At 42.3% G+C, this 67628-nt stretch overlaps 2 protein-coding genes across 2 annotated transcripts; one reads left to right on the forward strand and one right to left on the reverse strand.

Moving 5' to 3' along the window:
- Positions 1-10668: 10668 nt before the first annotated feature.
- cbarpb (CACN subunit beta associated regulatory protein b) lies at positions 10669-23301 on the reverse strand (the record flags this gene model as incomplete). The annotated part of the gene is made up of 9 exons (XM_083888772.1): positions 10669-12208; positions 14138-14324; positions 15370-15643; positions 15966-16118; positions 16448-16619; positions 16886-17048; positions 18015-18076; positions 20914-21062; positions 23254-23301. The coding sequence occupies 9 exons, from the start codon at positions 23299-23301 to the stop codon at positions 10669-10671; spliced, it is 2748 nt and encodes a 915-aa protein (XP_083744898.1).
- Positions 23302-27302: 4001 nt separating this feature from the next.
- On the forward strand, positions 27303-33821 carry atp5f1d (ATP synthase F1 subunit delta). Its single transcript, XM_083888419.1, has 5 exons — positions 27303-27513; positions 28347-28500; positions 29486-29574; positions 33458-33587; positions 33695-33821. Exons 1-4 carry the CDS (start codon positions 27397-27399, stop codon positions 33578-33580), a joined length of 483 nt encoding a protein of 160 aa, XP_083744545.1. The 5' UTR covers positions 27303-27396; the 3' UTR covers positions 33581-33587; positions 33695-33821.
- Positions 33822-67628: the final 33807 nt, after the last annotated feature.

Consider the following 67628-nt stretch of genomic DNA (forward strand, 5'->3'; position numbering starts at 1 on the left):
TATATTTGTGTGTGTGTGGGGGGGAAATTAGATAATTTCCTTTTCAATCTGAGCTGAGAATACATTGGTTAAATACAACTTAGGAGGTCAGGTAGGAGGGTTATATATTATATATTGTGTATATAGCATATACATATTTATAGTCTTTATAGTCATAATTGTTCATTACAGCAATTAAAGGTGCATTATGTAATAAATCTAAAGCAACTGGCCATAAAATCCTCCTAATATGTCACAGAGACTCAGGAATAATGTTCATATAACAAACTGAACTCACCAACAACAACAGTACAGACAAAATGTTTGCATTAAAAAAAGCAGCATTGTCACTACTAAGGTGTTTAGCAGACTGCAAATCATGTTTATGTTTTGAAATCATGTTTTGGCATGTGGCGCCACCTACCGCCGTCTACCAATCATTGCAGTCAGTAGAGTCTCAGCTGCCGAGCAACCACGGGTTGCCAGTTACGTCAGAAAAAAGGAAGCCTAAAAGACGTTGGTATTTTGAATTTCAATGTAGTAACTGTTTTTGGCCACATTCTTACATATGGCACCTTTAAGTTAATACTTTGTATTATTTTAGAATTCAACATTTAAGGCCCAAAATATCACACACATCTTGCTTTGTAGCTTTGTAATTACAATTATTATAATGTTTCTTCCAACACTTATAATACACAATAATTACCATGTTGTTTCTATACCCTAATGTAAAGTTGTTTTTTTATATATATATTTACATTTAACGTTACGGTCAACACTTGCTCTTGCCGATGTGTCATCGGTTGACGCACATGACGCCGAGAGCGTGTGAATAACAGGAACAAGCGCAACTTTGGCTTTTAACGAATCCTCCGAGGGTTTTCAGCTTTGTGGTGGGAGGCCAGACTTTATCCTATATGGCTTTTACTTACCATTGGCATTCAAGCTGAACACCCACACACATCACATCAGTCCACTACAGTGTGGAAGGAGGAGAAGCCACTGGGTTTCATTCTGCAGGGCTGACACACACACACACACACACACAAAGAGAGGGAGGTGTTGTTGCAGCTGAGCATTCTCTCTCTTTGTTTTGTTAATGTCTTTTTTTTTTTCATATCAAGGTTTTATGCTCACTCTTGTGCAGCCATACGCTGCCCTCTGCAACCCCTACACTCCCTCAGCGATTTCTGGATTTTCTACCCGTTAGCCGCCGCCTCAGCAGCAGTTGAAACAATACATTAAGCAAGAGAGAGAGAGAGAGAGTGTGTGTGTGTGTGTGTGTGTGTGTGTGTGTGTGTGTGTGTGTGTGTGTGTGTGTGTGTGTGTGTGTGTGTGTGTGTGTGTGTGTGTGTGTGTGTGCGTGCGTGCGTGTGTGTGTGTGTGTGTGTCTTTATGTTGCCATAGCAACAGGGTGAGTCATTCTGCTGCAGTCAGTTTAGTCACACTCGTACTGACTGTATGTTTTTCCCTCTTCTTTCCCTGTTTTTTATCCCCTCGGCTCACTGTCGCTCTGCACACACACACGCACACACACACACTATTATTCTACAGGCAGGGTGAAAGCCCGAGTGTGCATTCGTGATGTGTGCAAGAGCAGGCTGATAATAAGGGCAAGTGGAATGTCGCTGCTCTCGCTTTGATTACTTATTTATGGCTCACGTTAATCAGTAAACCCACAGCTGAGAGGCACAGTGTGAAGGAGGCAGGTGGAGTGAGAGGAGACGAGGGAGACAAAGGAGGACGGGGCCACCTAACACTCATTTTCTTCGGAAAACACTTGTTATCTTTGATTAAATGAGCCTCATTTAGCAAAAGCTGATCATTTATTTATTTCATTTCCTTTGATTGCCTTAATGGGAAGCCGTTTCCTGTTTGTTCGGTTGTTTTGGTTGTTTTTTTGTGTTTTTTAACAGGATTTTATCTGCATCTTCCAACATTAGTCATTGGATCCTCATCACAAGCAGACTCAAGCAAATGAAGAGAATACGTCACATTAACCAAAGACTCTATTGATGTCAATGTGGTTGTACAATCGTCAGTCACGTTCAAAAGTCATTGATGATGTAAGTGTCCACTGTGGTGACCCCAGAAAGAAAGTTTTTACTGATGTTGTAAAACTCTTTATCACATAGACTATCACATAGTCAGCACTATCGCCTCCTGGTGGTTAACTGCTTCAGTCCTATACTTCCAGGCTTCAGTTTTCAAACTGGTAAGAATTCCATCCATCTTCTATCGCTTTATTCTCCACACGAGGGTCCCGGAGGGCGCTGTGCCAATCTCAACAGACATAGGGACAGTATGACCTATGGTCAATTTAGATTGTCCAATGCGCCTAATACACATATTGGATGTTTTTGGAAAACTGGAGACAATCTACGCACACAGCTGGAGAACATGGCTGAAAGAAGTCAATTTTTGCATATAATCTAGGTTCAGAATCTAAAGCCTGTATGAAAAGTATTGATATTTTCCTCTGTCGTCATGTCCCTGTGGTAATGCTGACATCAGTGGAAGAGTTAAAGCTCAGCTGGAGGTCTACTTACACACATTAACTTGTTTTTATGGTCAAAAACCTCCTAGTTGCTGTAAACGAGCCAGTAGAAATCCTCTTTTCTGACGCTGTTCCTCAGCCGCGATATTTCAGACTGAACTCTCATCCCCAGAAGACAGAGTGTGTTGTGATTGGCCAGCCAGCGTAGAGCCTTCCCAACTGTCTTGTGATTGGCCAATACCCGGAAGTGACATATTCAGCACACCTGCTCTCAGAAGCGCAGCTCCCCCCTTTGGAACAGTGGCTGCACTGCTACTCATTATCAAAACATTGTTTTAACAGTGTTTAAAAATAGCTTCTTCACGACTCCCAGCCGCAGTCCCTTTTATGACTTTGACCCGGAGTCAGACCCAGAGTCAGAAGACACGCTCGTGAAACACCTCCACAACGGACGTTATTCTTCTTCTGCGGTTCAATGTACGCAACGGATGTACCCGGACTAGTGCCCGGAGCAGGAAGATCTGCTGTTCAGGAGAACCGGTGTTTACGTAACCGGACCCGGTTTTTTCAGAGATCTCGCTGAGCCCGAGATTACAATAAAACACAGCGTTCTCAGCAATGGCTGAACTGTTTGTTTCGAAACCTCAGGGCTTGGAACGCACCATTAGAGCACGGGGTGTCAAACTCATTTAAGTCCGGCGGCCACAGACAGCACAATTTGATCTCAAGTGGGCCGGACCAGTAAAATAGTAGTATAATAACATACAAATTACATACAAGCACTCAACATGTTTCTCTTTGTTTCTTTTAACAAAACAACCTGACATTTCTTGAGAAAAATCAGTTAACTATTTACAAAGGTAATAAAACATTTAGCCACAGGTATCTGGAACTGAAAATGTAATATTTATTTGTAATTTTTATGCAAATTTTGTGAAATTTTCACCCACTTTTGGACCAGTTCTGGACTGTGGGCCGTACGTTTGACACCCCTGTCTTAGATATAGAGAGATAGAGATCGGTCACCTGGGTTTGACGAGACGCTGTCTGGCCTCTCGGGAGTTAGTATGTGAACAGGAGAGAGGAAGAAGAACCTCTAGAGGATTGTAGAAAGGTCTGGGAACAAGAGTTTCCACTTTCATCTGCACACGTCTCCTTTTCTTCACACCAAACATTTGATGAAAATGAATCCGTCCCTGTCCCAGGAGGGATCTTTCACCAAGTTTTAATGAAACACCACTGCAGCTGAAAGGGGATTCACAGACTGGTTAATAAATAAAATTGTAACTCTTTGTATGGAAATGTGTGGACGTATATGTGTGTCGTGACCCGTCATCATCGTGAAGCATATCCACGATACTGCAGAGGCATGCACTGACAAAAGCTATGGACAGTGGAGAGTTGTGTGTCTCTGTCCCCTATAGAGGTGGGAGGTGGGAGGTGGGAGGGGGGGGGGGGTGGACACACACACACACACACACACACTGAAGAGGTGGGTGACGCAGCTGGGGAAAAGACCGGCAGGGAGGGAGTAATGGATAAAGCAGAATCCTGAAGAAGGAGAAGAGAGGATGGAGGAGGTGGAGAGAGGGAGCGTAGGCAGGCTACTGCGTGGGAGGGAGATGCTGCATAATCATCTTTCAAGGGTTCTCACCTGTCCCTTGTTTTCCCTTTATTTTCTTCTTCTTTTTGTAGGACATTTTCATTACTGAGTGATGCCACCCCCTCTTTCATCTCTGTCGCACCTAAATGCATTCTCAGTTTTTTGGTTTTTGTCACTGTCGCTGTCCTAAAGTGCTCCTTTTTGTCTATGACTCACTCACTCAGGTGTATTTTAATAGAATCCTTGGACTCAAATTCTTTCATGAAGACATCGTATGTGAAATAGAGGGGAGCTGCTGTTATTGTCACCTGTTGTTTAAGTGAGCTGGAGCTGCCTTTTTTTGGTTGGTTTATGCACAGCAATCTGGCAGCGAACGACATCGTGGAGCTCTTTACGGTTACAGCCACGGAGTGAAAATGAGTTCACGCACACATCTATAAGCAAGAAAACAGAAAAAAAAAAAAGCTTTCGAATCATGAGCAAAAGAGGAAGCTGGTGAGTCATCGGCATCTTGCACACGTTCAAACGACACCTGCGTTGGTGTACGAGAGAGGGATAGAGAGGGAGGGGAAATGCGTGGGTTGAAGGGAGAACAGAGGGGGTAGATGATGGAGGAGGATGTGGTGGTGGGAGGGAGGGAGGGGGTGACGGATGGATGGGGTTTTCCTCTCAGAAACATCCCTGGATACTGAGCAGCTCCCTGACAGTCGTCGTGTATAGAGGCAGAAGCAGGAAGGGGAGGCGCAGGGGGGACTGCGGAGGCAAAAGTGTGGTTCATTCAAGACCGTAAATGTGCAAAATGTGGGTGGGCGTGTGAAGCAAAGGTACGAAAAGAGGGAAGCCGTGGCCGTGGCCGTCACTTCCTGAGGTTTGGAGACAAGTGCATGAGTAACAGTTAAGCTGTGAATGGTGCAGCAGGTTTATTGAGTGAAGCAGAGAAACCGCACAATGATGTGTAACATGTTATTACGTCTACATTCATGCAATTTTTCATCCACACATTTCTTTATATCTCCCGTATGAGGTTCGGTAATGCAGTTACAAAGGCAGGAGCACAGAAGAAGAAGAAGTGGATATTGGTTGAAGGGAACATTCTGTACACATGTGACCTCACAGCGACCACAGGAGGCGTGTAGTTAAATGTCTGGACTAGCCCGTCGTCCTTTAAGGTGTCATTTCGTCTCTCTAACATCGATGTTATCCTAGGCCCAAGTCCCAAGTCAACTTTCACCCTCAATACTCATATGACGAATCATCTGCATTAACACAATATTCATCAACATCACAGGAAAATGCACCGTCTGAGAGAAATTTAAAAAAAAACGTGACTTTAATCCTAACCCGAGGACTCAAAGGAGGCATTTCTTTTTTCGCCTCTGCCTTTTTTTTTTTTGGCACTGATATAAACAGACTCACGAGGGTGTTTTTTTTTGCTGGATGTGCTGCACCACACAGACGATGACGTCGCTTTCTCATATAAGGGAAACCCCCTTTCCGACCCCCCGATTGGCTGACAGTCGAGGCGTCTGGCTCCTGCGATTGGCCCCGGCGGCTTAACAGTGACTGACGATGAATAGTGATGGGAAAATGGCTCGGGATGATGGAAGAGGGTGAAACGCAGGAACGAGGGAGGCTGTCTCGAACAAACAACTGCTCCATTCTCATTCAGAAAAAAAATGATGGTAGTTGTTTCACAGATCTTTGCACTAACTTAAATATATACTTTTGAATTTATACCATGTCTATATGACGTACTGCATCAAAAGCAGTCCCCCACTCTCCTCCATTTCATCCATCAGCACTCTGCAGTCTGTGATGAATGAGTTTTTAGATAATAACACAAACTGTGGTCTCTGCTGTGACAGGGCCAGTTCCTGCGCTGTGGAAATGAAGCTTTTACATCGATCCGGATCAATGTGTTTTCATCATTTCCCGTCCACCTCGATAGAAATAATATGCTCTGCACTGATGCAAATGAGTGTTTCCTTTTCTTTTTTTTCTTTTTTTTACTGTAGCGCAGTCTTCAAAACCCACACATCCATTCATTCACTGCTGTGCCTCCAGCTGCTCTCGCATTAGTCACCGCGCCCTTTGTGAGGTGTCGTTGAATAAAAAAGCCAGGAATAATGTGTTTGTCTTTTGTTTTCTTCCCGTTGAGAAAATAAAAATAGAAGTTGAGAAAGTTTGAAACACTGGTTTCTTTATCGGTGCTCACACGGTTGCTCTGTGGGTGGTTGATTGCATAGACCTTTGGTTTCTCAAACTGTGGTACGTGTACCAAAAGTGGTACTTTGAAAATTAAAGGACTCATATTATACCCTATTTCTCCAAGTTAAAGGGGAAGTAAGTAGTTTATAGTGCCATCTAGAGGTGAGGCTGAAATTTACAACAAAGACCTGCTGCTCTGCTCACCCCCTCCCTTCCCTGAGCGCTACGGTATCCGCAGCTGGTCAAATGTCGTCCTCGTCGTCTTTCTCCGTGTCAGCAGATGAGGTTCGTGAGGCGAGGGAGAGGGCGAGCTACCTCGGACGTAGCAGACGAAGCGGAGAGAGAGGAGGCGGGACTTCCGCTACAAGTAAAGAGACGCTTGATTTGTTCTCTAGCGTTTGCCCTTACAGGCTCCGGCAGAAACATGGCGTCTCGCTGCTAACAGTGGCTATGCAACCGCGGTCCGCGACCATGTTATTTTAAATGACTTTTTGAAACACTACGAAAATGAAACAAAGAATATTATACAGCGACTAGACAATGCAGGAGCACATAATATGTATACAAAAGTGGATTTTGGGTAATATAAACCCATAAATACTACATATTGTCCCTTTAACCTAGCTCCCTGGTGTCCTAATGAACATGTCTGTGACATGCTTTGGTCAAAATACGCCACAGCAGTTCAATCACCCTGCCAAAACAGCCCTGTTCAGAACGCTCGGTTTAGTAGTATCTCTTTAGGTCCACCTTAAAAAAAAGTTGAACCAAACTAAAGGGACAGGAAATGACATCAGCCACAGAGGCTACTGGGAGCTAACAGCAGTTAGAAAAGTGATCATTTGCAGGCTCTAGCAGGCACATTGTTGTCATATATAACATGTATCCACTGGACAGATAAATCCTCTGAGGCTGGAAGTTTGTGTAGAACTCTGTGCTGCACTGTGGAGCCAAGAATAGAACTTTTCGCGGACTTTGTGGACTTACGGTTTTCGGTTTGCCCTCGCCAGCACTCGCATGTTTTTTACGGACAAAGCGGAGCTCCGCGAGACAACAATTCCAGGAATTTATCGCATTGTGACGTCCCAATGAGAAGTCAACATTGCGTGTTTTATCTCCTGTACATATCACAAATCACACTCAGCAGACTGATAGGATGATTAAAAAGTTGATTTTGCATAATTTTTCCCCTTTGAGTCATTATGTTGTATTACTGTTACCATTGAAATCACAGTTTTCAGAGTCTGTGCTGCTAACACTGACATAGTATGGTTATATTTACTTGTGGCTTTTTTCTGAATGCTGTTCCCTGCAGTTCAAGGTGTTTTGTGAAGAGGAAGGTGATGATCCCTTTGTAGTCGACAGGCTGGATTTAGCTTTTCTCTCCAATTAATGTGGGTGACATGATAAGGAGAGGCAAGAAATCAATAGAAGCCTGAGCAACAGAGGAAAAATAGAGTGAGAATTAGGGAGCGGGAACATTACCTCTGTGTTCACGTCTTGAATAAGAGACATTGGCTTTTAATAAGGCAAAAACAAACACATTTTTCTCTATTTTTTGCTTTATTCGTTTATTCACAGATTGAAAAAACAACCCTAAAAGAACACCTTTTTATGATTTGGTCCCTCGAGGCTCAATAGATTTGGCTCAACAGAAGCAAAGTTGATAAGAAAGCTTGCCTTTTTTTTTTTTTTTTTTTTTTGGCAGTTTACTAACAAGCAAGGAATTACAGAAATACATTCTACATTCAAGGAGATAAATCTCACAAAACCTCTCCAGTTACAGAATCCTAGCGTGACTCTTAAAAACGGAGTCCATAAAATACATAACCTGTCGTCATACCAATGGTTCAACTTCTGCCTTTAAACGAATGAGCAGTAACTTTATATATGGACATGATCATGTTGTACCGCAAGTCTGATAAAACAATGAAGATTCTTTTTTTTTGTTTTTACTAAAATGTCGACTCTCATGCAGACCTACACACAGTGATGCATCGAAGCATTCGACAGGCTAGTGGTTACCACAGTGTCCCCCATTTATACAGTATCTGTCTAAACCTAAGCAGAAGACATCGATTTATTAGTCTAGCTCCTGTGATGTTGTGCTTTTGTACAGAGTAAAGACAAACCTTTGTACACATATTTAATTTCTCTTTTATGGCTGTTTTCGTTGAATTGTTTGGGCCTGCTGCTGCACCCCCCCCCCTCCCCCTCGCCTCCCCTTCTCTGCCTGAACACTGGGATGTATTGACATTTGATCTCAGGGAAATGCAGCTGCCTTCCTCACTTCCCAGAATTTGCTGAGTAATTATTATCGCCGAGGAAACATCAGTTGCATTATAGCTGAAAGGGGAATGTTACATTTCCTTCCTGCTGATAAATGTCTATATATATATATGTATATATATATACATATATATATATACATATATATATATATATATATAAATTGCACAAAATGGTTTTATGTGCATCTGGGGTTAGTTACGAAACAAAAACACCACAATCCTATTTAGCTGGTCTCACCTCAACCATTATTCCCCTTATGAGTACAGCAACAAAGGTGGAAAGAGACTCCTGCCGCCCAGCAGAGGAACATCTAATCTGCTCAGGCTGAAAAGGAGCAGCATCATCATCATCATCATCATCATCATCATCACCGCACTCCAACAACGTGAGCAGGATTATGTCTTTGCTCCTTGGATTTCTCTTCCCTTCCTTTGATTTACTACATGCCAGCAGCCTCAAAGAACAGAGCAGGAAGGATGAAAGGGGGGACTTCTCTTGTTACGATTACTATTCAAGACCAATCCTCCGCAGTGGCTCCGTGTACTGCACAGGGGAGATTGTGGAGAGGGGGGGGGAGCCCAAGAGCCCCACTGAGAATAAGATTACACGAGCAAAAGTGGGTTAAAGTCAACATAACGCTGCTGCAGCTGAGGATACTGATGTGGTCTCGTTTAAATGACAAAAATGCCAAATGCAGCGATGTAGGAAAGCAGGCACGGACTCAACGACAAATTATTGTGTTATGGAGCTGGGCAGGAAGTGAAGTCCTCAGGACCCCCCGAGGGGAAATTCTTCCGCGCTGTCAACTTTCTCAGGAAAAAAAAAAAAAAGAGCGTAAAGAATGTCAGATGTGGACAAAATAAGGTCTGTTCTGGGAGCCACATGCACAAGAAAGCATGCTTTTCTTTTATATTAAATAAACAGCAAATGTTTGTGAGGGCAGCCATCCTGTCTAATAGCTTCCAATCTGTGTTTAGTCATACTCTGGGAGGAGTAAGTGGTCATATCCGTGACTAACAGAGAGTTAGTTCACATTAGAACGACGAGTGTCGCATGTCCTCTTTGAACCTGCCACGCTGTCAAGTTTCCCAAATTGTTGTTGTTCAAGCAAAGCAGAGACACAAACATAATTTACAATAAAACAAAGTAATAGAAAATTTAAAACACAGTTTCATAAAAAAAAAAATTAAAAAAAATCATGACTCATCATTCAAAAATACCTTCCTTCAAAGATCTGGGCAACAAACCCAACATTGTGTGTTTGCTATCCATTAAAACTACATTTTTATGAACCAAGACGCAACCGTAGCCCACTACTGATTGACTTCCTCTGATATTTGCTCCTGATTGTTGAGCGCACAATCAAACCATTTGGGGAGATTCAGACCCGTGGGTTTAAAACAAGTGATGGACGTCTGACCAAGCAACCTCTTCCATACGCAGTCGTTTAAGCCTTTCGTCAGACATGTTTAAAAAAGGAAAAAAAAAAAACAGAATAAACCAACACCAAGGGTAAAGAATGCCACATTTAGTTTCGATTTATCGACGGTCGTCAAGCTAAGCTTTGAGTGTATGATAAAAAACTACTCATAGCGTGATCACAGACCTCGCAGCTGCCTGTTTTGTCCAAATCAGTAGCTCTTTTCATGTCAAATAGCACCTAGTTTCACAGTGGGTCAACGAGTAAAGAGACTAAAGCGGCCCTCGGCTTCACTGATGCTTACACTACAGAGCAGAGACAGGACTAACAGCTGCAGAGACGTGGAAATAGAGACTACAGACGCGAAAACAATGGACAGACGGTTATTACTCAAACTATTATTTTGATATGTTCATGTGTTTACTGTAAACTGTAAAAGGGCGACAATGAACAGGTACTGAATGCTAACAGGCATAAAGAGAGGCTGGATGCATTACTGGATCAGTTTTATCTAATTATCCACAAAAATAGGTGTTTGATTATCGACTGATTTAAAGCATTTTTTTTGTTGGGGGTCTGGGTCACACCATTCGAATTGTACACAGAGACACATTTAATCTGAGGAAAAGGCAAATCAGTTGGAGTGAAGTCGACAGGGAAGCGGAGCTACACTGGGCTGTTGTCTGGAGAGGCGCGCGTGGCCGTCACCATCGCGCACTCTGCGGCCGTGTCCCTGGTCATGCGGAGGCCAGTGTACAGCCTCTCGTCCAGGCTAGCAGTTAGTTTGTCCGTAAGCTCTGCCGTGATGGTTTGCGGGCCGAAGCCCGAGGAATCGGGCGGCTGAGGCGGCGAGCGCTCGTCCGGAGGCTCAGGCGGGAGTCCTGACTGTTTGCTGTCCTCCTGAGGGTCAAGCTGCTCCCCCACCAGCCTTTCTTTTTTGTCTAATAGAGAGGGTGGATGATGGAGTGGAGGAGAAGAGGATGTGTGGTCCTCGGTGTCTCTGACGGCGATGGCCTGCCTTCTCTCTTTGCTTCCGTCCTCCGCAGTTGCAGGCTCTACCTTTGGAGTGTCAGGAACGCCGGCCGTCCCATCGCCGGTCTCCTCATCAGGAGCGCTGACGATGCGAGGCAGGGTGCTGTGGTAGCTCGTGTCCAGTGGGTAATTCACGCTCTCACCCCTCCGTAACGGAGTCCGTTGTCTCTCAAAGGACGAATGCAGGTGTCTGACGCCCGGGTCGCTCCACTGCTTGTGCCGCTGCCACTGCTTACGGAGGTGGATCCGGGACTTGTGTTTCCTCAGCGGCGACTCCAGCTGATCGAACTGAGGGTCGTGGCGGAGAAACTCGTGGAACAGAGCGTCCGTCTTCTCGTCGATGCTGTAGTCTCGTCGGTGTAGGGTTGGCGGCTGAGGTGGAAGTTGCGCAGCATCCCGAGGTGTGAGCATCTGCCCATACGGCAACCAGCTCAGCGAGCCGGCACCTGTTTCTATGGAAACTCCTCCACTTGCGCCCAACAGCAAATCGTCTTCTTGCTCCTCTTCAAACAGATGAGACTCAAAGCTGTCGCCGATCGTGCCGCTTCGCCCCGCATGAGTGAAGTGGTGCCTCTTCTCGTGTGCCGTGCGGTCCTTTGGGCTGCTGCTGCTGATGCTACCGCTTCCGAACAGTCGCAGATCTTCCGGACCTCGAGATGGAGCTTCTATCGATGCATAGCCGCTGTCCATCTGCAGCAGTTTACGAGTCCCTGTTTCTCCATCGTTGGCCCCTCGCTCTGATTCTGTGCTCGCCTGCTTCCTCTTTTTCGCCTCCTTCATGCCCCACTTCTCATCCACACTCATCAAAAAACCCTTGTCCTCCTCTCCAACCTCTGCTTCATCACCTAAATCCTGGGACGGGTAGCTCGGAAGCCCTCCTCTTTCTGCCTCTGCGCGTCCACCCAATGAGCATACGCTGTCAGCGTCGCTGCAGACGGAGTTCCTGTCATTGTTGCTACTGTGGTCAGAGGTGGCGTACTGTTCCAGGGATGCACGGAGGCTCCAGATGTCTCTGTAAAGTGACAGGGGATCCTGGGGATCTCGGGGGTCTGAGGGATATGCACCTTCCGTTCTTGCCGGGTTTAGTGCTTCGTCTTGGGGATCAGGGGAAAGGCCAATCACCCCTGGTCCTCCGTGGCTGCAGTGGGCCTCCACCGTCACCTCTACCTCTACCCTGCAGTGTGCACATCGGGATAAAGAGGAGAGAAAAAATGAAAGATATAAAGAGAGCGAAGGAGGGGAGGGGGGAGGGAACACAGACGTGCAGAACAAGTGTCAGTGCATTAACTCACACTCACATTCACCTGAGATGGCCGTGTTCACAGTGCATGAAATGATTTTCATGACTGGCAATGGGTGCTGGTGCATGTTCTTAAAATTCCCTGCTTTTAACTGCAAGTCAATTTAAATTGTGCACACTAATAAGTGTAAGTGTAGAACTTTCTAGCAGTTATTCAGCGCATTCTGTACGGAATCAGAGTGGGATCGTCATCAAAGCGATCGCAATCAAAGCCTTAACATCCAAGGCACTTCTTATATATAACCAACCCCTTATTTGTGTGTTTTCATCTGTAACTGATCATCAGAACTTGTATGCTTTGCCGGTTTACAACTGTCCAGATTTTTATCGGCTGCTTCTTACAGCTCAATAAACTACCCTCTGGAAAGGGCGACCAGAACAAGTATGGCGGACAACTCGAGCGTCTTTAAGAGGTTTATACACTACTACACTAATACACTACTTAATAGGTTGTAAACCGGCAAAGCATACAGGTTCTGATGATCAGTTACAGATGAAAACACACAAATAAGGGGTTGGTTATATATAAGAAGTGCCTTGGATGTTAAGGCTTTGATTGCGATCGCTTTGATGACGATCCCACTCTGATTCCATACAGAATACGCTGAATAACTGCTAGAAAGTTCTACAGTAAGGATTATCAAAATTATTAATTAACGACAGCATACAAAGACAAAATAAATGAATAGAAGAAGAAAGGGATCCAAGAGCTTATTGGGGAAGTTATTTTTGGTGCATAACCCAATATTCTGCAGAATCAAGACAACTGCATAAACTGCACTCTTAGAAATAAAAGTGCTAAGTAGAACCATATAAGGTTCTTCGGCTTGTCCTCATAAGAGAACCCTTTTTGGCTCCAGGTAGAACCTTTATAAAAAAGTTCTACCTGGAACCATTTTGGAGGGTTCAACCAAGAACCCTATTAAAACCCTTTATTCAGGGTCAAAAGCCAGGGTCTCTGGGTCAAAATGGTTCTTAATGGAACCATTAGTGTTACGCCCTTTCTTTGGCAAAGGGTTTTTCAGAAGCAAATGGTTCCAGGTAGAACCTCAGCCCTTGAAGAAGGACTCTTTTGGAACCCTTATTTCTAAAAGTGTGCCAAACTAAAATAACAAGAACTGACACGACCGCTGCACTTGTGTGGGCATCATCAGACCATGTTAGCGATGGAATGGTTTCATCTCCACTCTCCTATTTGAAAAAGTGCACACAGGGAATCCCCGATATCTGCCCCTGATCATTAGATTAATTTTTAACATTTAAAGACGTCTGTGTTAAATATTGTTTACGGTAAGTCAACATGGAGTATTTTGATTAAATTTTATAAAAAATGTTTAGGACCATTTTAAAGGACACTGATGTTAAATGCACACGTTCATGTTTAGGCAGAGTGGAGAACTGTATCAATATTAGGGATACACAATATTGGACTTTTTGCCGATATCGCTGGAGAATTGGGCTGATAACTGATACCGACAAATATGTTTTTCATACATATTTCGCAGCAGATGTGGATATAAAAGATCTTTATTGTGCAAAACAAATAAGCACCAAAAAACGCATAGCTGTGGGGGCGCTAGCATAGAAGTCAAAGAGGTAGCAGCTTTTTTCAGGCTACTATTTTAGTCATTAGTCGGATCTTGGCATGTTTTAAAGCCAATACCGATATCGTGCCGATAATATTGTGCATCCATAATGAATATACAATAAACACAACGTTTACATCTGTCTAGTTTCTGTGAAGAAATGAGTGCAAGGCAGCAAAGCAGTGGACAGGATGAATGGCAAGGGAATTAAAGATACCTGCCGAGGGAGGGGGGTGGTGTGGAGGGCGGTGAGAGAAGGCGTGGAGGCTGGCCGGGACGGTAGACGACGTCCTGCGTGCGGGCGATGTACTGGATGAGGTCTATGTGGTGCGCGTCGTTGTCGTCCTGGTCCATGCTCTCGCTGGCGGCTCGTTGCCGCTGGAACTGCCGCCTCTTCGGTGAGCCTGCTCTCACACCACATATACAGGAGAGCGAGAGAGTGCTGTGAGTTATACAGGTTGTGTGACGGCAGGCAAGAGTGAAGAAGTGACGCTTGATTCGGGAGAAAGCCTCCATCGACTGTCGAGGTCTCTGTGGGGGATTGAGGAGAAGTGTGTGTGTGTGTGTGTGTGTGTGTGTGTTTGTGTGTATAGGATGAAGGGGATCAGCAGGGAGGATTCACTCTGGGGCTCAAACCAACTTGGAAAGACCAATCTTTGCGTCACTGAGCCATCTGTCTTGTATGTTTGTGCGTTTGTGTGTATGTGCGAGACTATTTGCAGCCCAAAGGTATCTCACAGTTGGTCACTGGAGCCCCCTGTTTACCCGTTGTCTGTGTACCATGGGAGACTATATTATAATAATATACCCATTATTACTTTTGCTGATGTTATTATTCTGTGACGATTTAACACAATTTGTATGTTGCATACTTCATGTGAAAATGGGCTTTGTCAAGCAATACTATCAGATCTGACCGAGATAGCGCTTGTGTGTATACAGCAATATAGCATGGGCGGGTGGGGTCACAAATCATTTATATATGTTAAAACTGCTCACTTCTGAAACTCAGCCGTCTCACTTTTCTGGAACAACGTTGCTGTTGCCTACATCTGTAAAATCACTCCCTGTGTGCAGCACAGCGATAAACATCACTACACTCAGAAACGCAGAGAGAGTTGTGTGGAGCTGATCGCTGTGCGATCTCATTCAAACACAACAGGCCATATTTATATAACAAGAGGCTATGAACAATATATACAACTAGAGTTTAAAATGGGTACTGCAATGCAAATGTAAAATATTGTCCCCTCCTCCCCAGAAACTCGAGGTTGCCAGGTCGTTTTTGACGAACCACTTCTACACATTTGCTACACTTGTACCCCTTTTCCTCAACAGTATTTCAGTTGAACATGTGGGCATTTTATGTCTTAATACAATATATATTTCTTGATGCCATTTTATTTGCTCTACTGGCACAGACAATTTACACCATCAAGGATCCATTACCTCTGGTGTCTAGACTCGAGGCTCTCTGGCTGCTGTCCAGCTTCCATTTCTTGATCTTGAAGTAGGGACTAGCCCCCTCCAAACTAGCGTGGCGTCGCAGTTTCGTGAAGAATTGCAGCACCGGCCCCTGGCTTCCTGCACCACCACCACCACCACCACCACCAGCAGCAGCAGTAGCAGGAGGAGGAGGAGGAAGAGGGCCACTACCGCCCACCATGGCCCCTTCTCCAACACTGCTGCCTCTGCCCCGAGGCCCAGCTCCCATCATCTCGATCTGAGCAGAGACATAAACACAGTAAGGAAAAAAAAAAAAACAGGCCAAGAGTAGTGGTGTGTGTATAATCCTCTCTGGCAGTTATATTCCACATGGGCTTCCTTGTTTGGCCATCAACCATCACTATAGCTAGTCCTTCCTTGGGCGCTGTGACCCTCTAACGTCCATGTGGATGAATCACTGGTGAACTGACTTTGGAGGAACACATTCACTGACCTAAAAATGTGCAGCATACTCAGTGTTTGTGCGTTATTTGGACTTGTGTATTATCAATAAACTGCTTTTCAGAAAGAGTCATTACTGAAGTATTGCGATGACTTACAGAGGTGGAGGTGGGCTCTTTAGTGCCGAGTGCCACCGTGTTCTCAGTGAAGCTGGTGTCCACCATAGAGTTGAGAGTGTCTTCAGGGAGAGCACAGCTGGGACTGACACTCAGACTGGTCAGTGCTGTTTGTGGAAGGGGGCAAAGCATCGGCTGTGGGGAGGAACACACTCTTTAACCAAGTTCTCTGCAAAGATTTTAAATCAATAAAGTGGAATCACAATCTACCGTACGTTGCCATGTATACAATCATATATAAACACCCGCACAGTGCATTATAACACATTTAGTAAAGCAATAATGCAACTGTCTTTATACCAAAATGGGAAATCAATGAGTGAAGTCAGTTTAAAAAAACAGGCACATTTGCCTGATCCATTTTGTTGCCCTGACTCCGCGTGATGATGATGATGATGATGATGTCATTGGCCCGGATCAGGACTAATCGTGCCTCGAGACTAATAACAGGTTGTTGCCGTCACCTGGAAGATGGAAAGCGCCGATTTTGTGACAGGACGTGTCGTCATGGTGATGGTGTTCTCGGCTGAGTCACACTCGTGGATGGTTACGATCTTGAGGGCCGGGGGAGGGATGTGAAGGTGCGTGAGGCGGGCGTTCTTCAGGTGGTGAAAGTCACCCTCGGTCAGAGTGTACCTGCGGGGCAAAAAAAACAAAAAAAAACACACAAAATCCGATAAGATTCGAGCCAGATTTTATGGTCTTACACAGGAATCTGCATATCAGTTTCAGGACTTTAACTTTAAATAATAAGAGTTCACAGTGTCTAAGATGGATACAGACAAGTATATACTCTGATCTTCGAAGATCGGTCGTCTTGCGTGTGTTAATGTTAATAAAAATAAAAAAAGCAGAAACAGATTTGTAAATGTGGACTTGTGTTTATCAGTCGGGTCTCTGACCTGCGGCCCTTCTCCTGGGCTTTCTTGCCGTGATCGAAGAGCGCTGCCTCATTGAAGGAGACGCGGCGGCCCGTAGTGCCCGTGGAGAGGAAGCGCTCCGTCTCTTGATCGTGAGCGCTGCCCATTGACAGGCATTCTGACTCATCCACCCTGATGGTGATCGCTACAAAGAGGGAAATAAGAGATTCAAGGGGATTTAAGGAGAGATGGATGCAGTAAGAGCAACACGGCTAGGATGGTGTGAAGAAAAAAAAAAAAAGCATTTCCGTGTTTATTTGTGACTCACTAGTTTATTTGTGAGTTCCAGTTAATCAGTTACATCCTTAGACAGAAAGAAAAGAAGAAGTGGCGCTGAGTGTAGAGGCTATTTCGAGGTGTCTTTGAATGCCACGAGGAATACAATAGTGAGATGAAGGACCGTGGCGGCCCAGAGCTGTCGACTCAAGCCTCTCGTTGTCAATGCAATCTGCCATCTTCAAATGCGCCAACGAATGATTGGTTGTGTGATTGCACGCACTCTTATTCAAGAAAGGGTGCTGGGAAACCACCGTTCTAATTCAGTACTCGGCACATGGACTTTTAAAAGTGTCATACCTGCAGAATTGTCATGTGTCCTCATACTGGGACATACGTGATTGGTAGTTTTACCGAACTAAAACAAATCCTTTCCCATTTTGACTGACGTTTTAAGTGGCCAATAGAGCCACTGCAGCTATGAAACAGTATGAAAAAAAAAAAGTAATCTGAAGCCAAACCCACATCTGCTATAACATAGCTATAAAGCAGCCGACACAACTCCGGTCTCCTTTTAGAAGTGTGAATGCTGACTGCAGAACAAAAAGCCCCAAAAGAGCAGATGGCTGACAAACGGCTGCTGCCTTCTCATGAATAATTATATTGAAGTGTATTCACTGGTTCCAAAATAATAAAAATGTGTAACAGGAGCGGCGGCTACTTTCAGTTTTTGGGTCAAGATCACAGTATTTTAGTGGACAGGGACATTCCACATTTTGTGCTGATGCTATAAAAAAGACCCCTGCCAGCTTTTCCTGTCTCTATTCCACCTTCCTCTCTCTGTTACTCATCTCTTTATCTGTCCCTCTATTCCTCAATCTTTTATTTTTCTTACCATGGGTGGGCTGAGCCTCCTCCATGTAGGTGGTGTTGGTTTTTTCGGGGTCATCGCTGGCCCTGGGGGGGAGAGGGGAAACAGCAACGATCAGATCAATAAGATGACATGATTTCACGTGAAGTCTCTCTTTTATCTGTGATGCGATGCAGGCAGAGACACAGGTGACCTCAGGGATCAGCTGCACCACTGACCTTTTCATTCAGCTAGTTTACATGTCATGGTATGTGTGTTGGTTAGAATCTGGAGATTCAATACATTTAACTACTGTACAGATGTGACAGTATGATGTATTGTGATATCTGGGGTTTATTTCTCCCTTCAAAATAGTTTATTTTAAGAAAAACCAACAATATACACTCTTCTTTGAGTGAAATGGGCAAAAATCCTGCTGCCAACTAGTGGTCGGAGGCTTAAATACAACATGAAACAACTCACAGAAAGCCTCTGTCAAGTATATGTCGATATCAGCACAACACAGTATCACACCATTAAATATTACATTTTAGTGCATCGATTCTTTTTTTTAACAGGTTTTTCCATACACGACGTACAATGTATGTCAAAGGTCAATTAGGGGTGGGGGAAGAAATCGATTCACATAAGAATCGCAATTAAAATCATCCACAATTCTTCCAATTCAATTCATAAACTTCAAAAATCTATTTTGTTTTTAGAAATTTCTATTTTGAAAAATCACACAAAACACCAGTTTGTGTTATTTGTGTACATTTTATTTTTGTAACTTCTGGGAGAAAAAGGCAGCTAGCCTAAGCGTTTATTAATTTATTAAAGCGTAAAGTTATTTTTTTGTACAGTAAGTAAGCTTTTATTGGTTTGAATCAATAAATGTTAACTTTTGTCGTAAGTTTGCCTTTGTGTGATCAATCGAATCGAATCGTGAGACACCCAAAAATTCACATCGCTATGGTCAATGGTTTAAAACAATCAAGAATAAGCTGCTTCACTGAATATTTCCAAGTATAATAAAGGCCCCATTGTTTGTTGTACTATTCTGAACAGCTGTTAAACGTCCATATTGCTGCTTAAACGCCAGGATTTACTTGATGAGGCAGAAAAAAGAAGATGGAAGCTATTTCCAGCCATTTTTATCCCTCTAATTTCTTTGTGCAGAGATATAAGACGTTTGTGGGTGTGAAGTGACTTGAAGGATTCCTGCGTCCCACCCAGATCTGTGTTTCTCCTGCCTTTCATTTCCTCCGTGGCTGCCTCTTCTCTATACCTAGTCTGCGAGTGTGTGTGTGTGTGTGTGTGTGTGTGTGTGCGTGTGTGTTGCTGGGTTGCAACGCAAGATTAATCACTGCCGATGGCTGCTATGAAATCTCATTACACTCATCATTTGTACCAGTCTGCCAATTCTCCCCCCCCCCCCCCCCCCCCGGGCAAAGCCTCGTCTTTTCACAGCTCTGTCTGTTTATCTGTAAGCCAGCGCGCTCTCATACGTACGTACAAGTGCATGCGCTGATGAGCGCGGCTTCTTCAGAGAGGGACAAAGCAGCTCAAGGGGAATTAACACGGGCAAATACAAATACACAAAGGTGTTTTAATATCAGGTCTATGGGGGGGTCCTGACACTCAAACGAGCAGATACTTCCAATGAGAGAACGTACTGTTGCTTTAATAACACTCACATGAGCGGGCTGACACAATTATTGCAATACAGCTTCCTTTCATTTGTTTAATGGATCTGTGTAATTTGTGGCGGTGGAATCCGTGAGCGGGTGATGGGTTTGGGACTCGCTCGGGTGGCGTAAACAGGAAGTAGTTAGCTTCGGTTGTAATCGCAATAAGTTATCTCATCTGTTATCTGTGTCTAAACATTCGATATCAGCAGTTTGTGTGAGAGCCCAACACAGGAAGAATAATCCCCGTCTATGAAATTGTACACGTGTGTCTAAATGTAGACAAAACTGCATCTGTGATCTTCTGTTTTTATTAAAGCTGTGTTTTGCATCAAATGGAAATGGAAAAGGATGCATCATGGGAGTTTTGGAAGGAACTGGAAGAAAACACCTCAGTGGTATAGTATCAACAAACTGAGCTGAATGTCCAACTGTGTTGAAAATACAGTACCTTGCAAATGTTTTCTGTACAAAATAAAACCAAGTTCACTGTTTTAAGCATATTGAATTTGAATATCTATGGTCCGTAGGTGTGAGTGTGTGAGTGAATGGTTGTTTGTCTCTATGTGGCCCTGCGATGGACTGGCGAACTGTCCAGGGCGTACCCCGCCTATCGTCCAATGTCTGCTGAGATAGGCACAGCACCCCCCGTGACCCTCTGGTGGAGGAAAAAGCGGTAGATAATGGATGGATGGATGGATGGTTTATTTGCTCCTCTAACTGGGTTTTTTTTTAATTAAATGGTGCCATAAGAATGTGGCCAAAAACGGTTACTACATTCAAATTCAAAATGCCGAGGTCTTTAGGTTTCATTTTCTGACGTAACTTGCAACCCGTGGTTGCTCGGCAGCTCAGACTCTACTGACTGCAATGATTGGTAGACGGCGGTAGGTGGCGCCACATGCCAAAACATGATTTCAAAACATAAACATGATTTGCAGTCTGCTAAATATTTTTTTTAATGCAAATATTTTGGCTGTACTGTTGTTGTTGGTGAGTTCAGTTTGTTATATGAACATTATTCCTGAGTCTCTGTGACATATTAGGAGGATTTTATGGCCAGTTGCTTTAGATTTATTACATAATGCACCTTTAATCAACGCTGTTCACTATTTTCCAACATTTGATGGACACAACAAATGACCTATTCATTGAGAAAGTAATTTAATCAAGTGTTGCTGCACGACACACACTAAAGTTCAGCGTTATTAAACTGAACATTCTTCCTACATCCTACATGAGTTCTGAAACCGCACCTGTCACAGCATCGCCCTCCCCGGTAGCAGCGGCGGCAGGTGATGAGGAGGATGGAGATGAAGATCAGCGTTCCCACCAGGAGGATGGAGAGGATCACCAGGATGAGCACATAGCCATCTTGTTGCTCCTTGGCCTTGAATGGGATCTCCTGTCGCGAGGAAACGGGTAAATAAGAATAAATAAATCGGCGAGATCGATAGATAGATTAAAAGGAAGCTGTGCTGCACGGGGGACATTAGCTATTAGCTAATAAAAAAAGCTGAACCCCTCACTGAAAGCAAAGATTGCTCTTAGTCTTGATATCAACGCCACATATGAAGTAGGAATCGAATTGCAGCGTAATTCTGAGATAATTAAACATATATACCCGATAGTGAAAATGCAGCATTGCAGAAAAAAAAAACAGTTTGTTTTTGCGACACGAAATGCACGACACCTCAACGGCAGATGAGATTTACAGTTGTTTTTACCTTTGGCAGTAGATCTTAAGAGATTGATTTAATCCCACTGGCTGTTTGGCTCGCCTAAAATGAATCTATAAGTGCAACAGTGCAATTACTCAATAAGTGCCAGAGCTATTAAGCTGTCTGCAGCGTACCATAAGCTAAGGGAGAGAACTCGCAGGCAGGACTGAAGTGGAGTAAATTAAAACACACAAGGAGGCTCTGTAGAAGCTTTGTACCTCCTGTTTTTTTTTTTTACAAACAAGAACATTTAAAATCAGTTTACCAGCTTTAACTTTTACACATTTATTTTCTGGATGCAATTATATGGAAATGAAATCCACTTTTGTGTGTGTGATTTTCATAAATAATATAAAAAGTGCATCTAATCCTCTGGTTTGTAGAGTGAGACTAAGCAGGAAGTAACATTTTTAAATGAGTCAGCGACACCACTGATTGCAAAATCTATATAACGCAAAGTTGCGTCTGTCTGTCTGTGACAGGCATATCTTGCTGACCGTTAGCCAGATTGCCCTAAGACTTTGGATATGGTTTGAGCATGGCCCGATGGTTTGCATCCTTGATTTAAAAAGAATTTTTGAGGAATTTTTTATTTTTCACTGATTTATCACGCTACACCAGGCAGACAGCGGCTCATCAGCAGCAGCTGCGCTGTCTGGAGCGGGGGAGGTGGAAGTGAAGAGGCTGTCGTCACGGTGGGTGAGACATTTTCACACGGTTCACCACAGAACATGGTGTTTATACTATAAACGACAAGTGTCCATTCACCAATACACGAGTATTTAATATTTATTTTGCATTAGCATGCTACTACTTTGCGGCTAACTTGGCGAACCTGTTTCCAAAGGTAAGCTAGCGAGACTACGATTAGCATTGTCTTAGGGCTGACATAATACAAACACTGAAGCAACCTCATTAGGCAAATTCTTTTCATTTTCGATTAGCATTAGCGTAGCTCGATGTTGTGACAGTCACAAAACACAGTGTCTGTTAGCCTTTACGTTCCTTATCATGCATTACCATAACTGAAAAATCTTCTTCAGCTCCCACTATAGGAATACATACTTCCTACGGGCACTGCACAAGTGTAACTAAATAGAAGTCAATGGGAAATTGAGCCTAATTCTCACTTGATTTATAACGCCAGTGCTTATTTTTCTGAGGAGTTAATGGTCTCAATCACTAGTTTTGAGTGTCCTTCAATGGAGCATGATGATCGATTTAGTAAATTCTAGAAGTAGTAAAAGTAGAAGATAAATACAGCACATATGAGTGGATAGAACGAACCTCGGGTTTTAAAAACTGACATAAAATTGGTCAAATTGCAAATCTCAAGGCTTCAAAATCATAGATTGTTTTGCAACCAAAAGACCAGTTCAATAATATCATTAATGCAGTTTTAACATCAAAATAAAGTCTATTTCAAGTGATTTTCTTTGTACCCATATCAGCCGCAGAACTCAGTTCAAAGCTATCAGTAAAAATGATAAATGGCAGTTTGAACTGAAAGAATAGAGGGTTATGTAAAGATAACAGACTGTTGATATCAGAAAGATGATCTTGCAGTTGGAGTGTTACGTTGGAGGGGGTTTGAGAGGGAAACGTGTTAATAAGCACCGGACTCTGACGTCACATTGTAATTTCTCTGCGAGGGGGAAATTAGAGCTGAGATTAGATCAGAGATTTAATTATTTCAGGTCCAGGTCAGGATGTTCTCTATTAGCCAGTCAAACGATCAGAGGAGAACACGAGGCAAAAAGGATGGTTCTGGTCGTGACCTGGATACAACACTCACTCACTCACTCACGCACACACACACAACAACAACACGCGCCGGAAGTTTGAGAATGAGCCGGTGGTGAAAGGCAGACTTACTGTGGAGTTTTCTGGTCGGGTGTTCCAGACGGTAGACTCATTGCTCATGGTCCAGGCCAACTAAAGATTCCCCCTGAGAGATAACACACAACACACACACACAAACACACAGAGAGAGAGAGGAAATATCTGTTACTGCAGCTGTCCATCAAGTCTCAACGTCAACCACCAAAGTTACTGCAGTTTGTCAAATCCAGATACACTGTGCAAAAAGAGAATAATGCACATCAGAGCAGTCCATTAATACAGAACAGGTACGACTTGGCCAAGAGGAAAGGAATATGGCTTTTAACAAGAAGATTGTGTGTGTGTGTGTGTGTGTGTGTGTGTGTGTGTGTGTGTGTGTGTGTGTGTGTGTGTGTGTGTGTGTGTGTGTGTGTGTGTGTGTGTGTGTGTGTGTGTGTGTGTGTGTGTGTGTGTGTGTTCATCACTGGTGTGTAATAAGGATGGGTCTTATACCTCTTTTAAAACAATTTTTCTGCGGAATAAGATAACCAACTATGCGGAAGACACCAACTCGCATCCTGTCCCATGATGGTGGTGGTGGACATTTCTCTTTAGAGATTGTTGTCTGTCCTCCGTGAAGCATTTGTGTCACATTTACATTTTTTTTACCGATCCTATCGGAACTTGACTAAATGTTCTAAATTCCAGTGATTTTGGCCAGTGTCGTATCATCTCGTCCCTGATGGAAACCATTGCCTGCCTGTGTTAAAATGTGACATAAATGCCCACTGCTGCAGAAAAAAAAAAAAAAAAAAAGAACTTGTTGCATCGTAACCAGCCTTGACTGGCTCGTGCATGCGTTTGTATGCATGCGCCGAATTCCTCGGAAGATGCAAATGTTCGTATCTCGCCTGTAAATCGGTACCCATAATCCCTTTATCAGCCTAAAGACTCTCTATCTACCTCCCACACACACACACACACACACGAGTGCATGCAGTGAAAAGAGAGAAACAGGTCTTATCAAACACAGGCTTCAGTGGCTGAGTTCCATTACTGTGGCTACAATAACGCGTCCATTCGCACACATCATGGGCAATAACACTGCTGCACCAAATGCCAACTCACACACACACACACACACACACACACACACTAGATAGATCTACTCACCCAGCATGGGAGAAGCAACATGCCAGCAGTACTCAGGATGGGTTTTTGCTCACTGCTGCCAGTCAATGCAGCACTCAACTTCAGCACCACAGCCTGTCAAGCCACAGCTGAGCTCTGTGCTGCTGCCATGCTGCAAAAAAAAATACAAATCCCTGCATCCGCCGTGGAAGCACGAGAAGTGTGATCAGAACGCTCTCCTCTGCAGCACTGCACCCACATCCTGCTTCCTAACAGCCCAGTAGTCTTACCCTGATGGAGGGCAGTGCGCAGCAGCAGCAGCAGCTCTGGATGTGTGTGATTGTGTTTGTCAGGCTGTGGCTCGGGGAGTCTCCTCCTCAGCTTCCTTGCTGCATCCTGAGCGCCTTCACCGACACAGCCTAGCGTGAGCCTGAGCAGCAGCAGCAGCAGCAGCAGCAGAAATGTTGTTCCCCCTCATCAGGACTGGCCCACTGGCCTTGGAGCAACAGGACGGCAGTGCTGCATGGCTGATAACAAACATGCACACACATAGAGCACAGCAGGACGACTTGTTTAATTATTCAGTTGTTTGTGAGGATAAGTTTTGCATTACATAAAACGCCTGCTGCTGCCTTCAACAAATGCATTTCTTGACACTTGAACATGGAATGACGCCATACTTCATACACACATATATATATATACATATGAATACAATATTGATAGGCAATCTTACAACACATAGCTGCTTATGTGTAAATCATGGGTAAATATTAAGTCTTTTTTTTTCATTTTGACACTTAATTCTGTGGTCTTGCAGCCCTTGAAGATTGATTTATTGATTAGTTTCCTGAGCAGATGGTGGTGAGACATGGATGTCCCAGCAAAGGCTCTACCAGCTGCCTGGTATCACTCAGTCGATACAAATCGCCTTTTTTCCCCCTCCATTTAGTTCCATATAATTATTCCCCCAGTACTGCCTCCCTCCATTTAAACAATTTTAACAGAGCATTAACTTGTTTATATATTAAATACACATATATATATATATATTTCCATTCTTATCGGTGCTACAAGATGTGTCTTTTCTTCCTCCAGAACAAATATAAGGGCGCATCGGTTCAGCTATTTCCTTATGGAGGAGGTACAATCGCTGGTACAATCATTTTTAAAAAATAAATATATAAATAAAATACTGTGGTGAAATGATGGTGATAACGGAGAAAAGCGCTCCTGTCGCCTCGTGTAAATAAATAAACAATCCTGATATATTTCATGATTTCCATCACACACGCGCGCGCGCACAGAGAGAGGATTTGCGGTTTGCACAAAAAGACAAACATGAGCAAACCTACTCACCTTCTCTCTACTCCGGCTCGGTCCACGGATGGATGGATGGATGGTGGGTGGAAGTTTTTGGGGGGGAGGGAGAGACGAAGCCAGTGGCGTGAAAGTCTTCCCGTGAACACTTTAATGTGGATTTTAAAATCTAAAACTATTTATGAATGAAACCTCCGCGCGTAGGACACGCCCACCACCCAGTCAGGGGCGCACCACGTGACGCAGAGAGAGAGCGTGTGTGTGTGTGAGAGAGAGAGTGAGAAAAGAGAGTTTATTAAAAAAAAAAAAAAAAAAAAAAAAAAAAGGTCATCACCTACCCACTCTCACTGCATCATGAACGTAAAATTGGCAAAATGTCATTATTTCGGGATACATATCAGCAACTATGTGAGGCTTTTCCGATATAATGTGCCTTTAATCCCCATGTGTCAAACTCAAGGCCCCGGGGGCCAGATGTTGCCCACCACATAATTTTTTGTGGCCCCGTGAGTGATTAATTGGTCTTAAAAATCTGTGTTAAAATAGGTCTATGCTGCTTTAAGGCGTGTGTTGACCATAAACTACATTTCCCACAATGCATGGCGATTGGGTTACTCGAAAAGTGACACCACTAGATCGCAGTGTATCATTGTATATGCATCATGCGACGATTGAAATTGAATAAGTTATAAATACAGAAAGTTATTTAGCAATATGTTACGTAGTAGTAACCTTTATTTGACATTATATTTGGTTACATTTATTCTGTAGGACAGTTACATCTGACCCTTTGAGGGTAAACATTATGCTGATGTGGCCCTCAGTGAGAATGAGTTTGACGCCCCTGCTTTAATTGATCCTTCACACTGTATGAAGGCAATGACTTTGCAGGAAGTGGTTGGAACAAGTAGTGTTTGTTCTCGAGATGTTGACAAGATATTATCTTGGGGGCCCCTTTTTGTGGCCACGGGGGGCCTCGTGTCAGCTGCGTGTAGGTCACTCATGTCAGTCACTGGCTGGCTTCTATTTGTGAGGATATTGCCTCTTTCATTCCCCCCCACTCTGTATTTGAAACTCGGAAAACGATGTTAAATGACAGTTAAATTCTTACTATGTCCATAAAAGCTACATCCTGTTGATTTAACTGTTATAATAGTAGTTAAATAATCATTGTGTGACTATTATTATACACGGTCAGTTGTTTGTAGATGTTATAGTCACATTCAGCAGAGCAACTCAAACTGTGGCACGTTGTTTTAGCGCTCTCTAGTGGCAGTCTATGGTCAGTGACTTCCTCCTTGCACACATACAATACAGTATTATTATGGAATACATGTTGTGTCAAGTGGACAACTCTTCCATTGAGGTTGTTTAGAATTGAGAAAGCACAAAAACAGCATCCACATCAATGATACTTTAACAACAAATTAATATAAATGTATTAAAAAACACACTACACCTTTAAATACAGTTTGAAACAACAATATACGGTTTTAGAATGAACAATGACTATCTCTCATAACGATAATGTCAACATTAATTGATTTGATTAGATAAACGAGTTTCTTTTTAAGGGAACTTCACTTATTGACTACATTACCCAGCATCCTTTCCGCCACCTCAAAGGCTTATGGGTAGCTTACCAACGTCCTTGTCTCACCAAGCGCAGCTCACTGACCGCCTGCACGGAAAGGCTTGGGGATACCCGTTATTCGCTTGCTCTTGAATAAAACTACTGTTTCAGACATGATGGCAGCAAGATTTCTCCGCCGCGCTCTGCCCGCGCTGAGGCAGACTCGCTGTTACGCCGAGGCAGTTTCTGGTTCCCCGCAGATGTCCTTCACGTTCGCCTCCCCCTCACAGGTAGCTAGCTAACGCTACTGACGGCGAGGCTTCAGGGGCCCAGTCAGCCATTCATCTAACTAACTTGTCTATATGTGTCATGTGTCAGTTTATTTTCACAATTTGAAACTTACTGTGCATGTAGCAGTTGGTGTGTGTGAGAGTGTTAGCTGTAGTTTATACTCGCACGCAGTTTTTGTGGAGGCAGAGCTTGGCAGTGTCAATGAAGGGTTAGCGTAGCAAGCTAATGATAGCTAACCTAGCTGTCATTCATCGTCTTTGAACAGGAGTCTGTACTTGTACCATTGAAACAGTGACCCCCTTATTGTGACCTTTCACAATAAACGTGCACATCTGCACGCTTTTATTGTAATTTCTAAATTACATTTTGAAGATTTGAAGTGTGAAATGCAGCACTCTCTAACCTTGACACTCATGTCAGTGGTTGCATGCAGTAGTTGCATAGTTCCATTAGTGAAATGCAATCTGTTCTAATGCTATGTTTGTAATGTTTACAATTTGGCAGTGATTTCTATGAATGGACACTAGCTGTTGTTGATGTTCAGCTGTGGCTGGTTGATATAGTTTCCCTCAATATGATAAAGGGATACATACACTGGTATTGGGTACAGAAGGAATCTATTAAAGTCAAAATGCCCATTGTGTTGGCAAATTAGTTCTATTTGACCTTGGAAAAGCTGTATGAACTCTAAATCATGCTGAAAGGTCATCGTGGAATTCTTAACATCCTTGAATTCTTCGATGTTTACTCATTATCTGACATTTCATTCTATATCAGCTGACAAAAATGTACAATAAATCACCCCATGTATCTCTCCATCCCCACTCTCCAGGTGTTTTTCAAAGAGGCCAGTGTGAAACAGGTCGATGTGCCCACACTTACTGGTTCGTTTGGTATCCTTCCTGCCCACGTGCCCACCCTGCAGGTGCTCAGACCCGGCGTCGTCACAGTCTTCGGTGATGACGGCTCCACAGCTAAATACTTTGGTGAGATTGTGCTTTCAAATAGGGAATTCAATGATTGTCCACATGCCTTATTCTAAGGACTGTGATGTAAAACAAGTGCATTTCTCATTGCCACAGAAAAGAGGGGCATCTGAGTGAAGGCAAATTATAGGCTGTATTGATTGGCTAATAGGGCTGCAGCAAATGTTTATTGTGGTCGCTGTTTCTGTTTAGAATAAACACTTTTTACGTTATTAACACAAACAAAAAATATGGCGTGACTTATTACAAGGCTTGGATGAACACTTGATTGTAATTAGTGAATAAGAACATTCAGAGGGCTGTTATTTCTGTATAACAGACTGTTGTAACATGCAATAGACTATTGCTAGGTACTAATCACATGGAGAGCCTCGTGTGTATTATTGCACAAAAGGTTATTTTCACCAGTGTGTATCTCGTCAGAGACATCACAATGGTATATCTTCCTGATATTTAATATTTATGAAGAGCAGCAGACATGCCTCAATGCTTTTAGGTTAGCAGCAGCAATGTTCCAGGGCTGAGGTGGTGTAAAACATCAGGGTCACCTCAACACACTTAAACTCGGCTTTTAAATTGATGTCTGTTCAACAATAAATGACATAGATGAATTTTAAGAAATGACTTATTGTTGCAGCCTTATTTGTGATATGCATTGCTTTGAGAAATAATTAATTCCCTTTCTTTGATATTAATCTTGAAATATATGACCAACTTTAGTCACCAGACTTTTTAAAGTCAACAAACTTGCGTTTGACAGTTTCCATGTCTATGTTTTGTTAAATCTTTGGTTCATTGTTGTTGCTTGTAAATACATTTTGGTAGATTCACCTTGAGGACATGACTGAAATATTGAATGTTGAAAATACACTCTAAAACCACGACACGGTGAATGTGCTGTGTATATTACACAATGTTGATTTTTTTAAAACGTCAAAAGAAAAGATGTCATGTGTATTCACACTCTTTGTCTTTGTCTACACAGTGAGCAGTGGGTCAATAACGGTCAATGCCGACTCTTCAGTGCAGCTGCTCGCTGAGGAGGCCGTTCTCTTGGACCAGCTCGACATCGCAGTAAGTATAATGGCTTCATCACATCACTTCTACAGCAGAGCTTTATGTACAGTAACATTGGCCAGTATGAATGTGGAAAAACTCATGTAAAAGCTATTAAGAAAATGATTCAGTTTTAATGAATTCTTTGTTATATGGAGCAAAGAAACTAGAAAATATGCACATTAAGGACGCTGAATCCATCAGAAAATTACCTCAAACCGATAAATTGATAATCAAAATAATTGACTATTCATTTAGTAATTGATTATTCGAGTAATTGTTTCAGCCCTGCTGTTGAAGCATGCTGTGTCATACATAAGGCAATTTAAATAAGTTGGTTTGGATATTGTCAGTGGGGAAAAATTATTTCATAAGTGTCTATGTAGCTGCCTAACTTGCTGTTGTAGTGGTTTATTTTTAAAAAAGGCCACAAGGGGGAGTATCTGCATCTTTTAGGTCAGTTCTACAACCTTGTAATTTGATGTTGTTTTTCCCCTTTTTGCTTTAAAAATTCACTGAAAAGTTTCCTCCTGTCCTTGCAAAGACGACGTTTTCTCCCCAAAATATTTAGTTTAAGTGATTTCACCATTTTAAGAGCCTGGAGCATAATTACAGTTATTGTAACTGTACTGTGAACTGCTTGGTTAGGATTATAGTGACATTAATTTTCCCTCCATCCCATGCTGAAATCATACACAACATCACGAAGAAAAACTCCTGCTTGTAAACGGCTAAATGTTTAATTGGAAACCAGGCAGAGAAAAGTTGGCTGTGGACACAACAACAGAGTTAATGATGCAGTTAAAAATGCATCAACACCTTTGTGACACTATCGATCATAATTGTCATAAAGGTGTAGCATCTAATGCCTTGATAATTGACCTGATCACATTATGTCCTGCAGGTTTTCCCTGTAATTGGATGAGTTAAATACACGTTTGCTTCAATGACTTTAACAGCTAATGGTGACATTGATCTTTTTTTAATATCAAGTGTGTAATGGCTACGTTTGATTCTTATAGTAAAGATTTTTGATGACTTGAAAATGTTAGAGGTCAGTGTTTTAACCTGCCTTTGAACTTGAAGACCCTTTCAAAATGTCACAACAAGTCCACCTTCATATCATAAGAATTAAATAAATATAAATGGCATTAAAATTAAAAGAGAACGTTTTCTTGCTACTCATAGATGTGGGAGGGGGGGGGGGGTTGTTGCTGAATCAACACAGCATCTTAAGAGTTAACTTCCCTTTGGCCTTTGCATTCAAATTATAGCACTTAAAATTTCGATCAATCAAAGGCATGTTGTTTTTGTCCCATTGTCATAAATAATAAAACAACTACGGTTATACGGGCGGATTTCTTCACTCTGCACTTTTCTTTTTTACCTGAAAAGTCCTTGAGAGTTTGAAATCTGGAATGTTTCTACAGTTTTAACTCGACTGTGGAGGAGGTTAAGCAAACATGAAGTGCTGCTTTATTCTGGTGCTGTGTGGGTATCCGCTTTCAAGGCTGCTGTCATTATGCGTCAGGTTAAAGGGTTAACGTCAGTGTCTTCCTTTCTGTATGAATGTGTGTTGCATTTCTGCGAGGCGAATGTGAAAATTCGCATGTCGCACACCTTTTTAGATTTCTTTTTGCTGCTGTTGGTTTTGAAATTAGAAACCTGACTTTAACTTGATTTTCCAAAATGGTTTAACAATAACTAAAGATGACTTTTGAACACTTGACTTGCTCCAGTGGATACTGAAGTGACAGCAGGTTTCAAGATGGATTCGCTTAAAGGGACACTGTGTAGTATTTATGGGTTTATATAACCCAAAATCCACTTGTTTATACATATTATGTGCTCCTGCATTGTCTAGTCGCTGTATAATAGTTTTTGTTTCATTTTCATAGTGTTTCAAAAAGTCATGTTAAATAATATGGTCACGGACCGCGGTTGCATAGCCACTGTTAGCAGCAAGACGCCATGTTTCTACCGGAGCCTGTAAGGACAAACGCGAGAGAACAAATCAAGCGTCTCTTTACTTGTAGCGGAAGTCCCGCCTCTTCTCTCTCAGCTTCGTCTGCTACGGCCGCGGTAGCTCGCCCTCTCCCTCACCTCAACGAGGACATTTGACCAGCTGCGGATACCGTAGCGCTCAGGGAAGGGAGGGGGTGAGCAGAGGAGCAGTTCTTTGTTGTAAATTTCAGCCTCTCCTCTAGATGGCACTATAAACTACTTACTTCACCTTTAAGTTTTTAGCCATTTCACTTTAACACTGTAAGCCCTCTCGCCCCCTTATCGTCTTTATCTTTCTCTCCCAAAATAGAAATTAATATCAATTATAGTAGGCTAGTCTTTGACTCATTCTGTGGCTTTATCAGCTGTCTCTAATTCTTGTATCCATTGTGGCCTACTATAGATTCCTATTTTTAAAGTGTTTCCTGTATGCAAACTTGCACTGTTGAGTACAGCTTAAAAAAAAAAAAAGCTTTTCAAATAGAAATTGCTATTTTAATGCAATTAGGAAATGGCAAAGGTTGCAATTAATTTGTTCAATCACTGATTGTTCAGTGCAGATGAAGAACTATTATACATAAATGCCAGAAACATTTCATACCTGTAAGTTCTCATCTTGTTGCAGAACACTGATTTCTTTTAAATTCTTATCAACTCTTTGTTATACAAATAATTTCTGCAAAATGTCAGCCGAGTGTGTGTTAGTCAATTCCTTATGGATCTTTTCCGCGTTAATGACATTTCTGTGACACGTGTCCATATCCAGTTTGTGGAGGCATGCATAATTACTGACTGCTCGCCCCGGTTCGTCTCTCAGCAGGGACGTGGTCTTTGACTGCGGAGGCTTTTTCTCTGAACCCACTCTAGACTCCTTCCCTCTGTCTGTTTTGATGCGCTGTGCTGATGAGCACCTTCCAGCTCGTAATTAACCATCTGATCAGAGCTGCAGTCGTCGACTCCTTGTTCAAATGTCAGGCTCGTTAATGCCTTCGGCAGCATTTTTTATGCACTCGCCGTGGAGGTGTTCGTCTTTGACCTTGGGCAGTACTGGTGTCACTGTCAAGTTGACTTCATAGCTGTAAAAGAGTTTTGTCCCCCCCCTTTGTCATCTTCCACTTTGCAGTAACAATGCACATGGGCCCACACTGTTAATAAGGAGGGAAAGGTCAGTCACTGCTGAATTATAGCAGATGTGTCAATTCCCTACTGGGAGACCTTTAACTTCCAGCTATGTTTGGCATTTCTTGCTTCTAATCGCGACTGTGACAAATGGAGCTTTCAGAGCAAAGAGGCAGAAGGGATTTTCTCCTCACTTTGAGAGTCTTACTCCTTCGGCTTTTATGTTTCAGTTTGCCTTAGAACGTGTGGAGCGATGAGTTGATAATGGTTACTTGGACTGTGTGAGAAGTGAAGCAGCTATTAATCACCAAAAACAATGATAACAAAAGGTATAGACAGAAAATTACATGTTTGTGCATAAACAAAATCAATATTTTATTGTCTTTTTTTTCTCCCCTGGATAATAGTGTGATCAACTGATTGTTTCATTAAATCTCATGGTACTAATGGCTTTATACGTGTAGTGTTAACACTGGGATAGTTATTTTCAGGCATAGACTGTATAACGTATACTATGGATGTAGTTGTATCATCAAGATTTGCAATTAAATCTGTGCCAATTCAGTTTTGGAAACTGGAAATGCACAGGCAGCACCTGCAGCATATCAGCTGTCAGTAACAACGGTGTCCACTCATATGCCATGTAATCTTACTTCCTTGGTTTAACGCTTGTAACAAGAAGACTGCGTCCATTTTTATAAACAGTTTGGGTTTTCCGGAGTAAAAAACATTCAATGTTGTCTTGTTATTTTAATGTGTTTTGTTTTTTTCGTTCCAGGCTGCCAAGGCCAACCTGGAGAAAGCTCAGTCTCAAATGGCCGGCACATCTGACGAGGCAGCGAAGGCCGAAGTTCAGATCAGCATAGACGCCAACGAAGCCATCGTCAAGGCTCTGGAATAGACTCGTGGTATGACCGTCCTTTTGACTATTGTTCAATCCAGGTCTAAGCTGTACGACCGGAACAGTTAGATTTACTCAAATGCAGTGATGTTTTGCGTGTTCCTCCCCCTGTAGGTAATGTTTCCTGTTTGGAAATCAATGGTCCATCAGTCCACCTCAGTCGTGTTCACGTCCAGAGGCTTCAGTGCTTGCTTTGTACAGTGGATGAAATTAAAAATAAATTTATTTGGAATTACTCGGTCATGGCGTCTTTGGTATTTGTTTTATTCCTCTTCTCTTTCAAATTAACTTCTACTTCAGCTGCATTTTCAGAAGGTGTTTATTATTAATTTTAGAAGGAAAGGCAACAAAAAAAAGTGACCATCTCTTCGGCCAGTTCATTGCAGTGCAGTGTTTTATTTGTCTCTGCCACTCGGGGGCAGTAGAGATAAGCTATAGTTTGCACCAGCGCAAAGCACACATTGTGATTTACATAGACTTCTTTTCAAACCGCAGGTTTAAGGAAGGGACTGGTATGACTTTGTCATATAAGCAGTGCTGGATGTGATTTACTTTTAGCGTTTCGTAATGACAGAGCTGTCCATTAAAAAGCTTCCAAAAGGGTTTAATTTATTTGAACCCTCAGTTGCTGCCTTGATTTTTTTTTTGCTGCGAATGATCTCATTCTTGTGTGACCGAGCCAGGAGAAGTCCTCTATTGCCAGTCCTGTGGGAAACGGGCCATTTCCTTTTGTCTCTCAAATCACAGGCTTCAGGTCAAACTCGCAAAACAAGAGGTCGCTGATCTCACTCACGTGCCGCTCTGCAACCGGTTTATTGTGTGTGTCGAAAGTCTCGAGGGCTTGTGGAAGTGTGATATCGCGTATCGTGTGCATGGTGAAACTGCTGCTCAAAGCAGTGTTGCTGCGAAAATGCAGTATATTACTGCATTTAATACATTTTATTTGATGAAATGTTATTTTTCTCCACCGAAAAAAAAGCAGCACAGTGTGTAGACTCGAGCCAGTATCCATTAATAAAATATTCTCCTTCTCAACACCTCTCACACATCCAGCTCTCAGTCCTTTCTAGTCTTGTCTCTTTGATCAAAACCTTATCCCAGCTACACACACACACACACACATTCACTCTCACTCACTTGGCAAAAGACACTCACACTCAGTCATCAGTCAGCCTCAGGGCCTGGAGACATGTGAGTGAGTAACACTTCGGGCAGAAGAGATGAAACGATCATGCCAAAACCAGCACTTCTTTAATCCAGATTTACGATAGGGGGGGGGGGGTTGTTGAAACCGAGCTCTGCCACTGTCGACGAAAAGGCAGAGCAGAATATGACCGCATGTGCATGCTCGCTCCAGAAAGACTCGCAGCGATAGAGGAACTAGTATTTGTTTGGACGTGCAACCGTCGCCGTATGCGTTTTCTTTTTTTTTTTTTTTTTAGTAAGGAAGAACAACTGAGTCATCTCCGCCTCGGTCTGAGGAACTCGACGTCTCGTACACAAACTGTCCCCGACCAGAAAGCTCTATACGTACTTCGATGCTGCCGTGCGTTGATAATGGATGATGAGTATCCATCCAGTGAGAGCACTACTCACTCAAGAGCCACTCTGTGCTTCAGGCCTGACGAGGCCTGTGATAATAAGACGTTGTCTGCGTGACCGTGTACTGTAATTAAAAGATTGCGCTGTCTGAAGTTGGGGGGGAGGGAGAGAATAATATGATGCACAGCATGACGGTTCATGTTGTCATCTTTGAGTGTGTGAGCGTTAATCTCAACACAAAGCTGCTCGGGGAGCCTCGTCAGGGTTCAGTGGGTTCTGCAGTATTCAGTATTCACTGAGCCAACCAGGATGGGAATGAAGACCAGCCCATGTGAATCACCCAGTGTTGTTGTCGAGTCACTCAAAAAAAGAATTGAGTCACCGAAGAGTCCGGGATGAGGCCAAGTTGAATCCCCATCGTCTGAGTCACTAAGGTGAAGCTGACATACCAAGAAATGAAGGCAGACATGGACATTTAACAAGGCTGCCAGAGACGTTTAGCTCTTGGCTGCCTTTGTCTGAGCAGCATAACTGATTTAGATTTTTTTTTTTTTTTCTTTTTTTTCGACAGATGAGAATTGTTAACTTGTGAAATCAGGGAGTGTTGACATTGAGGGAAATTTAGCAGCCTTGGCAAAGAGGGAGAGAGAGAGCACTTTCACACCGGCAATCACCAAGTACGGAACACAGCAGCTAAGAGGGATAACATCATCAGTGGTGGTGCATTGCTCAACGCACAATGTGGGTGTAAGTAAACATGACGGTAGCATCATTACATATTGCATTGAGCTCCTCTAAACTGGAATTTTTCAGTGGACGCTTTAATCACCGGCAAACATTTTTGTCCGAACATGCAGAGCAACACACACACACACACACACCGCTGCATGTTCGCCATTTTCACCGCTATGTTGTCCTTCCCTCTTCCTCTCGTCAACAGCGGACACGCCCACCCGATGACTTCACGGTTCTCGAGGAAAAAATAACTTTTGGTTCCAGCTGGGAACCAACATTTCAGGTTCTGATTCAATTTGTTTTCAGTGTGAACGAGTCAGCCGCTACACATTTTTGATTTGTGAATTGGAACTAAGCCGAGTGAGCTGGAGTTAGATGTAAAATATCTAGATCTTTTCAACTCTGTAAGCTGTAAACACAGTTCTAATGTACAATAAATAGTGAATTACTTCAATATTGTAATATTTAAGGCCTAATGAAAAAAAAACTAAAATATGGTTAGATTAGACTTAATTATTCCCACACTGGGGAAATTCACAGTTAAAGGACTCAAACCCGTGGCCCACAGGCCACATGCAGCCCACAGGCCGCATGCAGCCCCCCAATCCATTTTATGAGGCCCAACACACACTTTTGTTTTGAAATTAAATGAAATATCATCATAAATATCATTTCGATGTCATTTTCTCAAAAAGTTAGATTTTTTTGCCCCCATTGCCGGCCCCCTACTGACCAAACTTGCACACTCGGTGAAGTCTGCTTCCGCGGGTTAGGGTTAGTATTTCCGTAGCAGCGTTACAGCGCCACACAGAGGCCTGGCATGTGTACTCAAGCTGTTTTTTGGGGGTGGTTTTTGTGTGGATGAAGATGCTTGTACACTCTTAGAAATAGAAGTGCCAAGTAGAACCGTATACGTTCCACCAAGAACCCTTTTAAAAGCCTTTATTCAGGGTTTTAAAGGGCTCTCTGGATCAAAATGGTTCTTACTGGAACCATGATTGTTACCAAGAACCCTTGAAAAACCCTTTCTTCTGGATTTTCAGAAGCAAATGGTTCCAGGCAGAACCTCAGACCTTGTAGAAGAACCCTTTTGAAACCCTTATTTCTAAGAGTGTAACTTTAATATGACAAAGAAAAAGGTTGTTTTATGTTTTCGTTCTGTTTTTCATGTGGATACGACCTCAAAAGAGGCTACGGCCACTCTTTTAATTGCTACCATCTGCAGAACCATTTTTATTAAATATTAAATAAATAATTGATCCCCATAAAAAAAGCACGACTCAACAATTTAATCGCTCTGCATGTTCAGACAAAACGTCCGCTGTTTAACATGTTGACTAATTACTTTACAAATGACTTATTATTAATAAGGATAACATCAGAATAATAATCCTTGATGAAATCGTTTTTGACGATCATCTTTGTTTCGTTTAAATGTCACTTTGTGCGACTCATTTCTCTACTGAACAGTAGCTCATATGAAAGAGTTTGTCCTGTGCCCAAGCATCTGTCAATGTAATGGAAACATCTCTCAGTCAAGGAGTGGGCAATAAAAAAGATTCATTAAGTCAGTGGAAAAGAAATGAGGTGCTGATTTTTCTCCATGCACTGGCACAGGATCCAACATTACACCAGCTGTGAGACCATGTCATATTTCCACGTGTGCCCTCACAGCGTCTCGACACACTCGTCAGCCTCCGTCAGCGGCCGAATATGGAGAGACTTTAACCTCGTCAGACCTGAAGAGCACATAAGAGTACAAAACCCCCTTCATCTCTTTTAATATCAATGCTTTTATTAGCCTCGTAAAAATCAAGGGACACACTTCACGCGCGCGCAACCCCTATTGACATTTCACTCCTCGTGCTAATGATAATTCATGCAGCTGACGGCACTGAGGGACCTGCTAATTTATCAGGCACAATTATGTAAAAATATATGAATAAAGTGTTGTAACTGACGAAATATATTGGAGTAATGCGTTGAATGGGGGTGTGACAGATGCCAAATTATGAGACACTGTGAGACAGCGAGATCCACGCGTACCTGTGATGTGACGTCATTATTTCATTTGATACAAATTTTTTTATTATTATTATTTTTTTTTTTTATTTTCTTACCATAATGACAATCAATTTTTTTTTTCAAGTTAGACCCTACAGTATTTCAGATACAGGCCTCTACCAAACGGTTGAGACGTCTGTTCATAATAAACCTGGTTTGCATAATTCATAAAGTACAACATTCACAAGTCACATTAAGTGTTAGTGAGTTCAGCTTGATGCATTTTTCAATGAGATATAGTGACTTTAAGTGGTAGTCGACCAAATGGTTGAGTAGTCCCTTAAAGGGTTAAAAAGTTAACTTCTAATTATAAACAAATGTCAGTTACATTCACACCGCTGTCAAATGAGTTCCCACAGAGTCGATTAAAACCTCAGCTCCACACGACACTCTCTCTGTGTGTTTCCGTGGTGGTGTTTAGACATCGCTCGGCAACAGCAATGCCCGGCACACAGGAAGTGATTAATATCAAGACAGATGGAGGCAGCAGCAGCAGCAGCAACAACATTGCGCTAGTAAAGTGAGCAGAGCGACCGAAGGCACAAAGAAGCACCCCGCAAACATGTTCGGAGGCGAATTATACCGCTCAGTCATGCAGCAGCAGCTTGACGGTATGAACGCTTCTTCTTCTTCCCCACCCGCCCCTTGTGCTGCTGGTGTATTCACACAAACGCCCCTCAGTCAGGTCTGACAGCAGAGCCGGATTTCAGGTGAAGAACACGGCCTCCGATTAATGTGACATTGTATTTGTTCATGAAGAGCACCAGCCACCACAAAGTTACACACTGCAGCTTTAAATGAGATAGAAAAAGCCTTCTCGCGTGCAGCTGGGAGGCTACGGGATATTGACACTGTGTGGTGTGTGAAGGTAAATTTGCGGAATTTAAAAAGGTAAATGCTTTGAGCGATGAGCTCACTGACTTTGGGGATTGCAATGCTTCGACACAACAAAGTGCAGCAGTAAATTACACCTATCATCTGCCCTGGCACTGTGGATATCATGCGGGACACCTGGGATCCTTGGCTGGCTTCGTTGCAGTGTGAAATCTACCTTTCCCCTCTTTCCAAGATGTGGTCTGTATAACTGTGCTTTAAGGGCTGTGTCGCCACAGTAATAGAGAACGAGAGGTTTCCAGAGAGCAGAGCTGACTGAAGAGCTGACCTTTTGGTAGGACTGTGTAAAAGTGGGGGCCTGCAGACTCTCAGTCAGCTGTCAGATACTGCATCCAGCCTGGTAGTGGGAGTAGGGCCCTGACACCAGCCTCCCACCACTGTGCCCTGTTTGTGTCATCCATCTCTCCATTCTTACAGCCTTCCATTCCAATCAAACACCCACCCGTCAAATACACACACACACACACACACACACAGTCAGGCACAGGCACAAACACTCAGCCAGACACAAACACTCATACAAACACAAATATATTTCAGTCTGTGCCAGCAAGGTAACATTTCTACAAATAGCCCGTGTGGGCATTTTTCGGAGAATATATCGCAAAGCCGCAAAACAGAGCCTGCTGTAAGGGTGAGATAATCAGCTTTGTGGTAAGAGCACAAATGGCCTCTGAGTGGCAAAGCAGGTAATCATGACGGTGTTTTTGTGGGAGAGGGAGGAATGCTTTTTCTGTTTGGTATGTGTATCGGCCGCAGATTCAAGGACACGCGTGTCTAAAAACGACCACATCTGTACATCTATGCTGTCGAACAAGCAAACAGTTTCCACACAGCTGTCTTAAATGCGCCAGTTGACAACAATATTCATGTAACATGTAACCGCAGACATCACAGACGTGGTTTGAACTTTAAGCATGACCGAGCTAAAAGGTTACAGGTCCACATGTCCTGTACCAACATACTAATGCTAGCACTTCCTGTTTACACCCCCTTCTATGTAACATGCTAACAGTCTTGTATAAAGTACTTGAAAGTGTACAAAAAATTATCTTACCAGAAGTTAAAATTACCTTTTAGAATATTATTTGCATTACTGCATTTAGTATCACAAGTGATATTCTGATATAAAATGTACTTAAGTATTAGAAGTAAAATATTAGCCTAATAGCATAATTACCTTTTGGTAATTGTGATATCTGCCTAACTTTACCAATGTGCTTGCTAAAAAAAAAAGTGTTTTATCTTGTTTTCCAAAAACGTTCAAATATGACAACTATATGCTATTAAGCTAAAAAAAATTAAAAGTGTTTGGTTGTCCGCTTAGCTAACAGCTGAGCGGCTAACAGCTAACAGCCAGTGACAACAAACAGGCATTACGTCACCAACTCAACTTTTATTTTGTAGTAACGAAGATGGTTGAGGGAAATGCATCAGAGTAAAAGCACACATTTTATTTAGGAAATGTAATGGAGTAAAAGTTGTCAAAAATATAATGAATATATTGAGTGACCTTGACTTTTGACCAGGAAACATCCGATCAGTTCATTGAAAGGACAAAGATGCTCCTGTGATATCGCGTTCACAACAATGGCACAAATTGGCACGAGAACAAATGGAAAATCATAACACCTCTAACCATTTCCGTCACTGGCATGGAAGGATGAAGAGACAACAATATACCCTTTTATAGTATCATATGTTTATTTTTACAGTCATGAAACCTGAACCCGGTCTTATTTGTGACTCATTTGTTAACCCGGTTCATGCTCACAGTTATAGGTTGCTCGTTGCAGCACGGTGAGGCACATTTTACATAAGCTGCAGATTTGCTTAAATCATGCTTGGAGTTCATCCATATTCTCAGGGTCCGTTTCCAGTTTTACTCTGCTTTACGGTGATCCTCACTCAATTACAGCACACATTACCAAAGAGAAGCACCCACTCTTCCATTTGAGTGTAAATTCAAGGTCCTAATTTGCAAATGTTAATAGTTTCGCGCACACTTTCGCAGCATTCTGGCACAAATGAAGACTAAAGGGATGCAATAGCTGTCAACAAAGTAGAATTAAATCTTCCCTTGAACACAGACGACTGAATAAAAGGGAATGGAGTCCCAACTTAGGCTTACTTTACCTGGGACACATGCGTAAAAAACATTGTTCTTTGTTTCCATGCAGCTGCTGACAAAGACAGCAGTGGCTGTGTGGCATTCCAACCTTAGGTGTCACATGTGACAAGGCTGAGTGCATCAGCAGGGTGGGACCCGTGTGTAATGTGTGTACATTACAACCTGATTATGGGTGCATGCCTGGGCCAGATGCAGGTACGATTATAGAGACAAAAGGTGCTGCTGGATAGGGCAGGTAAGGTTAAAAGGTAAGACGGCGTCACACGGGAAGATAAAAGAAACCAATTGATAAATATGGATAAGTCTGTGTGACACCCATCTCAATCCCAATAAGTACAGACTTATATAAAAACAAGTGTATCCAGATGCAGGAAGTTAAATTTTCAGGGTGAATATTAGGGTTAGATGTGGTTTGGAGTCTCCCACGCTGCTAACAAATAGCAAATGCCAACGGTGCTTTTGGTCCACGGCCACAGTAATATTGACGTCACAGACGAACGGAACAGGTGGGACGTCATTTTGAGGTCAAAGGGTTAGGGTTAGCAATTTGGACTCGGCTGTAAAAGAACGTGAGCCTTGTGTGTGAAGAATTATAAACACATGCAGGTAAAGATGGATATTTTACTTTTAAGCAAAAATATGTATTTCTATTGAGTTATAAATGAACAAAAAAAGGGGGGGGGCTTCAATCTTTTAGCTGTGATTTAATTTCTGCTGAAAAAATAACCACTATGGTCGTTCTAGTAGGTACAACAATTCCAGTAATTGGACACTGTGAATGACTGTCCATCTCTGTGTGTTTGACAAGCAAACGGTTCAGGGTGTACCCCGCCCTTTTGCCCCCCGGTGTCAGCTGGGATTTGCTCCAGTGACACGTGACCCTCATGTGGAGGATATCGTGGTAGACAATGGATGGATGGATAACTTTTAAAATCTGGACAAATTACAAAACTAAAGCCAAATAAGTTCTAACTTCCCGTCACTCTTTCAACACGGCAGTGTGTAGATTCCCACGCTGCACACAGGAAGTGATTCGTCTTACGAAGGCATTGCAAACATTGCAAAACAGGTTGGAGTGTGACTGAAGCACAAAGAAACACCCGCAAAAAAAGTGTCTGCAGTCGGTTCTGACTGCTTAGAAAACCCGGTAATTACGCAGTTGGATGGGATGACACTTGCTCTGCTGCTGTATACGCAAACACTCCCTCAGTCAGGTCTAATGCCGTGTTTCCATCATGGTACACAGTTTGATTTTGGTACAGCTGAGAGTTGTGGGTCGAGCTTCAACGATACCGTACCAGTACTCTGTTACCCCAAGAGAAGGGTTTTGAAAAATGGAATGGTTGGGGCCGGTTATTTTGACAATATTTTTAATGGAAACGCAAAAAGAATAAGTACCGTACCGAATTGAACCATTCCACTCAGTGGAGTGGATTAATAGTGTTGCTAAAACAGAGACCAAACAGCGGCATTATCATCAACAAAAGTCGCCAAAAAGTTACACACTGCAGCTTTAAATATAGCGAAAGTAGCCACTCATTTTTGGTCGAGCCTGAACCTGCTAGCTTGAAATAACTGTAAGGTTTTTTCCAAGATGGCTGCCGACTCCTGTAAGTGGAAGGACTCTGATACACGGTGGCGTTCGAGCGAGTGTGATGAGAGCACTATGGCCTTTCGTGCCCCCGCTGACAGTATGCACGGATCTATGTTTAACCATGAGGCCGATGAGGAGGCTCATTTCATTTCAGTCTGGTTTTACATTTCTAATGCATTTCTCAGTAGGAGGTTGATGTCTAACCAACAAAGCAGATGCACATGAACAGCTCAACTGTTGCCCTGCAACACTGATATCTAACCAGGAACACTTGAACCGCAGAGGTACTTTCACAGCTGGGGATACATTTAAAGACTGTGAGTATCTTAAAGTAATAAAACAATATTGTAAAACCTGCACACCACCCTTGTTGGAAAGAATGCAGAGACACTGAAACACCTACAATAAGTTACGAGAATAAATATGTGGGGCAGCCCATGGCCAAGCAGGAAGGGAACTTGGTTTGTAACCAGAGGGTTTAAATCCTCATCAAGTACACTCTTAGAAATAAAAGTGCTAAGTAGAACCATATAAGGTTCTCCGGCTTGTCCTCATAGGGGAACCCTTTTTGGCTCCAGGTAGAACCTTTTTTATAAAGGTTCGCCCTGGAACCCTTTTGTAGGGATCCACCAAGAACCCTTTAAAAACCCTTTATTCAGGAAAGGGTTTTTAAAGGGTTCTCTGGATCAAAATGGTTCTTACTGGAACCATTAGTGTTACCAAGAACCCTTGAAAAACCCTTTCTTCGGGCGAATGGTTCCAGGTAGAACCTCAGCCCTTGTAGAAGAACCCTTTTGGAACCCTTATTTCTAAGAGTACCCCTGAGCAAGGCACCACTCCTCCATTGCTCCCCGGGTTCTGCTCAGTGGCTGCCCGCTGCTCCTAATTCCAGGAGGGTTTCTAGTAGAGGATGAGTTAAATGCAGAGAAGGAATTTCCCCTGCGGGATTGATAAAGCACTCATTTAATTTAATTAAAATTGCCACAACTCATGGAAGCGCATTGCTACTGCGTCATATAAATTAAAAATGAATCAATATCACATAATGTGTGAAGTTTTTCGTGTCATAACACGATGTTTTCATGTTATTATGACATAAACCGTTGTCGCGTTGTAACAACACACTTGAAATGATCTGATTATAACATGATAGCTTATCTCAGTATGCAAAACAGTCGAGTTTATAAAGAGATGATTTACCTGCTTTGTAGTTTCTTGTTACGATGTGATAAAGTTGTATGTAATAATATATATTTTTTAAAAACACTCACGTTAAGGTACAAAGTCTTTTTTTTCTGTCCTTGTGTGGCAACATGAAGCTGTGTGACGTGGTGAAATTGCGTGTGCAGTGCATCTGACAAACAAGGTTGGGAAACAGTGCTGTAAATAATCTGGCAACTTGACGGGATCATGACACGGTGATCGGTGGTACATTTTGCACCTGTAGAACAGTTCATGTCAGAGTCATGCAGGGACGTGGGGTGGGGCTCAAGGAGGCTGGAGCTGGAGCTGGAGTTGGGGGGGGGGGGCTTTTGCGTAGCTGACAGCTGTGGAGCAAAGCTAACTGCGGTACCACGCAGCTCAGTGCTGCTAATCTTGGCAAAGACACTTGGTCCATCCCAAACAAGGGACCAAACGCTGATCCCTGTGTGCTGATGACGCTCTGCTATCTGTTTGCAGGGTTAGTCATCACTTGGATAATGGGAATTTTCCCCTCCAAGTTCCCATCCCCCCCCCCCTATGTTTGGATCAGTCAGTCCCATGTGATCTGTCCACCAGACCCTGTTTTTTCCAGGCCTCTTGAGACTTTTATTTCCACACACACACACATTTTCATTCAGTGGGTTTGTTTGCAGCTACATTAAGCTGCTCTAACCCTCTGTTTCCAAAACAACCACAGGATCCGCCATGAGCACACGACCACACATTCACACACACTCATCGTTAAAGTGGAGTCAGTAAGGTGTTGCCCTTTAATTGCATGTTTTTGACAGGTGGGAACCTTGTTTTATGCCGCTGTGTGTGTGTGTGTGTGTGTGTGTGTGTTCCAGTTATTAGTGATGTTGTGGTAACCTAGCTTGTCTTCCTCATGGGGACAAAAAGCAATTCCCCATTTTAACCCTTTAAGGAACTACTCAACCATTTGGTCGAGCACCACTTTAAGTCACTATATCTCATTGAAAAATGCATCAAGCTGAACTCACTAACACTAAATGTCACTTTTTCTGAATGTTGTACTTTATGAATTACGCAAACCAGGTTTATTATGAACAGACGTCTCAACCGTTTGGTAGAGGCCTGTATCTGAAATACTGTAGGGTCTAATAAAAAAAAATATATATCATTATTGTTATCATAATTAAATAAAATAAAATAATAAAAATGCAAAGAAATAATTTTTCCTTTGCTTTTTTCTTGGTGCGTACCTTAAAGGGTTAAGGTAACATGTTGTATGGTCAGCATTATTTGTTCGGTTAAGGTTTGAGTAAGTCTCCAGAGAATGAATGTAAGTCAATGTAGTGTCCTCCGAAGTCATGGAAACCAGACTGTGTGTGTGTGTGTGTGTGTGTGACATGCTAAAAGAGGAATTGAGGCAGAGTGTAAATAACACTACAGAAGCACCGCTGGGGTGCCTTTCCTTCCTCTTGAGCCGTGTTGAAACCTCGCTGTCATTGTTTCTGTTCTGCCACCTGTGCTGTTTTGAAACTTTCCAACCGACGCGAGAGGATTTCTCCAAATCTCAGTGTCACAAATGATGAAATGAGAAAAGATAAAACGTGTGTGTCTCGCGTGACGTCGCTTAAGGGAAAAGGTAAATTAATGCGACCGCGTGATGTGATGTGATGTGAACAAGCTGGCCTTGTTGCTCTGCTGACTCATACACAAATTAGGTAGAAAAAGCACACATGGAGCGGCTAAAGGAGTTTCTACCACTTCCCTTTATGTCGACATGAACGCGTCTCCACTTTTATTACAACAACTAGATATAAACGTCACTGATGCGCGGTGGGAAAAGTCAAGTAACTTCCACAGAAATGTCCATTATACAACTTTTCGTCAAATTGTGTCACTAAATGTTTTCTTGTGTGAAAATCCTCCAGCTTTATTGTCTGTAGGTGGAATATACCTTTTCAACAGCAGATGTTTAATGACAGGAAATAGTAGAGACTAACTTAACTTAATGACTGTGTTGTGGTTGTTGTTTTTTCCAATCACCCAAAAGAAATTAGAGAAATAAACATTCTGAACCTTGTCCATGTCAATGCAAACTTTAAATTAGAGTAATAAGAGAGCAAATCGCAGAAATGAAACTAAATGTGGCACGCATAAAACACGCTTCAAAAAAAAAAGTGCTGTGTGACCTCTGTCACCAGAGTGACTGTGGCAACTCAGTGTGGCTTCACAGTCACAAGACTCTGCTGGAGCACTATCGGAAAACATGCCCACAAGCTAATTTCCACCTTGCACTCCCAAAGCAGGCAGAAATAACCACTCGAACATGCATGGACCAGCTCTGGCTTGGATTCCATGCCTGGGGTCTGTCTCATGCTGGTGGCACCTATGAGTGTGTATGAGTGTGTGTTTAAAATTAGTCTTGTATAAAGTACCTCAAAGGGATACTGGAGTAAAAGTACAAGAATCTTACAAGAAAATGACTTTGGTAGAAGTTGAAGTCAGTTTTTATTAATATTATGTAAGTTTAAAAAAGTCTTAAAGTACATGACATTTACTGTACTTGTATCAAAACTCATATTCTGATATAAAATGTACTTAAGTTTTAGAAGTAAAAGCATTTTTTTTTAAAGTGAGAATTTGTAGTAAGGATTGTAGCTCAGTGGTACACTCTTAGAAATAAAGGTTCCAAAATTGTTCTACAAGGGCTGAGGTTCTACCTGGAACCATTTGTTTTTCAAGGGTTCACTAACTAACACTAAGGGTTCCAAGTGGAACCATTATAAAAAGATTCTACCTGGAACCAAAATGGGTTCTCCTATGAGGACAAGCCGAAGAACCGTATATGGTTCTACTTAGCACTTTCATCTTAAGGGTGTAGGGCGAGTTGTCTTTCAACTGGAAGGTTGTGGGTTCAATTCTCTGCTAGTCTATGTGTTCTTGAGCCACGGGTGTCTTAAAGGTATCCCAGAGGGGTAACCACAAAATAACAATAGTGATAGATTGGAAAGGGGAGAAAACAAACAACACAACTATATAGATCAGGGGTGTTAAACTCATTTTCACTGAGGGCCACATCAGCATAATGGTTACCCTCAAAGGGCCAGATGTAACTGTCATAAAGAATAAATGTAACTAAATGTAACCAAATATAATGTCAAATAAAGGCAACTATTTCATAAAATATTGCTAAATAACTTTCTGTATTTATTACTTATTCAATGGTGCGTATACAATGATACACTGTGATCTAGCAGTGGGTCACTTTGGGGGTAACACAATCACCATGCATTATGGGAAATGTAGTTTATGGTCAACGCACACCTTAAAGCAGCATAGACCTATTTTAACACAGATTTTTAAGACCAATTAATCACTCGCGGGCCACATAAAATGACGTGGCGGGCCACATCTGGCCCCCGGGCCTTGAGTTTGATACATGTGATATAGAGCCACTATAAAATTGTCCAGGAGACCCGAAACGAAAGGCAAAAGCTGCCCGGGGAGACCTTTGACAACCCAAAAGGCTGAAGTCACAATAAACCCTCCAGCACCACAAGTTAAACACTGGGGGGAAAAAACAGGCAATCAACGTCAAACACACACAAAGTTCTTAAGTCACAGAAGCCACAGGGAGAAGCTCTCACTACCTCTGAAGGTGAGACAGTGAGTCAGCACAGAGCGCCTGAGACTCAGAGTATATGAAAACTCCCTACACCTGGGCTTCATCAGCACCAATCAGTGCCACACACACCTGATTGCAGTGAGCTGATTCTCCCACCACTCTCACACGTTGCAGCGCGTGACTGGCAAAACCATAGTGTAAAAGCAACTCAAGACTAGAAAAGCTCTATGTAAATACAGACCATTATCAACTCTTCTTCTTCTGGTGTTATTTGGTAGTGACGAGTAACAAAGGTAGTTGTTACAGGTATGTGAATTTTGGACTTAACTTAACCCTTTAAGGCACACACCAGGAAATAACAAAAAAAATATATTTTTTATTATTTTATTTTATTTTATTTACTTATAATAACAATAACGACAACATTTTTTCTTTTCTTTTTAATTAGACCCTACAGTATTTCAGATACAGGTCTCTACCAAACAGTTGAGACGTCTGTTCATAATAAACCTGGTTTGCATAATGCATAAAGTGCAACATTCAGAACAAGTCACATTAAATGTTAGTGAGTTCAGCTTGATGCGTTTTTCAATGAGATATAGTGACTTAAAGTGAGGTCGACCAAATGGTTGAGTTGTACCTTAAAGGGTTAAAGTATTTGTACTTTTACAACACTGTAAAATACAAGAAAAAATTTCAAATTCCAGCTCCATTTAGTCTGTTTTTATAGTTGTTATTCTTTCTTTCTTTATTCTAGTAATTGGTTCATTGGTTCTGTTATTTCATTCATTCATTTATTTATTTATTATCATTCGATGTTTCAAGTCTTTGAAGCCTGGAGCGCTTTTACTTCTTCTTTTTATTTTTATTATGTTTGGCGAGTCAGCGGCGTCTGTGAGATGTTTGTCGAAGGGTACGACCGTCTGCAAATCTGCAAAACAAATCTACCAAACGGGTGCAAATGAAGTGGCTTGACTTCAAAGTCGGCATTTGAATTGATTTTACCGAGTGATTTATTCATTTCTCTCACACTAGCAGTGCAGTGCTACTTTCATTTTAGACATGTTTAATAGACATAAATGCCAGTGTAGCTTGCTAATGAACCCTCCCCCGTTACACCTCCACCAGCTTCCCCCTCCATAATTTTCCATCTTGTATTTTCCATGCAGTCTCACAGTATCTGGGGCAGATCATGTTCACAATATTACTATTATTAAGGGGACACTTTACATCTTTTGGACGGACCAAAACTCTTCTAAAATCAGAGAACCACAAACTCATCTCAGTTCTGCCACAAGCACGTACAGCTCTGCTTTTGCCTGCTGTGTTGTAACATGCAGTCCATATGGCAAATAGCTGTGACTGCGCATGCACACGTGTTTTCATGAGAGTTCATCTCAGACTAGACATCCTCTGAATGCAGCTACTGACTGACTGACTGACTGCACATGTGGAGACTTGGAAGGTGGGGGTTGTTCCATGCCTCCAAATAGAAAGCTGATGTATATAACATGACTCTGAAAAGGTCAGATAGATGGATTTGCGAAAACACTTCTAGTTACAAGAGCTATTTGTGTAATCAGCATAATATATAAAGAAATTGTTAACACCCAATGAATTTAGTTATAGCACTACCTGAGTCTGGAAAGTGACAGAACAATCGGGGGGCATCAGTTTAACTATGTTTATGAAAAAATGACAACCTCTCACTTCATTTACAACATGTAATAACATCTCAAATGCTAGTTTTAGGTCTTCCTTCATACAGCATAACGTTTGCTCATATTTATACTCCCATTTAAAGTAAGGTGTGCTTAAGGTGTGCCTGACAGCCGATTTTCATACATGATGACCTCACACTTTGTCCCCAGCTCCACCCATTTCATCCAAACGGGTCAGCATGTTCTGAGTTGGGCCACACGGTTGGTGTAGTGGTTAGCACGCTTTGCACTTTGCAGCAAGAAGATCCAATTTTATTTTGTAGCGCCAAATTATAACGCAAATTATATCAAGGCGCTGTACATACACAACATCATCATCATCATCATCAGAGAAACCCAACAATTCACACAATGAGCAAGGGCTAGGCATCAGTGGGGAGTAAAACACTCCACCTCTGGCGGAACCAGACTCAAAGATGTGCGGCCATCTGCCTCGACCGGTTGTGGTGAAAGGAAAAATGGGCGGGACAGAGGAGAGGTGGGGGTCAGTGTCAGTGATGACATGTTTATAGAACTACATTTATACAAGCAGCAGCAGAGATTGTTTATAAAAAATGATGCTGATCAACTTTAATTATTGCATAATAATAATGATGATGACATGTATGATAATAATGATAATAATAGCCTTGAAACTGGATCTGGATCCTGCAACCTGCAAGATGAGGACACAGTGAGAGAGAGAGAGAGAGGCCAGGAAGGAAACTAGGGAGAGAAAGAACAAGGTTAATGACATCTAATGAAGTTATATTCATACCTTGAGTGTGAAAGAGTGAGTGTGAGTGCACCACAGGAATTCCCCCAGCAGCCAAGGTCTATAGCAGCCTCACTAAGAGATGGTCCAGGTTTCCCTGAGCCTGCACTAACTATACGCTTTATCAAACAGGAAGGTTTTAAGTCCAACATTAAATACAGAGTTTTCTCCGGGTTCTCCGGCTTCCTTCGGGGTCATCCCTATTTTTCCCCGGGTCCTATGTTCCCCGCTTCGTATGTGACCGGGGAACATCGGGCCGTTTGAGGAACAAAGCGGGGAATATAGGACCTTTTTGGGGAAAAACGGCAACCTTGGACCCGGGTGAACATAGGTACGCTCCCCTTCCTTCCAGTCCAAAAACATGCAATATGGGGATTAGGTAAATTGGACACTAAATTGACTGTAGGTGTGAGAGTGGGTGGTTGTTTGTCTACCTGTGTGTCTCTGTGATGGACTTGCGTCCTGTCCAGGGTCGGCTGAGATTGACACAGCGCCTCATGTGGAGGATAAAGCGGTAGAAGATGGAAGCATATTTTGAGTTTCAAAAAGCCTCGACCCAAATGCATATCTTCAAAACAATAGGTCACAAAAAAAAATGGGTCATGACAAAATGGGATTCCACATGGTTTTTCCTGGCCTTGTGGCTTGTGTGGCAGTGGCATCATATTTACAGTTGCCTGTAAATAAAAGTTGAATCGCTCTTCCAGTCCAGCTCTTGGAGAGAAAGCTAAAGCTCTGACTATTTCTGCTCCAAACATCCATTTTGACATGCAGTGTTTGCACTGTTGCCCAGGAGTAAATAACACACAGCATGGGCCATTCCCTAAGTTGATTAAGTATACGCCTTTCCAATTTAGTTAATTATCAGTTCATTGACATGTGCAATTCAAGGTTCACGAGTCATATTTATTGTTTTGGCATCACTTGGAACATTTAGAATGAAGATGGTGGAGGGCGGCGGGCCAGAAAATGTGTTTGTACAGACTCTAGCAAAACACGATCTGTACGATCTCACCAAAGAGGAGATCATAAATGCTCTGTAATTATAACTAATTATCATATCTGAACTGAGACACTTTTATTACATGTTTATAGTATGCTTCATTAAGGACGGGGCACAATCAATCAACACAGTGATAAAATAAGCTAAACAAATGATAACAGCATTCAAATCTAGTTAGACTGGCTTAATACCAGTTTTGACCAAGGCACTCAAACAGCCTAAGCATACAAAATGGTGAAGCACATTATAAGTACAGCATTTCTACTACAGGCTTTTCATATACACAATGAATTAAGCCGATTTGCTGGTCACAATGCCTGACTTAACATTTTAAATTATGACACACTGCTATGTATCAGCAAATGACTGCCTCCACACCCATTTGTAGTCAAATCAACCTTTAAACTGCCTCTGCAATCTGACACATCACCCCCAGCCCACAGAGAAATGTCTGAGTATTCCATTTTTCATCCACTGTCTCAATTTGTGCAACAAACACTGGCCCAATCCTGTATAAACACATTCTTAACAAGCAGTCAACACCAGACATGTCAGCTGGTATAAATAGACACAACTGACTAATTAATCATCGCCGGCCTGCTGGCTGTATCAAGTAGCATCAAACTGAAATAATGGACATGACTAAACATAGACCTGAGCCTGGTGGAGCGAGGGAGGTGATGTTAGTTATCATTTGGTTTGTACATCAGCTCTTCAGGCATGTTGATGAAGACCAAAGAGCAGTGTGATGGTGAGAGACAGGACTGGGTGGACAAACTGCTGTCAGTTGTACATTGGCTGGTGAGGTCTGTCTGTTCTTGTGGCTATTCTGATTCTGAATGACTATTTTTGAATGCCGCTGGTTCCTGATGTGCTTTTAGTACCAGACAAGCAGCACACAGGGAAGTCAGATAAAAGCAAAACATGATGATAATAAAGCAAAACATGAGCATTTGATTTTGTTTTCTGCCAGCATGTACTTTGAATAGCCATTTTATGACATGCTTGCCTTCACCAGAGCAAAACATATAGACACAGAGTTAGGAACAGAATAGCTATAAAGGAAGTGGTTGTAATATGCATGTTACCAATGACCCGTGACATTTTAGTGGGCCCCAGGGAAAAGGAACCCAGTGGCCCATAACGCAACCTCAACCACCACTGTCTCATTTTGAAAGAAGCAGGAAATTATGAAATTATGAAGCTTTTGGCAGCAAGTCAGTACTAACCATGTGATCATGATGTCTTGGGTGTCTCCAGTTCATAGCTAATCGTAGAATTTGAAGGTCCAGTGTAGTTGTGACTAGATAAGTGACATCTAACTGTGAGACTGCAGAGGCTTTTCTCAGGACTGCTTCCTTGACTTAGAACAGTATCTTCAGAAGACAACAAAGGAGTAATCCAGCAGCTCTTTTTTGTTTCTGCTTGGTTTGTGGCTGTTTAGCCGTGTTTCCACAGAGTGGAACAATACAGTTTGGTTTGGTATGTATTTTATTGAGTTTCCATGAGGAATAGTACCAAAATAAAAACATTTTCAGCACCCTTCCCTTGTGGTACCAAAGTAAAATGGTACGGTACGGGATGAGCTAACCCACGATAGTTAGCTGATTGGGCTACAGAAATACGTAACGCCCTTGCGAACAGGGCGATGTCATTGCTCGTTGTTGCCGCACCATTATGTCGCCACACTACGTATCTTGCCGACGTGGCCATTGGACACAGCACACACCCCCCCTACCAAGTAAGTAGTGTTCTCAGTTGAAACATAAGCCTAACCCAGGGCTTTACCGGTCCAAACCATACCGTAATGTACCAAGCCAAACCATACCATGATGTTTGTATATTTGAAGTTCTGCTTCAGAGTTCACTGGTGTCGTAGTCTTATCAACAAATGCACGTTACCTACAGTTGTAACAAACAATACCGTTCGCCAACACTGGGGGGAACCTGAGAGCAAATCTTAAATTGTGTTACTTTAAAACAGTTATGACTTACTTATAGTTGTGTATTCTGTGGACTAATGTCATCAGTCAATCTCAGAGAACCAGTTTCAGCTTGAGGGCTACAGCAATTGCCTGCCTTGTTGCAACTGCACTGCACGGTACTGAATATTTAACTACTCCCTTATAATGTTATTGTCAATTTGTATCTGACGTCTGCACACACATATTCAAACAATTATGTTGTAATGTAGTAATGTGTTAATAATTGCACATGAAACATGAATTCACATGTCTAGATAGAAGTAGATCGATACTACACTAATCAAGTTACTATCTAAATCTAATCTCCCGGGTTATTATACATATATATACGTGATAATGACAGTTTCTTAATTTATGTTGACATGCACCACGCAGGATGAATGCTTTCCTCTGTGTGGAGACAATTAAACACAGTATTAGTTACATCCAGTTGATAGAGCATGGTCAGTGCACCGTACCCTCTTTGACGCAGTTTTACGTCAAGCTATTAAACCCATACGCAGTAAATGTTTAACCACACGTCATCGCTGTCATTCTGTTTTCAGAATCCAAATGAACCTCTTCTCCGAAATGACGCTGGTATTACATTTATTTTGGAAAAGCGATGCCACCTTTATCGTTTTTCAAAAGAAACTCGGTTTCCATGATTTAGCTGTGCGAGCTAGAGGCCAGTCAGCACGGAGGACAATGAACCCTCTTTTATGGAAATATTGTTGTTGTGAAACACAAACAGGGAGATGACAAGGACGAAGAGGGGGCCAGCATAGCCTTAAAAGAGGCGGTGGTGGAAAAAGGACAGCAAACCCAGAGGAGGGTAGGGGGAGCAGGCAGAGCCAGAGGGAGACGGGAATGAATGACGTCGTTAGTGGGGATGAATGGCTATTTTGAGAATATGATAGGAGTACGTGGTGCGCACTCTCCCGGCGTGACGTCAACTCTCTGTATGGCCTGCCAGTCAGATCATGTGACCCACAATGACCTTTGCTATCAGTGATGAGATTACTGCATGTTAACTGCAGAGAAAAGGCCAGAGAGCAGCATACGCGGCGGCAAAGTAAACAACAGGAGACAGAAAAAGGAAATGTAAAAATAGAACGCTAAATCGAGAGTCCTCTTGATGCAAAAAGAGATGAGGGAGGGAGGGGGGGGGAACAGAAGGAGAGTCGGGGAAAAAAAACTAATTAAGCAAGAGTTTAAGGACCAAGGGTGAAGAACGGAAAGAAAACAGGAGAGATAGAAAACAGATGTCCATATCAGCCGAGATTGAATTAGCCCGCAGCCTTGGCTACCCCCTAAGCGTGGGATGGAGGAGGTTTAGTGGGCAAGGATTCTGGAGAGTGTGTGTGTGGGTGTGTGTGTGTGGAAGTATTCAACCATGTGGGAGGAGAGCAGGATTTGGCAAGTTCTGAACTTGCTTGCACCAACAAAGGAAATGCCTGCATCTGGTATTCATCACTGTGTACAGTATACACACAAACACACACACACACAGAGATTGGTGTGCACAAGTACACGCTGCTACTCCATCCTATCTGTTTTCTAACAGAGCTTAAGTGCTGGGAGTACTGGTGAGCGCGATAACATGGTGTCCGTTCAACACACACACACACACACACACACTGACCTCAAAGAGCAAACTTTCTTACAACTGATACTAACCAGTGAATGGATAGAGCCATTGCAAAAGTCATCTCTTTGTTTCACCAGAAGTAATGCGCAATAAATCCATTCTGCATTGCCAAAACCACCTACCCAGCCACCCACACTTCCTGCCCTGAGTCTCTCTCACTTACTCCTCTATTTTCTCTCTTTTCACACTTACACTTGTTCTGCTCCGTTCTATTTTGTGCTCTCCACGCTGACACCTAACCTTTGTCGGACCACCAGTCCCTTTCGGCGCTGCACCGTGGGCCGTCAAACAGACAAATAAACAAACAAACAGCCAGCGCTAACACCCATTCCAGCTTGGTCGAGTTTCACAGCTAGAAAGGTTCTTATCGTGCCTGGCTTGTGTCCTGTGGGTGGATTTCATTAGCTCATTTAGCACATTCAACCCAGTTCCAGGCTGAGTCCTATTGTGGGCCCTTTTTAGTGTGAGCAGACCAGCTCTGTAAAAGGCAGCAATTATCAGGACCACTTTGTGGGGGTGTTGAATTTACACCATTTGGATGAGTCTGTGCAGTAGGATGAGTGGTTGACTTGACAGGCCTGGATTTGGGAGAAGGGGGGGGGGGGGTTGTCGCAACACTAGTGTCCTGTGAGTTGTGCAGCATCATGACACGAGACTGTGTGAACAAGACTAATGGTTTGTACACGGAACCCAGTGTGAAATGTCCTGTTACAAACGTGACAGGCTTAGTCTCAGCAGTACATTGTCTTCTCACAGGATCCATGTGGAGGCTGACATCGCCGCGGCACTGCAAGTAAAAAATGAACGCCTTTAGGGCCAATTCCAATTCCACTTAGAAATGGGACACCCCTTAAATGCAGATACGTCTTCAGACTGTGGGGGGCAGAATAACGCGAAAGCTGCATCCAGTCAATTAACTCCAAAATAGAAGAAGAAGAAGAACGCATTTATGTCACGATTATTTATTACGATCCGTTTGTCAGTCAAGTTATTAGGTTGTCAGTTAGTTATAAGATGATACTCATACAAATACCACAACCACGGACATATTCAGCTGACAGTTACCACACACCACGGCTTATTAAAAAGTAAACAATAGCAAACGATCGATTGTCCGCACCAGCCGGCTATTGACAAAAGATCGTAAAATAAAAATAAATGTTACGCATGACGTAAGTAATCCATAATATGGGCCTAAATTAAGATAATACAATGGTTTTCATCATTTTTATATCTCTATTAACAAAGAAAATACTTAATTTGTAGCATACTCGTTTCCCTGCTTTGGACGCCATCTTTGTTCTGTCAAAACAAGCAAAGCATTCTGGGTAGAACTTGCTCCCAAGGGTGGTCTCGGAAAAAATCTATATATTGAGGGCGTTACAGCCCTTAAACTTGCCCCTCAACTTAGTTTTTCTGAGAATCAGGAGCACGCATTTTTGAGATTGAGGGTTAAGCAAGGAATTGGAATTCACCCTTACATTTTAGTGCAAACACTTGTTAGCCATGAGATAATATATACGAAGCACGCGCCCTCACATCTGTTTTCATGTAGGACTTGAACTTTCACACAAACAGTACACACGACCACAGATTTTTCCACAATGTGTCCACGCTCTGAATTGTTTTATATGGTTATAGCAGTAGGGGTGGTGGACGCCGGGGTAGGAGTGTGCAGGCATGAAGTCACTCTGAGTGAATACTTCAAACAGTGACATGGTATTTATTCAGTCTCAACATTTGACCACATAAAACGTATGCACATGTATGATGGACAGCGTCTGCAAAGTGTAAAAACATATGTGAGAGTAAGCGGCGAGGCATACTCACACGCAAGCATTTCTACTACAGCGGCTACAGCTGCGCTATTCTTTATACATGTTTCATGCATGTGTGAGTATTTGGACTTAATAAACACCATGGAGTTTGCACTTGGGGGCAGGAACATAATGTTGTCAAGGGGTGCTGTGCAGTCTACAGCATGCAAGCAGTGTTGCCAACTTGGCGCTAAACTGGATACTGTCCAACTCCTCCTAGCGACTTTTTTTTGTCTTAAGTGACTAGCAACAGATTTAGAGACTTTTTATGGTGTTATTGGAGACTTTTGTGGTGTTTGGAAACTCTCACGTGAAAGCACGTATCCCTCTGCAGTTACTAGTGATATCTGTACCGTGTCGCGGCGTACATGCGGTTATATCGGGCAAATGTTAAATTATACAAATTAGGCGATGATGTCATTTAGCGACTTCTAGTGACTTTTAGGACTAGCTATTAGTGGCTTTCCTTACTTACGCTGCATGCTAGACTCCTTCGCTCCACGCAAATCAAGAGCTGTGACACCGTTTTCAATTTCAGTAATAAACATCTTTAAAAACGGGGGGAATGAACGATGTGAGAATAACCAGCGGCAACACACTTTTATGTTAAACAAACTGATTCTAAGGTGATTAACATTATTCCTTTTGTCACCATCTCTGCACTTGTACTCGTAACGACACGCTTGTAGTGCAATTGGGCACTGAATACTTAGCTTAGCTATTAGCTTAAATACCATAGTATTTAAGCTTATACTACTACTTTGTGTGCGCTAATAAACTACTACTAGCTTAAATACCGTAGTATTTAAGCTAATACTACTACATTATGTAAGCTAATAAACTACTATTAGCTTATATACCATAGTATTTAAGCTAATACTTAAGCAGTGACCCCCCGAAGAAAAAGAAATTCCACAGTAATGAGTTTTAAAAAAGACCCCTTTAAGCAGAATTATACAACTTTTTTTAGATAAGGTACGAGGAAGGAGGGCTCAGGGGAAAACAAGAACTCCCGTTTTCAGCGCAACGGAACTCTGCTATTCCATATCTAATACAACGAAGGGGGAATATCATTCAGCCCTGTCCCTATCGTGTTTTTTCATGGTGCGGGTGGATATAATAACATCTGGGTCACGCCGCCACATGGTTTATGACCAAGTCAGCCAATCAGAAGAAAGCAAGACACACAACGTACAGTATATAAACTCTTCCATGCAGAGGCGACTCTAGAGTCTGTAGGGGCCCTAAGCAAAAATTCCCAGGGGGCCCTTCCAACCAGTGTTCATCACCATTATGTTAAATAATCTGATACCTACAAAAATGTATGAGTTCAAAATTATTATTTTTTTTCGAAATGAATGAAATAACATGAAAAAACCTTGTTTGTTGTTAATTCAAAAGTATGTGAAACTATTAATGTTAAGAACAATAAAATACTGTAAATAGCTTTTAAAAAACTATATAAACTTAGTAAAAAAAAAGGCATTACACTGTAAAGAACCCAAATTATGGTCACTGCACATTTCAGTAAAAACAGCCCTCAGGCTCCGAGTGTCGGGGGGCCCCCTATCAGCTTGGGGCCCAAAGCAGTTGCCTGCCTTGCCTGTTCACAAGATGCGCCTCTGCTTCCATAAGATCCTTGTTTAATTTAATCTCCTTACGTTTTTAGTCATCACATGTGAATGTGGTGACTAAAAACTCATGCGTGCTTTAATGCGATACATAATCAAGACACGTTACATGTACAGAACATAATGTTATTACACATTTACACACACACACACACACACACACACACACACACACACACACACACACACACACACACACACACACACACACACACACACACACACACACACACACAGCCACAGCCACAGCAATGATTGTGAAATATTTGGCTTGGACCCAATGTGCTTCTGAGCCCTGTTCACTCTTTCGAGGTTGTGATTAGTCATCACTCACTCACTCACTCAGCAATGAATGAAATAAATGAACTTTAAAGTATGTCGCCAAGTTCATGTTGTTATGACTCATTTGTCCACCCTTAAATCTGTCCGCCAGAAGTATCCACATCCTGAAAGTTTTCACTGAAACTTTTCAGGATCAAAGTCAAGGGAATGGATGTCGTGACTCGCGATAACTGGAAACGGGGGTCTGGGCGAAATGTTCCTGGCTCGGATGTTTAGAAGTTACTGTAAACTGTGACTGTGACTAAATAATAGTCCAAAGTGACACTTTCTTTTCTTGTCCCGTCTTTGCACGTTTTTGCACATTTTCTCTCTTCCCTTTCTCCAGCCAGGGCTCTGCTGACACTCTCTGTGGCAGGCTGTCCACTTTAGTGTGTAAAAAGCCGTAGCACTCGAGATGAGTCATCCGTCATCTGTGCTGTGAGCCGGGAGAATGATCAAACAGGGCTTCTTCTGCAGGTGTGGGATCAGACGCCCCGTCCGCATTGAAATCATTCCCACTCGTCCTCAACTCATCACCCTCTTCAATCTGACAACACTTCTCTTTTAACTTTTACTTCTTTTTTTTTTTTTTCCTCCTTGAACGCTTTTGAGTTCCGTCCCAACATTTTCTAATTATCCCATTCCACGTTTACCAGCGCTGTAACCAGATTTCTTCAAGCATGAAGATAAACATTGTATGATTACAGCAAAATCCCAAAGAATGAATAACATTTGTAGCAAAAAAAATATGCATTTCAGGGAAATACCGACAAATAAAAGATGTTTTCATTCATTGTTACAGTAAATTAAACATGTGCTTGCTTATGTAACCGATCTGCATTAACAATAAAAAGGGTAACTGCTATTTAAAGGTGCCATATGTAAGAATGTGGCCAAAAACGGTTACTACATTCAAATTCAAAATACAGAGGTCTTTTAGGTTTTCGTTTTCTGACGTAACTGGCAACCCGTGGTTGCTCTGCAGCTGAGACTCTACTGACTGCAATGATTGGTAGATGGCGGTAGGTGGCGCCACATGCAAAAACATGATTTCAAAACATAAACATGATTTGCAGTCTGCAAAATATCTTTTTTAATGCAAATATTGTGGCTGTACTGTTGTTGTTGGTGAGTTCAGTTTGTTATATGAACATTATTCCTGAGTCTCTGTGACATATGAGGAGGATTTTATGGCCAGTTGCTTTAGATTTATTACATAATGTACCTTTAATGTTGTGGTAGATCTGTTTGTTTTTTGACCTGAAGCATGGAAGAGTAGTGAAACTTCAAAGAATGTTTTTAAAGCTGAAATTTGGCAAATGTTCAACTGTCAAACTTGAATATCAGTTGCTGTTGAGACGTGGTTTTTGCAGATTACTCCAGTTATTGCACAAAGGAAGTGCATTATTTGTGTTCACCCAGTACCTACCTGTAACAACAAGGTTTCTTACCAACATCTTGCTACCAGACGAGAACTGTCTGTCGGCATTTGGCGAGGCAAAGTAAAGGAGATGTGCTGTGATGGGAGAGTCGTCTGTAGCCTCTTAAAGAAAGCTCAGACTGAATTCTTTCAAAAAAAAAATAGGGAAAGAATGAACACAGATCTTCCGCGGCATTGAAACCAGTTTCCAGTTGTACAATCACTTACACATTTAACACATCTCTGTCATAACCTCTGACTTAGAATCACTGTATGTGGCCATTTATTTATTCGGTTCATACTTCACTTGTGGTACTGTGTACTCTCCGTGGTTGTTTGTCCTTGTTTTTCTTGTGTCTTGTTAGTTTCCCGTTGTACCTAGACTGTGATTGTCTGTCCTGCCCTGATGTGATGCACCTGTGTTTTATGACTTTCACCTGTGAGCAATTAGCCCTGCCTCTCCAGTGCCTGTGCTGCCCATCATCTTCTGTGAGTAATGGTACCGTAATTGAGTAGTGGTTAGACCTGGGTTCACGACCTGGTTGGAACAAGCGTCTTTCTGCATGTTCTGCATGAGTTTGCATGTTCTCAACGTGTGGCTGTGGGTTTTCTCTTGGTTCTCCAGTTTCCTCCTACAGGTAAATTGACTCTAATGTACCCGTATAAATGAATGTGAGATGGACTGGTGTGACCTGTCCATTTTGTTTCTGTTTTCAAGAATTTGAATTTGTTTTAATTAATAACTGACGTATTAGCTATACATATCTGACTTTTTACTGAAAATGATGTATTGCACATCATAGGTATGTAATACGTCATGTATCAATGCATGATGTACTGTACGATCCAGTCATATAATTAGCCAATTATTTATCTGTCCCAGCCTTGTTTGCTAAAGTGTCATTGTGTCATTTGTCAAAGGACGTTTTCAAATACAGATTAAAGAGTGAAATTCAACAGTTAACCAGATGCAGCTACTAATCAATGGCGGTAACAGGTTGCTGGTAACAGTCAATATTGCTTCATAAATAATATGTAAATAAAAGATGCATTAATATCTGGACCTTGTGAAGTAAAACAACAACAACAAAAACAAGAACATGGCAGTTTAGTGTACAGCACAACATGTTTGCATCTTACACCAAAATTTCAGTGTGATAAAAACAGTTTTGAGTCTGAGCTCCAACACTAAGTACCAAAAACATAAGGAAATGTACTGCTCTGTTTCCACTTTGCCATGTGGCCAATGTGTGGGAGTGACTATGTTTACATAGACAGCAACATTCCCATATTAATCTGCTTAGAACCCGACTCTGAATAAGACTCTGCCATGAAAACAGCATTTTTACGATTACCTAATCAGAGATAAATCAGATTAAGATGTGGACTATTCTGATTCTTAGAGGTCAATGTAACACATCTGCAACATGCATTTACTATTAATGGTGATACCCACTCGTTGCAAAACCTTGGCGACCAGAAATGAATAGTGTAATCTTAGCTTTAGAAATCCACTGTATAGCCTTTGGGAGTGTAATTCGGTCACTCTGATCATAATCAAAACATGTATTGCAGCAGATGGAAATGCAGTTAGACTTTGACGCTGATCGCTCCGCCCTTTAGATGCTCCCTGGATAGGCCAAGCAGCGTTCTTTAAGCCAAACTGGGAGATCAGAGCGGGAAACCCCTGTACAGAGTGAGCCCAAGATATAAAAAGAGACACAGAGTAACAAGACATACACTAACATTTTGAATGCTTTGGCCTGCTAAACTCTGATCTGGAAAAGAGGAGGACGTCGACTGGGCAGCAGTGGTGTAGCAGGATATGAGAGAGGAAGGAGTGTATTAATTAAAATTGGCCTTAGTGTGAGAGTGACCAGTAATAAATTGTGGTGGGCGAATGGCCACTGTGTCTGGTGTAAAATAGGCTTCATCATAAATCATTTGCTTTTCATTACCTCTAAACTTAGCATTTTCTATATATTTTAGGCATAATAGAGGCAGCCGTCTAGCAACTCAGAAGAACAATGTCCTTTCTGGTTTGTGAAGGCCACCATAGTTCGCCGATGCACTTAGGAAAGGGGGGAGTGGAGTGTAGAAATCCTCCATTACAGTCTAGAGTCTCGCTTTTAAATTTCACACATTCCTACACACTGGATCTTTCAATGCCTTTTGTATTTTTCATATTTCACAGGTTACCATAACCTAATCACCTCTGGTGTCGCCAAATGCAAATTTGGTAATTCTATACAGTCTGAGTTCAGTGTTGTGCCCTCTAGTGGAAATAATAGATGTAATATGCTTAGTACACATGTAATGCAGAGCAACTACACTATGCTAACGATACACTGGAACAGCAAATATTTCTCTGTACGTCTTCATCGGAATACAAGAGCAGTACAAGAGCTTAAACTTCACTAGATTACAGATGTAACCATCTTACAGAAGCATGGCAAAATGCATCCCGATCAGTTAAGATGTCACTGAGATACAAACTTGAATATAAACGTGTTAAATGAGACTTCCCATGTTAAATTTTAATTGCCACCAAATCCGTAATCTGGATCAGATCTGTATGAAATATAAAAATACACATTCACAAATACACAGAGGTGTATTGTTGCTCTCCAAAGTTTGAAGTTCCTAATCACGGTTCAAAGTCCTTTCTTCTCATCCTTATTTCCTCTGTTTCGTCATTTTCTCGTCCTTCTCTACCATCTCAGCTCAAAGTTCTCCTGCTCAGCCGAGGTAATAATGGCTTCATTTCCGCAGCAGTGGGACATAATGTTGACTGAGTAATCGTCGCACACTAACGAGATAATGGGAAGATGAATGGGATTTTTCGACTAGCAATTTAGGCATGTATGTAAACACAGTCCATGTTTATAGTCGGGAACATGGGGATTAAATGAGGCATGAGGGTCCAAAGTTATGTCAAAAAAAGGTGGAACATTCACTCTACCACACCTAATCTGTCCACGAGTTAGGGTTGGGTACTGAAAGCAGGTATTTTTTGTGCTTGATACCGATTCGGATTTATTTAAAAACTGAAAAATTAACCGTTTTTGAAGACTGCTGCATCAGCTGATGTTAGCTAAGCTAGCTAGCAGTGCTAGCAATTTTCAGCTAACTAACTAGGTGAATAAGTAGTTGGAAATAACATAACCTCTTTTTTGTCGCAGCTGATGTTAGCTAAGCTAGCTAGCAGTGCTAGTAATATATCAGCTAACTAACTAGGTGAATAACTACTTGGAAATAACATAACCTTTTTTTGTCTCAGCTGATGTTAGCAAAGCTAGCTAGCAGTGCTAGCAATTTTCAGCTAACTAACTAGGTGAATAAGTAGTTGGAAATAACGTAATCTTTATTTTTGGTCTCAGCTGATGTTAGCTAAGCTAGCTAGCAGTGCTAGTCATTTTCAGCTAACTAATTAGTTGAATATGTAATTGGAAATAATGTAACTTTTTTGTCTCAGCTGATGTTTGCAAAGCTAGCTAGCTTAAATCTAAATCTTCTTGATAAAAAACTGAAACTGAGAACTGTAGATGTTTTACAACTGAGAAACATTTTAAAAGTACCTAAATAAGGTACCATTTGGTACCGGTACCGAACGGTACCCAACCCTACCACGAGTACATGTACCGTATTATTTTACAATATCCTCACATCTGTCACATCTGCCAGAAGCCACAGAATGTTCCTGTGCGATGTATTTAAAAGGATTGACTAACACCTTTTGTATTTGTATGAAAGGTATGTGTGTGTCTTTTTGTGTATCGGGTTTCCGGTGGTGGCGGTGATGTTGTTGTGAGCGAGGTGTGTCCGCCCCACTCACCGGGTGAATCAGGAGGAAACGGTGGCAGGAGAACAACAGCACCAGGATGAGTGCGTCGGGGCATGGTTCATTTTGTCTCCTGAGGCGGAGGGCGGTCCACTTGTGACTTTGATGGATAGGAATGCTGCTCACCCACCCACCCACACACACACACACACACACACACGCCCACACATGTCCCATACAACTACTCACGGCGTTGTTGCTCCAACATGGACGAACGGTGTTTGCGCAATCGCACGCGCGTGTTGTCCGACCACATCTGATGTCCAACTTGGGATGTTTACGTCCCGCCCACACCGGCCTTCCTCCCTCGTCAATAAACTCTTACCAGAAGAGGTATGCGTAATACATTACTACGTCGTTTGCTGCATATGGGGGTTGCTCTTGCATCTTCCATCACGCGATTACCCATGTGCATCTCACTGTGCCATGCAGCGCACGGTGGATTAAAAAAAAAAAACGCTCGACTTGTACGCTACACGATGATAAATTTGCCCATTAACACAATTCTTTCACTTAATCACATTACAATTTGCCACATTAGGACAGACAGAGTGAGGGGGACACACACTGCACCCGCTACTGCGGATTAAAATTAATGACATACTTAAAGCAGGTCTTCAACTAAAATACTGGAAAAAAAACACAGTAGTTGGGAGTTGTACTTCTGTGTCACAACGACAAGGTCTAATTACGGCAATCGAGGTCAGGGAGTTCTGCGTGACCTGTACTGAGGTCACACCCAAAAACCAGAGCGCAGCCAAGAAGCATGAAAGAAGAAGAAAAACATCAGTGTGCTTTCGCTTCCTCTCCCACATTGGTTCTCTCACACTCACAGATCCTGTGAATGTGCCCGCTGCCAACAACACGACCAAGCATCAAAACAGGTTACAGTTAGTGCGATCGTTCTAAAGTACGGCGTTCGCCTTTGAACAAACGGTTGCGTTTCAAGTACAGGAAAAAGGTGTTGAACCGAGTCGTTTCCACTGACTCAGCATCTCCCAGGCCTGAAGTAAAGAGGAAGGAGGCTGGTAAAGATGAAGGAAAGAGAAGCTGCTGGGGCTCAGCAACGACAAGCACCTTTGTCCAAATTTTGTCAATGTTTCTCTTGAACACTCTCTCTCTCACACACACACACACACACACACACACACACACACACACACACACACAAACACACACACAAGGATGATTCATCTCTCAGACAGCGTGATAATATGCTGGTGGGCCACGACGTCCGCTGCACACCGGGGAGGAATGTGTGTCTGTCATCAGACAGACTGTGCTGGTCCTGAGGCTGGAGGGGAAGGACACTTCTTGGCTGGCGAATGTCGAACGCTGACACATTGCACAACAGCGCTCTTGTCCTCGAGGTGAACCTCGGCCGCGCGATCGTGTCATCGTATACAGAGGATATAAACCGTGACACCGATGTAATCAAGTAATTATCCCCGCTTTGTTTCGTTATGGTACAAATGTAAGGTATTTTAACGTTGAGTAGTTCCATTGTACTCTACTTTGTATGTCAACCTTAACTATTACACTATTAACTATCAACTAACTACACTATTGTTTGACGGTGAATATTCAATAAAATGCGATAAACCTGTAATAACTTAAAGGTATTACAGATTGGATAAACCTCAGCAAGACAACAAATATTCTACGATAATTCCTCATGTTTTTCTCTTAGAATAATAACTATACATCATGTAATTAGAAAGTATTTCATGGATATTACAAAATAACCATGCCTTTACTATTCAATATATATATAAATATAGGCCCATATACAGTCACCAGCCACTTTATTGGGTACATACGCTGCTTGTTAATGCAATAACTAATCAGTCACAGGAATTTTCACACCATGTCCTTAAGACAACTTTGCTCAAGTTCAACCAGGTGTGTCAGGTGGTTACCCTCAAAGGGCCAGATGTAACTGTCATAGAAAATAAATGTAACTAAACATAATGTAAAATAAAGGTAACTACTCCGTAACATATTGCTAAATAACGTTCTGTATTTATTACTTATTCAATTTCACTCTTAGCATAATGCATATACCATGATACACTGTGATCTAGTGGCTGTGCCGTCACTTTGCGGGTAAAGCAATCACCATGCATTGTGGGAAATGTAGTTTATGGTCAACACACGCCTTAAAGCAGCATAGACCTATTTTAATACAGATTTTAAGACCAATGAATCACTCGCATAAAATGACGTGGCGGGCCACATTTGGCCCCCGGGCCTTGAGTTTGACACGTGTCTTTAACTATGAAGCTGTCCAACTGTGTCACATATATTCTTCTCCCATAAAGCAGAAATACACAGCCCACGTCATGACTCAGCTAAAATGCTGTTGATGATTTTTATTTACCGCAATAGTGCATAGTGAATCGAGTATCAGATCGTATGAGATCGTACATTTTTATCTGTCCGATATCCTAATCCAGTGATTTCGACTGAGTATCGTATCGGCTCGTCCCCAGTCAGAGCGAGGATGAAAGGTGACTGAAGTGACTTTGAACGTGACACGTCGGCTGTCAGATGGGCTTCTCTGAGTATTTCAGAAACTGCTGATCTCCGGGGATTTTCAAACACAACCATCTCTAGGGTAAACAACGAAAGATAGGTCAGAAAAAAAAGAGGAAATATCCAGTAAGAAGCAATTATCTGTGAGGGGGAAAAAATGCCTTGTTGATGCCAGAAGGTGTCAGAGGAGAACGACCAGGATTGATCAAAGTAACCGATCCGCTAACAGTCACTCAAACAAAGGTTACGACAAAGACATATCTAGTTTACAGCAGCACAAAACCAGACAGAATTATGCTTCTGCCACTTTATTAAAGGGGACATATTATACTCTGTTTCTCCAAGTTAACCTAGTTCCCTGGTGTCCTAATGAACATGTCTGTGACATGCTTTAGTCAAAATACCATAAGGATGAAGCACCACAGCAGTTCAATCACCCTGCCAAAATAAACCTGTTCAGAATGCTCTGTTTAATAGTATCTCTTTAGGTCCACCTTAAAAAAAAGTCAAACGAAACTTCACAGAGACTACTCAGAGCTAACAGCAGTTAGCATTTGGAAAAGTGATCATTTGCAGGCTTTAGCAGGCACATTGCTGTCATATATAACATGTATCCACTGGACAGATAAATCCTCTGAGGCTGGAAGTTTGTGTAGAACTCTGTGCTGCACTGTGGAGCCAAGAATAGAACTTTTTTGCAGACTTCCGATACCTTTGCCCTGGCTAGCACTCCCGCGTGTTTTACGGACAAAGCAGAGCTCCACGAGACAACAATTCCAGGAATTTAGCGCATTGTGACGTCCCAATGAGCGCGTAAGTCAACATTGCAGTGTTTCATCCCCTGTACTTAGACTGAGGAGTTACCACAAAAACATGAGTGTCCTTTTACCACACTTAACTGACTGATAGGACCTCCAGAGTCCCAAATATAGGGATTTAAATTATTAAAAAGTTGATTTTGCATAATATATCCCCTTTAAAGTGTAATTTTTACTGTGCAACAGGGTCATTTTATGTCACGGTCATGAGGTAATTTGGCAACTTATACACAGACCCTTTGACAGTGTGCCACGGTCCCCCAAGGGCCCTCTGACCCCCATTTTAGAACTACTGGGCTGTACTTCATCAGTAATAACAATACTACTACTAACCCTGGGTACTTCTTTAAATTATATAAAGGTTTTATATCATATATAGTAGGAGTTATAGGAGAATTACAGTTCCTTTTTCACCTTTAAAGTTAGTCAGCATTTGTACATAAAGTTCCTATTTCACATAATGTGATGTTATTTATATTTGTTATCAAAGAAGAACACGTCATCACATCCTCCACACACGTGCGTTTCCCCCAAACACAGATCACAATCTGTGCCATTCAGCCGGTTGTTGTCAACAGGTCTACGTGTGTGTGTATTCCCGTTTCCAGGCAGCGTGTTTACCTGCTTCTGTTACCCGGTGACACCTACCCTGGCAACACCCAGCTGATATCTTCAAAATCTCATTTCGTGTACTTATTTAAGGTGGAAAGACACGCGCCTGTGTCACATTAAATTAAATGTCACTGTTTTCCTTCTCCTCAGAGAGCAAACCCTGGCACAGTTGTGTTATTCCCCCCCCCCCCTCCACTCCTTC

Source organism: Microchirus variegatus (genome assembly GCF_963457635.1).
Source record: "Microchirus variegatus genome assembly, chromosome: 4".
Classification (NCBI taxonomy): Eukaryota; Metazoa; Chordata; class Actinopteri; order Pleuronectiformes; family Soleidae; genus Microchirus; species Microchirus variegatus.

Coding starts and splice junctions, on each gene's coding strand:
- atp5f1d (XM_083888419.1), top strand. CDS start 27,397: ATGATGGCAGCAAGATTTCTCCGCCGCGCTCTGCCCGCGCTGAGGCAG. Junction 27,514..28,346: donor CGTTCGCCTCCCCCTCACAG/GTAGCTAGCTAA, acceptor CCCACTCTCCAG/GTGTTTTTCAAAGAGGCCAG. Junction 28,501..29,485: donor CTCCACAGCTAAATACTTTG/GTGAGATTGTGC, acceptor TTGTCTACACAG/TGAGCAGTGGGTCAATAACG.